Source organism: Hemibagrus wyckioides, linkage group LG23, assembly GCF_019097595.1.
Source record: "Hemibagrus wyckioides isolate EC202008001 linkage group LG23, SWU_Hwy_1.0, whole genome shotgun sequence".
Classification (NCBI taxonomy): Eukaryota; Metazoa; Chordata; class Actinopteri; order Siluriformes; family Bagridae; genus Hemibagrus; species Hemibagrus wyckioides.
In genome coordinates, this window is record NC_080732.1 from 67,501 (window position 1) to 132,500 (window position 65,000).

Consider the following 65,000-nt stretch of genomic DNA (forward strand, 5'->3'; position numbering starts at 1 on the left):
AGGGAACGCCGAGGGAACACAGAGGGAACGCCAAGTGAACGCAGAGGGAACGCAGAGGGAACGCAGAGGGAACGCAGAGAGAACGCAGAGGGAACGCCAAGTGAACGCAGAGGGAACGCAGAGAGAACACCGAGCGAACGCAGAGGGAACGCCGAGGGAACGCCGAGGGAACGCAGAGGGAACGCAGAGGGAACGCAGAGGGAACACCGAGCAAACGCAGAGGGAACGCCGAGGGAACGCCGAGCAAACGCCGAGGGAACGCCGAGGGAACGCCGAGGGAACGCCGAGGGAACGCAGAGGGAACGCAGAGGGAACGCAGAGGGAACACCGAGCAAACGCCGAGGGAACGCCGAGGGAACGCAGAGGGAACGCAGAGGGAACACCGAGCAAACGCAGAGGGAACGCCGAGGGAACGCTGAGGGAACGCAACCGGGGCACAGAATCACAACATTTCAAAACTCACTGCTGAAAATCCAAGAGATGAATCCCACTAAATTACAGCCTTTAAAAATAACTCAGAAAAGGGAAAGTACTGTTATATCCACGATCACAAGATAAAAAACACAAGATTAGTAACTCAGCTACTGCTTTTAATACTGAACTGTGTGTGTGTGTGTGTGTGTGTGTGTGTGTGTGTGTGTGTGTAGATTTTAAAGTCTAATGAAAAATGTGCAGCTTCACGTCTTCACACTCAGGCTCATGCAAATCAACGACAGGTGAAATCATGTACTGCATTTAATAATAATAATAATAATAATAATAATAATAACACTTTCAGCTGTAATGGGAATAAATTCTCATCTTTTATTGACATTTTTAATGGGATATTTAGCTCCATTTTTCTGGTCTGTGATTTAATGAACCAAAGCTCTGACATTTCTGCTATAAAGAAGCTTTTAGAAATAAAAAACACAAAAACTGCAAAACAAATAAATCTTTTCTCATTGTTTCAAGAGGTTTATAAAGCGGTTTCCTTTTGAGTTAACCTTTTACATTAGAGTAGAACACAGTGGGTCTGATCGAAGACGGGTCGGTCACCCTGGCTTTATATTTCTGCATGTCTGAGCTGGTGAATCTGACCAAACTGACCAGTGGAGACGTGAAGGCCACAGTCACATGTGTGAGTTTTATGGCAAAGAGGATTGATATAAAGGGAGAATAAAATAAGGCCTAAAGCAGAGGCCTGGGGAATTTCTAGGCTTCTTATCTAATTAACAACAGATTTTTAATATCAGATTTACTTTATAATAAAAAAAAAACATGATGTTATGATGATAGTATAATAAAATCAAAAATCTGACCTAAAATGTTTTAAATCACAGTCCACTCCCACACAGAGCGCTAACACAAGCTGACAGTGTGACCCCTGTGACCCCGAGGTAATGAACAACTTTTACCCAGTGCTGTGATTTCATCGTCACTGAAACATGGAGGTGAGAAACAGTAATGAGACACTGTGAGACACGGTGAGACAGAGTGACACACAGCAAGACACAGTGAGACACGGTGAGACACAGTGAGACACTGCAAGACACAGTGAGACACGGTGAGACACTGCAAGACACAGTGAGACACGGTGAGACACAGTGAGACACGGTGAGACACAGTGAGACACTGCAAGACAAAGTGAGACACGGTGACACACTGCAAGACAAAGTGAGACACAGTGAGACACTGCAAGACAAAGTGAGACACGGTGACACACTGCAAGACAAAGTGAGACACGGTGAGACACAGTGAGACACTGCAAGACAAAGTGAGACACGGTGACACTCAGAGAGACACAGCAAGACACAGTGAGATATGGTGAGACACTGAGACATGGTGAGACACAATGAGACAAGGTAAGAAATGGCGAGACAAAGTGATACAAGGTGAGACACGTCGAGACACTGCAAGACAGTGAGACACTGAGAGACACAGTGAGATGCAGTGAGACACGGTTCAACATCCACACTTTAATCAGCACAATGTTCTGATCACAGAGAGAAAGAGAGAGAGAGAGAGAGAGAGAGAGAGAGAGAAAGACTCTACAATCTCTCTCCAGGTGTTTGCACTAAATGCAAATAGGGCCTAATAAACACTAGGAATAAACACCACTGGTTTAATATTATTGCTTCTGATCAGCAGCACAGCGTGACTCCATCAGACTCGTCCAGAAATAAACCTCAGACTGAATTAATGAGTCACAAACATGATGAAAGCAGCACTGTGTCCTCTTAACGAGCTTTTATCTTCATTAAAGAATAACGATTCACAACAATGCAACAATCCACCAACACACCACAATAATCCCGAGAATAAGAATTATAACCTCATCAAAATAAAAATACATTCCAGTTCTGGACACACACACACACACACACATACACACACACACAACAACAACAACAACAACACAAATATCCATGATTCATAACAGGTTCTCTCATGGGTTCCACAGAGAACAGGACCTACAGAATTTGATAATATTTGATTAGAAATTAGAAACTGTCATTTTCTGTTCTATTTTAAAGAGCAGTGCAGTGAAGTGTGAAGTGTGAGATCCTCACTCCTCCGTTTCACTTTTATAAACACACACAGGATCTGCTCCTCACTCAGGTGAGAGGAGAAAGTCGATCAACACCTCAAAGTCAGGAGCTGATTAATCCTAATACAGGCTGAAGGGCAGAAACTTCATGACGTGTGTGTGTGTGTGTGTGTGTGTGTGTGTGTGTGAGTGTTTACTGTAACAGCTGAGCTGTTGTCAGTGTGATGAAGTGTGTGGTGTGTAAAACAGAGAGGAAGGGGTTAACGCCGCTGTGTGTTGAGGCTCCACATGCCTGAAGACTGCAGGATGGAAAATGAAGCCAGATGTGGCTGTGTTCAGAGAAACAAATAAAAAAAACCTTCAGGAATTTCAATGCAACGATCCTCAGCCCTTTATAGAGGCCTCAACACACACACACACACACACACACCACCTCCACCTACTGTAACACACACACACACACATTAACACTAACTCAACACACACACACACACACATTAACACTAACTCAACACACACACACACACACACCACCTCCACCTACTGTAACACACACACACACACATTAACACTAACTCAACACACACACACACACACATTAACACTAACTCAACACACACACACACACACACCACCTCCACCTACTGTAACACACACACACCACCTCCACCTACTGTAACACACACACACACACACACACACCACCTCCACCTACTGTAACACACACACACACACACACACACACACACCACCTCCACCTACTGTAACACACACACACCACCTCCACCTACTATAACACACACACACCACCTCCACCTACTGTAACACACACACACACACACCACCTCCACCTACTGTAACACACACACACCACCTCCACCTACTGTAACACACACACACCACCTCCACCTACTGTAACACACACACACACACCACCTCCACCTACTGTAACACACACACACCACCTCCACCTACTGTAACACACACACACACACCACCTCCACCTACTGTAACACACACACACACACACACCACCTCCACCTACTGTAACACACACACACACACACACCACCTCCACCTACTGTAACACACACACACACACACCACCTCCACCTACTGTAACACACACACACACACCACCTCCACCTACTGTAACACACACACACACACCACCTCCACCTACTGTAACACACACACACACCACCTCCACCTACTGTAACACACACACACACCACCTCCACCTACTGTAACACACACACACACACACCACCTCCACCTACTGTAACACACACACACACACACACCACCTCCACCTACTGTAACACACACACACACCACCTCCACCTACTGTAACACACACACACCACCTCCACCTACTGTAACACACACACACCACCTCCACCTACTGTAACACACACACACACACACACACACCACCTCCACCTACTGTAACACACACACACACCACCTCCACCTACTGTAACACACACACACACACCACCTCCACCTACTGTAACACACACACACACACACCACCTCCACCTACTGTAACACACACACACACCACCTCCACCTACTGTAACACACACACACACCACCTCCACCTACTGTAACACACACACACACACCACCTCCACCTACTGTAACACACACACACACACACCACCTCCACCTACTGTAACACACACACACACACACCACCTCCACCTACTGTAACACACACACACACACACACCACCTCCACCTACTGTAACACACACACACACCACCTCCACCTACTGTAACACACACACACACCACCTCCACCTACTGTAACACACACACACACACCACCTCCACCTACTGTAACACACACACACACACACACCACCTCCACCTACTGTAACACACACACACACCACCTCCACCTACTGTAACACACACACACACACACCACCTCCACCTACTGTAACACACACACACACACCACCTCCACCTACTGTAACACACACACACACACCACCTCCACCTACTGTAACACACACACACACCACCTCCACCTACTGTAACACACACACACCACCTCCACCTACTGTAACACACACACCACCTCCACCTACTGTAACACACACACACCACCTCCACCTACTGTAACACACACACACACCACCTCCACCTACTGTAATACACACACACACCACCTCCACCTACTGTAACACACACACACACACCACCTCCACCTACTGTAACACACACACACCACCTCCACCTACTGTAACACACACACACACACACACACACACCACCTCCACCTACTGTAACACACACACACACCACCTCCACCTACTGTAACACACACACACCACCTCCACCTACTGTAACACACACACACACCACCTCCACCTACTGTAACACACACACACACACCACCTCCACCTACTGTAACACACACACACACACACACCACCTCCACCTACTGTAACACACACACACACACCACCTCCACCTACTGTAACACACACCACCTCCACCTACTGTAACACACACACACACACACACCACCTCCACCTACTGTAACACACACACACACACACACCACCTCCACCTACTGTAACACACACACAAGTCTCCTAACTGAGCCATATGATTCAAAATCTAAATACTGTGTCATTATACACACTGAAGTGGAAAACTGGACATTGCTCTGTTGTGATAATCAGGAAGTACAGGAAGTGATGTCAGAAATCTCATGGTGCGGCATCCACCAGAAGAAAGTATTTTATATTCTGCTGATAAAAAACTGAAACTGGTTTAAAACGAAGCTTCTTCAATCTTTCTCTGTATTTAAAAAGAATATCCTGATCAGAGACACAGGACCCAAATGATTCATTTCTCATAATATAAATATGTGTTCTATTTTATTCTCTTTCTCTCTTCAGCTATAAACACTCATCCCCTCAGCAGTCTCTCTTTATTCTCTCTCTCTCTCTTCAGCTATAAACACTCATCCCCTCAGCAGTCTCTCTTTATTCTCTCTCTTCAAGTTAATAAGAGAATAATCTCAGCTGCTCATGTTACTGAGAAACACACAGAAGTGTAAACTCCTCTGTCCTGAAGATGTGGAGAACTTCAAGCTCCAGCTTCACCTCTGACTGATACACAGCACTGACACTGGAGACTCCTTACACACACACACACACACACAGAGATACACACACACACACACACGTTTCCTCACAAAGACAAAAATTGTGTGTTTATTAAAATCAGTGTATTATCAGTGGAGTGTGTGCTGTACACGTCCCCTGTTAGTGATCTGTTGCTATGGAAACGATAAGGTATCAGAGTGAGTGCATTAATATAAAGCTGCGCTCCAGTCAGAGCTGCTGTTAGAGAGAATTAATCACCACCTGATCCACCAATCAGAATTAATCACCACCTGATCCACCAATCAGAATTAATCACCACCTGATCCACCAATCAGAATTAATCACCACCTGATCCACCAATCAGAATTAATCACCACCTGATCCACCAATCAGAATTAATCACCACCTGATCCACCAATCAGAATTAATCACCACCTGACCCACCAATCAGAGTCCAGAACTCAGCAGCAGCTATTATGAGTAAAACCAAAATTTTTCAACCTTCTACAAAAAAAGGCAAAATCTCCAATTGGAAAATTCTGGAAAATTCCTCAACCCTGAGTTCAGCAAATGACATCAAATCAGCACAGCGGCTCGCCATGAGTCTTATCTTTACACGACTGTATACACACACATTATCTTTAGATCATTCAGCAAGTGGAGACATTACTGATAAATCTATAAGACTTCAATGTCTGAGGAAAATATCCATCCCGCAGCACAGCTGAGGTCTGCGCACTGACAACTAACCATCAGGTGTCCAGATTTTGCCCACTTTTAGCTCAGACACTTCCAAAATGATGTCATTTTAGACCTTCACTTTGTTCTGAGTTCATCTGAATTCAGCATCAGTGAGCTGTGAAGTTTCATCAGTGGACTGAAAGAGTTTTTAGATATTTATTCTCTAAACTGCAAACCAAACTAAAATCTGCTATTAAGGATGGAGTGATCGTTCAGATTTGTTGGACTTGCGGGTGTGTAAACGGTGTAAACACAGAGTGACGAGCCGCACCTTAATAAACTGGCCGTGGATAAGAGACACCAGGCCCATGTTTACACTCCACACCGACGCTCACTATAAAGAGCTCATTAGTGTGTAGAGCGCTGTGGCGGAGCGGAATAAAGTCAGATGAATTATTCATTATCATGTTGAAGTGTGAGGAATCTGTAGCAGTGTTCAGGACTGAATCACACACCACACTGACCATCAGGACAAAACCACTTCAGTCCACAAACACCACACACTCCTTCACCACTACTGAGAAATCTATCTGTAAGAGCACTAAAGCTTCACAAACACACACATTGTGAATCTGCTGGATACTATATATGAAAAATATGACCTGCAAGTAAACTGATGACCAAACATTAATACAAATGAATTAACAGAGAAATAATGAGAAGTGAGTAGAACATCAGCAGCTCGGACACACAACAGCTCTGAAAATCACCTTAAATGGCTGGGAAACATCTCACTGTAGGCCTGAGCATGAACACACACACACAGAAGGCTTTTAGAGCAGGGTGAAGCAGTTTATTTGGAGAAATTGATGCGAGGAAACTCTCAGACTCATCAGTCTCTCAGCCGCTGCATCTGACTGTAAGTGTAGAGATGATTAATGTTGATAAACTCGAAGGAATTTGATCATCTGTGTGTGTGTGTGTGTGTGTGTGTGTTGAGAATAAAAGCCAGTGCGTGGATTTCTAACTGGAGCTCACAGTGAAGCAGTGCGGAGAAAAGAAACAAAGAAATGCAGGAGGGTGGAAACGGAAAATAAAACCGTGAGGCTGCTCTTTCTCCCGAAACGCACCGCGACGTGACGGAGTGATGCAGCAGCGCAAAGACGCGCAATCACTGCGTAAATACAGCGCAGACCACATCTGGACGCTATGAACACTGTGTGTGTTGGGGGGTACCGGTTTTTTTTGTGTGTTTTTTTTGGGGGGGGGGTAGTCTCTCCGCCCTCTCACACCACCTTCATAATAATAATAATAATAATAATAATAATGATAATGATAGCAGGATCATAGTGAGAGACTTACCTTCCGACAGCTCCAGCTCCAGCTCCGCTAATCTCGCCCTCACCTCCAGAGGAAGCGGCAGAGCATCACGGTCCGCCATTGTCCGTGTGTTTTATCTCAATAACAGTCTCTCTCTCTCTCTCTCTCTCTCTCTCTCTCCTCTCAGGCCAGTGTCTCGCGCTCCCCGCCGCAGCGGCGCATAAAGGCTCCAGTGGAAGGAATAAATCTCGGTTTCCGGTGTAAACCAGAGCTCGGAGTGGCGCTGAAGGACGGCGCAGTGTCTCTATGTGTTTTTAATGAGACGCCGCCATACCGGAGCGCGTGACTCGGGGCTGTAACGGCTCGAGCTGCGGTGTGGGCTGTCAGCGGCGCTCGCGACTCCCTGCCTCTTCAACCGTCACCTTCGTGCGTGACGCAAAGCCTCGAGCCGATTATTTCACCAGTAACAACGAGGGGGCGACAGAGAGAGAGAGAGAGAGAGAGAGAGAGAGAGAGAGAGATAGATAGATAGATAGAGAGATGAACACACAAGACAGTGGTGTTAAAGATCATCTTTATGATATTTACATCTAGATACTTTAAACAAATTACACACCTTTTGTACCTTTTGTCTGAACCAACTCATATTTCTAGTGATGATAATAGTGTATCATGTGACTGACCATGTGACTGACCAGTGTTTCAGGTTGCTCAGGTGTTTCAGGTAAAAAGCTGTGAAGATGCAGCTTGTTGGTAAAATTGTCATGAAGACCAGAGAGCTGACTATGGGAGAAAAATGAAAGATTCTGAAGCTGAGAAAAGAGGAAAAAACCATCAAAGGCACGAGCACTGAACAGACAGTACAACAATCTGTAATGTCCAGAAACAGAAAGAAACCTCTGGTGTACTGACCACCAGACATCAAACAGCAACAGAACAAATTCATAAGTCTAGAGAAACAGTGTCTCAGTCTCTCACAGAGAAAGAAACCCACTCTAATCAGGAGGAACTTCATCATGTAAGAGAAGCTGGACACAGGACTTCATCATGACAGATCTGAAGTCTATGGGTCAGTGAGAGATCTGAAGTCTATGGGTCGGTGTGATGTTAATAAAGAAATCCAGCATCATCACTGAAGATCCTGAGAGTTGACCTTTACCTGATCATATGCAGAGATGTGGCGCGGTCAGTCTTGCGGTCAGATTTAGAGCTGTGAGATTTGCATCTCCAGTAAAAATAAATAAATAAATCATAAAATCATAAAAAAAAACCTTTCATTCATGAACAGATTATTAAACCATGACGAGTTTAAAGACTGTAGAGTTACTAAAAAAACATTCTGTTGGAAGTAAAGATAAATTTATTATAAATTTTTGACACAATTCAAATTTCTTACAAAAAAATCAAAAATCAAAATCTCTAGAAACAGAAATGTTTGTTTTGTTCTGATGTTCCTGCTGTGTGGGTGTGTACCTCAACACGCTGCATATTCATGAGGGCCAGTTGATTGACCGCTCAATAACACAGTGCAGTAACACTGGGGGTGTGTGTTTGTGCTGCAGGTGAATTTCCTGTTGAAGGACAGCACTGAAGTTTTGGGACACCCCTCCAAATTAAGTGCAGGTGTTGTTTTCAGGGGTTGGGCTCGGCCCCTTAGTTCTCAGAGTCCTGACCTCAACCCCAGAGAACACCTTTGGGATGAATTAGAGCAGAGACTGTGATCCAGACCTTCTCGCCCAACATCATTGCCTGACCTCACAAATGTGCTTCTAGAGGAACGGTCAAAAATTCCCATAAACACACTCCTAAACCTTGTGGAAAAACAACTCCATATTATATTCAGGTGCATGTAAAGGTCCCAGTTTTGGTCTGGCTCACAGTCTCCACTCTAATTCATCCCAAAGGTGTTCTATGGGGTTGAGGTCAGGACTCTGTGCAGGTCAGTCAAGTTCCTCCACACCAAACTCACTCATCCATGTCTTTATGGACCTTGCTTTGGTCACTGGTGTGCAGTCATGTTGGAACAGGAAGGGGTCATCCCCAAACTGTTCCCACAAAGAGCATGAAATTGTCCAAAATGTCTTGGTATGAAGCTGAAGCATTAAGAGTTCCTTTCACTGGAACTAAGGGGCCGAGCCCAGCCCCTGAAAAACAACACCTGAACTCAGTGATCTGGAGGGGTGTCCCAATACTTTTGGCAATATAGTGTATCTGTACACACATTTGTTCCTTTATTTCTTTTGTATAATTACTCACACCTTTTCAGTCTGTACTTGGTATTGTGTTTCATATTTGTGTTGTGTTTGTTCTGCTGTAAAAAAAATGTTAATGAAATGTCTAAAATAAAGTTAGTTGTTGTTACTCTCTGCACTTCCTGCTCTCATTTAAACATCACCAGTTTTGAGTTTTTATTGCATTTTCATGGAAAGGTCAGTATTTATAGCTGCTTCGTTTAAAATAAATCCAAGTGTCTAGAACTGATTGTGATGATATGTACACAGAGTCATTTTAAGGACATAAAACAGATGATTAGTATAAAATTAATCAACAGTGCGAGAGTATGCGTGCCGCAGTGCTGAATATCCACTGACCGCTGCAGGTCACCACAGGTGAGGAGAGTCGTGATGATGGTCAGTACAGCAGAGCGAGTGTGATGAAAGTGATGCAGTTGTTATACAACAGCTTTTTAACAAGAACTGGACGGAGTATCTGACATTTCAGATGCAAAATGGCCAAATATTTTTAGTTTTGTTCAGACAATGGAAGTCTTCCCAAAGAAACTAATGCTGGATAATGTTGCAGACTGACCGATAGCCAGCAGCTGCAGCCAGCTAGAACATCATCTTTAAACTGAGAAGATTAGAGAGGACTTTGGAATAAAGGTCTAAAACCTGTACATCTGAGATACACTACTCACAAATAGTTAAGGATATTGGGCTTTCGGGTGAAATTTCAGGATGCACCTAAAATGCACTATAACCTTTCCAGGTGAACTTAATTTGACCTTCTCTACACTTCTGAATGCACATGTCCAACTGTTCAGTGTTTCAGTACTTTCTGCAGAACTTGCTGTTCTCTAACAAGGTGCTTAACGGCAAAATTCACAACTGGTGTTTGATCCATGAATCCACCAATAAATTTTCTGGTTCCATTAGAATTGGTATTTAAACAGTCCTCTTCATCATGCTGTTCACATTTTGACATCATGAGACCAAGACCACACCTAACAACTGATCAACAGAACCTCACCATTGTGAGGCTTCAAACAGGATGTTCTCAGAGGGAAGTGGCCACTGAGCTTAGAGTGTCACAGAGTGTCATCAGCAGGTTGGGACAGAGATACAGAGAGACTGGAAGAGTCACAGAAAGGCATAGAAGTGGACGTCCTTTGGTCACATCCCACGTTGATGAGCGCTTCATTGTGAACAGTGCCCTGTGGAACCGGATGATGAATGCCACTCAACTCCAGGCACATTTAAGGGAGGTGAGAGGAACCCAAGTGTCACGTCAGACCATTCGAAACCGTTTACATCAGCGTGGTCTGCGTGCTAGACGACCTGCAAGGGTACCTGACCACACCCCCAGGCACAGGCGTCGGGCCAGGGAGCATTTACACTGGACAAGGGACCCGTGGGCCTCAGTGCTGTTCTCTGATGAAAGTCGATTCACGTTGAGCAGAAATGATGGACCCAACGATGTTGGAGACGTCAAGGAGAGCGCTATGCATCAGCCACTGTTGTGGTGGTGTTACAGTCTGGACAGGTGTGTCCACTCAATACAGAACTGACCTACATCTTGTGAATGGTACAGTGACAAGACAATACTACCTGAATAACATCATTAATCCAGTCATTGTGCCCCTGCATGAACAACACAGGCCTAATTTGTTTCAATAAATTGTTTGAGATGAGGAAATCACCATTGCAGCTTCTACTTAAATGCCCTACTTTCATGATATAATATCACTGTAGTGTGAACTTTTTACATTTTCCATAAATTTCACCCAAAAGCCAAATATCCTTAACTTTTTGTGAGTAGTGTATTAGAAGATGAATGTTAACTAAATGTAGTGTAGAAGCTCCAACTGCGCCACCTTATGGTGTAAATGTAAATATGTGCACTAGAGAAAATGCAGGCAGGAATCAACTCATCAGGTGTCCAGTTTCTCATCCACATTTATTTTAATACATCTTGCTCTTAACCAATTTATGGTACCATTTTTAACTTTTTCCCCAATTATTTACATCTGTACAGTGAACGCACACATTACAGTTCTGACCAGAAGCATTGTACACAAAAACAAAAGAAAAGAAACAGCAAAAAAACAGAACTGACCCCAATTTAACCCGAGGAGTATTGTGCTACAGAAATGCAGAAACTCAGGCTGAGAACTTTCCCTAAACCACTTCAGCCTTTTCTGTCTGAAATCAACTGCAAACAGGCTTCTAAAAAAAGTTAAGGCAGAGACATTCTTCAAGTTTAAAATAAAATTCAAGTGGAGCAATGTTAAATTATAATGGTGTTTTTCTGACCACATTAAAGTTTTTAATCAGAACTTTATCTGTTTGTGATGATGATGATGAGGAGGAGGACTGGATTAAAGACTGGACATTAGATATGAAATGGTTCCAGTTCAGCAGAATAACAGAAGGTCAGAGCAGTGTGAGGAACTCCACACAGCAGGAAGACAAAACACAGGATCGGGTTCTCTGCCAAAAACAAACGAAATATCTGTAAGGATCCGAGAACAAACTAAAGACATGAGCGATTAAAGGAGAAGTTTCAGTAAGAGACGTGACGATATGTGATACACGGTGCATGACTAGCAGGCTGAGCGTGTAAATAACACACACACACGCGTCTGAGAACATGACGACACACATTATTCTCCGTAATGGTTCCTCTTACTGAGATAAAGAACAGAACATGATGAGATGGAGCACCTCACCCGCACAACACACAACACACCCGCGACACACAACACACCCACACAAAACGTCCGCACAACACGCCCGCACAGCCGCACAACACGCCCGCACAACCGCACAACACACCCACACAAAACGTCCGCACAACACGCCCGCACAGCCGCACAACACGCCCGCACAACCGCACAACACGCCCGCACAACCGCACAACACGCCCGCACAACACGCCCGCACAACACGCCCGCACAACACACAACACGCCCGCACCTCTACTGTAATAGACAAAACAAGGAGAGGTGCATCACCACAAATCACACACAGAAAAGTGATCAGGAGAGATGTGTAGTGTCAGTCATCACATCCAGACACGCATGTTTCCCCTGTGATGTTTTCAGGTGTGCCGAATCGTCAGTATGATGAGTGTCTCTTACACACAGCCTCAGAAACTTCTACAGCGATATGGGAACAGGAGAAACTATTAAAAGTGTTTAAAAAAAAAGAGAGAAGACAGCATGCACACAGGACAAGGTAACAGTTATGCCAGCTACTTTACCACATCAGTACGAATGATTAAAAAACAGGGAAAGGGTCATGTTTATGCCGGTTTAAAAAAAAAAAAAAAAAAAAAAAAAAAACCTAATGAGAGCTCAGAACTCTACTCCAGTGGTAACTCATGGAATAAAAACTAAACACAAATCAGACTGAATCACGCCGGCATCACAGCTACGAACGTTTAGCCCGGTGTAGAAAAGAGGAACAGAATCAGACCAGTGTGTTAGTGCCAGTACACTGGGGGTACAAAATTATATACATTCTGATTAAAAAAACAACAACAAACAAACAAACAAAAAAAAAAACAAGAAAAGTCTGAAAATTCAGATCAGTACTACTCTCAGTCTGTTCACCACCAGCACTACTTTAGTCTTTAACAACCAAAATCCTTAAACTCCAAATAAAAAAACAAAACAAAACAAAACCAAGCTTCATCTCTGTAGGCTGATGTATCCCACTGTCCTCCAACAACAATCCCACTGTCCAGCAACAACAATGCCACAACCCTCACATCTCATAACTCAAACTTAAACATGTGGTAAATGAACACAGGGTAAAAGTAGAGAGAACCGAAAACCCTCATGCACCCGGGAGTGCCGTCATGTGCAGGCCCTGATTTCGGCATCAGTGTTTGTCGTGTGCGCGTGCGGCCGGGCCAAGGGACGGTACCGAGCGCTCGACCCGTCTCCGTCCCTCCTCTGCTTCCGCTCGGCTCTCAGGACTGAGGCGCTACGTCTCCGACGCCCGGGTGACACTTCCAGGCCTCTCGGGCTCGGTGAGGTGCGGGTTTGGCAGAGACGGGCCGGGTTTCTTTGCATTTGGGTTCTGCAGAGTCGAGTGAGGCGGGGTCTTCTGTGGAAGGAGGCGAAGCGGCAGTGGGTTTGGACTCAGCTAGTGGCTGCTGGGTCGGTGCATCCCGTATCCTCTGACAGATCTCGGCGTAACTCGGCTTCCGGGGCTCCTGAGCGATTACATGTGCGTTACATCACAAGGAACTTCATGCCACAAATTAATACAGGGTTATTATTTATATTTAGAATTAACTAGTTAATTAGTTTATTACTGTAAAAAAAATTACTTGGAATTAAAGCTGCACATTATGGACCAAAATAACGAAACAAAAGGCTGTGTTTATTCACCAGAGAGATCTGATGAGTTTTAGCAGAATTATGGTAAGGAGGTCACACTTACTGTAGTTGGAGTATTCTGGACTTGAGTTAGACTTTTAGGATCAGATACTGTAGACCTCTCCACAGGTGAGGTCATTTCCTTCAGCTTTCCTTCCGGTGACTTCAATGAGCTAAAAGTCATCACATGTTGAGTACAAAAAAAAAATCAGTATTAAATACATTTTGTGATAAAACTTTGAACATTGCTTTTAGGATTTAATTAATATTATAACTAAAGCTTTAATAACAAGAACAGACTGATGCAAAAATAACTAAACTCCACTCTGTAAAAAAAAAAGTGCTATACGAATAAAATGCACAATATAACACCACGTTGTCATAACCGGTTTATAATTCAAAGTTGATTTAACACGTACTGAACACGTATGAAATGAAGTCTTATGATTGTGGAACAGTTCATTAACTGGTAATTATTTCATTACTATCAGACATGATTACAAACTAAACTAACTGGCCTCATGCTGTACCTCAGTTTGTAGCTGGGAGACACTGGGTTCTGCTGTTCCACTGCAGGCTGAGGAACAGGACTGTGAACAGTCTGTGTTGGTTCTCTATGGGTTCCTGAAGTCACACTGCTGCTCGCTGCTTCCTTATTTACAGGCTGAGACAGAAGAAGCTCTGTGAAATGACTTTAGCACTGACAGCAGTAACTAGTTTGTATCTGCCGGTAGTGTATCGTCCAGTATAGTCTTTGTCTTGCACTTGCAAGTGGCTAGGACAACTTCACTCTTTAGTCTGTAGCTCTGTGGTGTTTTATGTAGTACCAGGCTCCTGGAGGGACGCAGTTTCATTTCACTGTATACTTCATCAGCTATATATGGTTGAATGACAATGAGAGCTTCTTGACTTGGAAAAAACACAACATCTGGACAGCTACACTGAGCTCGGTCATGTATGTCTGATATCAGATGCACGGACAGGTGACTACACCCACAGAACTGTCATTCACTCACGGAAGAACACACCTTTCTGCACAAAGCGCACCACTATAAACCCCACTCAACACCCTACCTGTCTGTCTGTCTGTGTGTCCCACACCATCCTCTCCCTGTCATATGGTTTTTCAAAGAAAACAGAGCAGCTGGTTCAATCAGCCCTCAAGTCCAGCCCGAAAACCAGAGAGCCATCTTTCTCCCTTCCTCACTCAGACTGATCTCTTTAACCTCTGAAACACCTCTGCACCTCAAAATAAAGGCCACATGGCACTGGACGCCATGACAACCCTATGACCACTGAAGCACTGTAGAAGATAATACACACACACCTACAGTATTGAGATGAGTCAGGTCCAGGTCACTGCAGGAGATGGTACTCAAGGCTGAAGACAAGCTGAGACTTAGCGAGCCAGTAATTTCCCTCTGTTCCAGTTTTCATTAATAATAGACGGAATAGGATTCATTCAATCTGCATGATGAAGCAGTCTAATCTCTAAAATACTCCACGTTAATCTTGGACTGCCACAGGGGTTTCCAGTTCAACTATAAAAATGACTCTTCCTACTGCCATGTTTCTTTCCAACACATCATCTTTATTTAATGATTTATGTACACAAGCTTGATTTGATGTTTTTATCCGAAACCTGATTAAATGAAGGTAAGTGCACCTATTGTGACTTTTTTGCATTCCACTGCAAGCAGGTTTCTTTCTTTTAAATCCCTCTGTACTCTCTTGTTCCTGGTGCATTACTGATAAAATAACTTATATCAGGACATGCTGGTGTATCCTGGAAAGCTGACTTGCCCACTAGTGACCTCTAAATTCCTTTCAACAGAAAAATGTAATGAATGTTTCTTCAGTAATAATGTCAAAAACAACATTGGAATGAGCATCAGTACCTCCCGGACTTTTCCGATTTAGGCCGCTTAAAAAAACTTTGTCACTATGTCACAATTACACACAATTCACCACAAAATTCTTAGTGGTCCAAAACACTCCAGTCTGGACTGTGTAGACTTTTAGGAACAGCCCTGAAACAGTTCAGACTGTATATGAAGAAGGTTGAGATTGTTTTGTTACTGTTAGGAGTTACAGAGCCGATTCCATCACAACGGCATGTGAAATCCCGCCGGGATCAACTCCTGACCCATACTCGAGCTCAAAATCATGATAAATATACAAATGATATTCTCCAAAATCAGAGAGAACTGCATGTCTGTGTAAAAGAATTATTCAGCTGATACGCAAAATACACAGAGCTCTTTCACCAAACCATCACACTCCAATAGACTCAAGGGTGTGAGGGTACGGAAGAGATGAACTGTTGGATGAGTCAAATTACGTTATTCCTTCGGTTAAATAAAGACAAAACAGCGGTTACTGTAAAGAGAGATGACCAAATGAAAATCCATCTAAAATCAGTCTTCTAAGTGACTCAGATCTGATCTTTATCTGATTAACATTTTATCATCTTAAAAACTGAATTAAAGACTCTTTGCTTTTCTGCTATCAAGAGGTTCAACTTCTAACTGGAATTCCTAAAAATTCCTAAGTGCATTGAAAATGCTGCTGGAAGACTTCTAACCAGGTCCAGGAGAACCGAGCTCTTTCCTGATTCTACATAGTGATCTACTGCTGTGTTTATTAATGTCCGAATAATTTACAGAGAAAATCAGCCAACAAGCCGAAATATCAGCAAAGCTCAACAATCATAAAAGTGATGAGCAGGACATTAAAGAGGGTTGTATATTTTCCAGATGTTAGCTTTTCATTGTGAAGGTTTCTGCTCTGAAACATTATCATGAACCTACTCTTACCATGACCCTCTCCTCCTACACACCTGGTTTATATAAAGCACACTGAGCAAATTATACGTCTGAACACTTGTCCTTAATCCTGTGTGCCGTTAGCCTGGTTTTACATCCGTAAATCCTGCAACACTGGCTTCATTCAAGCTTTTCTTTCTTACTGCACTTTAGACTTAAATGCATGGACAGTTGATCTGACCCAAATTTCACCTCTGTGTCAATGTGAGGAGAGAAGAGAAAGAAGAAACTGCACCTTGTCTTTGGCCACTCCGGTGACTATGTCAGACAGTCGGCTCTCCAGGCTGTTCTCAGGCTTCACTTCAGGTTTGAGATTTCCAGCAGCTCCAGGCAGGGGAGGGAAACTCGACAGTCCCAGCTCAAAACTCGGAGAAGGAGCACGTTCCTGGGATGGAGGGGGCGACTGTGTGGGTGCTTTCTGTAAAAACAATATAATAATTCTATACAGCTGTACTGACAGCTACACAACAGGTAAGACTGTTATCCACTAAATAACTTACTGAAAATTTATCATCCCTTCTTTTCTTGTAGCCATAGCCATTTCTCCTACAAAACAAAAATCAGACTGCAGTCTGAAATGCACACAGACTAGACATTCATAAACTATAGTGATAATTTGTAAGTGTTTCTCACACACAAGAAATGATCACACCACAGACTGAAGAGCAACAAGTCTGATGCATTACCTTCCTCTCCCCATAACAGGCGAGTAATCTGCTCCATTCATCTCCATGCGTCCACTCCCGACCTGCTCCCTGCGAGGGTAACTCGGAGCGCTGGATAATCTCGGCCGGCTGCCCAGCTGATGTGTGTGGGGTGTACGGGTCCCATTGGGAATGCGCTCGGTGGAGTTGGTAAAGGAACTGGGGTTCTCCAACAAAGCAGTTCCTCGTTCTGCAGCTGGTGCAGAGGGTCGTGTGTGGCTTTTATTCTGGTTCCTACAAGAGTTCAAACACACACACACAATGCCAGTGAGAGGGAGGAGGAAGAGCGACACACACTCTTTAATTCTAAAAGAACAGCATGTTACCGGTTCCTGGGTTGGTACGCTCTGGCAGTTAAAGGTGCAGTGGCTGATTTGAAAGTGGGAGATCCAGCAAAGCCGTTGATGAATCCAGGATTAGTGAATGGACTGACCTAAAGGACAGTAAACAGGATTACAGCACTAAGTAACTGTGTCATTAATGAGCACCTACACTTCTCATCTGGGATAAATGAAGTGCTACAGCAGCAAAACAATAGTACAACACTGGTGTATAACGAAAGAATAACACTCTTGGGGGTGTGCAGTTACAGGAAAATCAACATTGGGATGTTGAATATGATGAGTTACACTTACCACAAGGCAACTTATCAGATTTTATTGACATTTCCTCAAGTGTCTTTTCCTCTTATACCACAGCAAATTCAAAATAATCTAGTTTTATCCATTTATAGTTACATTTAAAGTGATGTAATATCTGTAGAATTAAAGTTATTGAAGATCAGTGTACATGTTTGACGTGTGCCATTCAACCAACAACCTAGTGTGCATAAACAGAGAAACACCTGCGCGTGTACGTTATACACCTGACTTGTACTGACCAAACTGGGTTCCAAGTAGCCCTGTGTAGTGGACCAGCCCTGGTGAGTGACCAGTCTATAGAAAGGGGGGAACTGCTGCTGCGCCCCAAATGCAGGCGGGATGTAGTACGAGGTATAGCGCTGCTGCATGTTTGAGGACATATCCACTGGCCTGTATCCATTCTTTGGCACAAAAGTGTTGACCGCGATGGCCTTGGCCTTGATCCTCGCCTAGAATCAAGTTAAAGTGATAAGACGGTCAGCTCATTTTTAAAGGAAATAAAATGATTAATAATGAAACATAGGCATGCTCTGAGAAGTTTACTTTTATAGGCTTTCCTTGAAAAGTCTTCACTTCCTCTCGAAGATACTGATATGCCTGAACAGATAACAAAGCAAAGATAATTATACAATCACATGGGAGTAAAGCTAAATAAGTTAAATAAATAAATAAATAAACAAACAAACAAACAAACAAACTCGTGCAGGTTTACCAGCTGTGCATCAGCTTCTGACTCAAATGTGATGAACCAGTTATCATTATAGGCGAACTCACAATGGACAAATCTGGGCAATTTGTCACTCTTAAAGAGCGACTCCACTTCCTTAAAAAAGCAAAATAATCATTATACAACAGGGGACACACACAGCATTGATTATTTCCCACATGAAGGTTATCAGATTATAATGTTTACCTCAATAGGAGTGGCTTCAGGCACCTCTCTGAGGATAACAATGCAGCGATTCTGATTTGGTCGCACTTTCTCACCACATTTATCCACTTGCACAAGAGGAAGCGCTGCAAAATATTAAGAAAATATTAATCCCAAGTCAAATGTCAAAAAGATGAATCATAATCATTGGCAGATGATGACTTACTCTTTAAAATATCAGCAATAAGATCGATATCCGTGCTGAGCTTCTTGATCTGATCGAGATTAGCTACAGTCACAATGGGCACGTACTGATCGCTGTCCATCTGAGAGATGAGGTACATGTCGTTGGCAAGATTCTCCCTACGAGGTCGGAAAAAAGAACCATGATCAGATACTGCAACTGAGAGAGAACCGAGCTGCAACTCCGGTGTCCTTGAATAAACTCCATTTTACAAAGCCTCACATTGTGTACGAGCCTCCTACACAGTCAGAAATCTACACCCATGTCCACAGCAGTTTCTTATAATTCTATTATAAACAAGCTCAATACTGTGATATAATAAGTACTCAAATCACTCGGTCCAGTTCAAATCTTTACAAAGTACACCTTAGAGACATAGGCACAATAATCTCATTTAGTCTATTCATTAAAGCTCCCGACATATTGACACCCTTGGTCGAGAGAACATAAGAGAAGCTATGAAAGTGTTAAATTAGCTTAATGTCACACTGAAAATATGAGCTAAATCCAACCTTTGTCCCTAAACTTTAGTAATTACATTTCTACCCTCTAACACCCCACCCCCCAGCTGTCAGCAATTTAACAGTACTTACCTAGAGAGACAAAACTCCAGGGTAGCCTTCAGCTGCTCTCTGAGGTCTTCTAGCTGCCTGGAGGAATCTGAGCCATCACTTCCTACTCAAACAAAAAAATTCTAGTCACATAAATGCCATGTACACAGTGCCATTGAAAATGCGAGTTTAACGCTAGCGTTTAACGACTGTACCCTTTATGTTGGTGTCTTGCTGTGGGCCAGAGGGTAACTGATTGTCTGCTGTTTCCATGTCCACAGGTTCTGGTGGTTCTGCTGACTGCAGTCCTACTGACACAGGTACTTGTGGTACTTCATTCCATTTCTCACAGTCATCACTAGGCACAAAACCTGAAACAGAAGGAAAAAAACAAACATTTTCATCATCAGATAAATGGATCCTGAACAGATATAATATAGAAACAGATTTGTATAGGATTTCATTAGATAATATCTTATTTTCAGGCAACCGTGTCAAGAGAGAGCAGTTAAACACTACAGTGTGTAGAAGACCATGGTAATAATGCAAATAGCTTGGATAAAGAGGGGTTGTGATTTCCACTACAACTACAAGAAACAGAATTCAGAATGAGTGGATGGGCAGTGCTTCAGCAAGTCCAGGGTTCCTCATACACTGTATTCTGAGCCACTGGCTATAGTAATGTTATAATAGTAAAACACTGAGGTCAACATAAACCAATCAATTATTGTATATATTTTTAAATGTATGACATGCAATCCCTCGATAAACCCACTGAGCTAGGAGAAAATAATATTCATTTTTATGTCACATCACTTTAAGAGATTTCTCTGAATTTTTATGGTGGAAAATGACACCTAATGCTGTTCTTCCTCCAGCTAATTATTATCAACCACTAGGACGTTAATGAGGCTGAAATCCAGGTTTGCGTAATTAAAAAAAATTTGAATAAAGATTTCAATCTAATTTTGAATGTTTTAGCATAGTCATAAGCAAACTTTGAGAACTAATCATATTATTAAAATAGGCACAGAAGAAACTTTATGATCCAGAGATAGATCAGGTCTAAAAAATTCTGATTAAATGAAGCTAGGAATACTTGGAAGGTGTACCTTGTTGGCCAGTGTTTCCTGCATCACTGGAGTTGACCCATGGCTGGAGACAGTGTGTGTAGGCTGGTCCACACGCTTCCTGGTTAGGAATATAACTGGCCCATGCTTTTGCATTAGGGTTCAGATCAGAGACCTTGTTGGATTCCTGAGAAATAAAGACTTGCATCAGCCAGCTAAATTTCACACAACGAGTTGGTCATTAAACCACATAGAATTGACACAGACTTACAAGATGCCCATAAGCTTTTTGCCAGTCCCACACACATGCCGCATCAGAAACTAACAGGCTGTACGGGTACGATGCCATAAATGCCTGGACACGCTCAGACTCCAGAGCTGAATCGGCTTTACCCTCCTCCTGTCCGTCTCGTCCCATCGGCTCTTCCTCAGAGAGCCGATACCGCCATGCTGACTCTATCTCAGGCTCTCCCGCCCACACAGACAGAAAGTGACCACAGTCTCCATCCACCTCGGATTTACCAAGAAGGTCAGAAACCATGTTTAGTACACCTCGTTCTCTTTCGGACTCATTTGTGGAGGTCAGACTTTGTGGATTTTCGACCTGCACTGGGACCGTGACCGTGTTTGGGCCGAGAAAGTGAATCTCATATGAGGGCATGCTGGCGTAAAGGTCCACCTGGTCGGGTTCTATAGGAAGAGGAATAGCTTTGTTTTCAGAACTAAAATCGGGAACAGGGCACGTTCCATCAGTTCCGAGAACGCGATTAGTATCCGAAACGAGCCGATATCCCTGAAGTCTGCTCATCACAAAGCCCCCCACACCTTCATCAGAGCTGTCAGGTCCTTCTAAGGCATGTGCTGGTTCTCCAATTTCAAACATCGGCCTTATGGTTCTCTGAAATTTGCAGTCGATTCCCACCTGCTGCACTGCAGTGCTGATCATGCGCAAGTCCTGCACATCGCCTTGCGTCAGGTCCGGCTTCTGATTGGACGGTTCGGAGGATCTCGGCATGCCAGTCTTCCCCAAGAGAGTGTGCGTGGGAATGTGCACATTCTCACACTGTAAACTGTTTTTGGACATTGTGAGGCTCTGGAAGGTGTCAGGCAGCTTAGCGCAACAGGACGAGTGGACAGACAAGGCTGTATTTTCACTGCTGCCTTCAAATACACGCATTACTTGCTCCTCATTATTCCTGCCAGGAGTAAGGTTAAAATCCGCTGACTTGGAATTCCGCAATTCCATTTCAGGAGTTTTAACAGGAACGATACTGAATGAAATCTGATTCTGTCCTTCCAGTGTCTGTTCATTAAAGGGTTCAACTTGAATCAGGGTCTCATTCTGGCTCAGATCTTCTAGATTTGTGTGTAAAGAGTAGTTAACATCAGATGAACCAACAAGGGGCAATGGTGAGAATTCCTGCTCTGTCGGGTTCTCACAGAAATCCTTCACTAAACTCTGAGTAGCTGCAGGAAGATAGTCATAATCAGTCATGGAGTTTATATGCACAGAGCTCTTGCTCGTCTCTACATGCTCGACTGCAGTCTCAGATTCGGGTGCTACGTCCGACAGCTCTGTGGATGAAATGTGACAGGTGACGTCCTCCATGCCAAAGTTAATTTCCCTCTTTTCTGCATCATGGTGAGTCAGCAGAGGACAGGAATCAAACCCAGGGTAATCAACGAACCCTGTCCGAAACACCTTTGGCTGGTGCACATCACCATTTCCTCCTGAGATATCTGATGTGAAAGAGTCTAAGTACTGAAGTGAGTTAAACTTGGATCCTTGAACTGGCTCTGTGGCTGCGTTTTCACTTTCAGTGTAAGAACACATGGACTCGTCCGGTCCTGTCCTGTCCTGAACAGGAGGTGCAGAAGATTTAGAATACAGATTTAATGCACCAGTGTCTTGGAAGCTGCTTTCTGTGCTAAAACCTCGACTCTTCTGATCACCTTCTAATGAAAAAGGAACAAAAGAAGAAGGTTCATCCTTAACAATCTGAGACATAGTGGAGATTTCAAAGCTTAAAAGGTCCTGCTCCGAGTCGTTATGAGGGTTCATATAACGTGGGACGAGTTCGTGCAATGTTCCGTTCATCACATTCACCTGTGCATTGGGTTCACTACAGTCCACGTAGCTACTTAAATGATCCTCATTATCATCATCCAAGTTTGTTGACTCTGAGGAGACTCTTTTGGGTTCTTGCTCTGGTGTTTCTGAGCACTGACTTTCACAACCCAATTCTGTTATGTTAATGAATTCCGTATCAGTGTTAACACATGTCTCGCAAAAACAGTCCACGTTTTTACGATCCACCATGGACTCAATAAGCTGGTCAGTTCTTTCTAATAGATCAGAAATGGTTTCATGAACAGTCTCCTCCAAACCTGTGACATGCGAATCGGGTCTATCCATTTTACTTTTCTCAATCATTCTGTTTTCAGAAGGTACAGAAACACATTTTTCTGACGCAGCATTTTCATCTAAGCCCACATCACAAAACATCCCAATGGCAACAGGGAGCACCTTAGCCTTGAGTAAAGGCTGCATTTCTGCCGGGAGATCTTCAGACACCTTCTCCTCAACTTCCTGTGTTTCTCTAGACCCATCTGAAGTTTCTAAAGCAGCATTACTCAGTGAGGTGCTGATAAAGACCTTCATTTCACTGTTAGTGCCATCGAATGCTGCAGGATCTGTCATGTCTGCTGGTTCCTGCTCGACCCCGAGATCATCTGCATCAATTGAACAAATGCTGTAGAAGCTTTGAGTTCTCCTTTTCATGCTGCCCTCTGATGTAAAAAAATTTGATCTTTTCCCATCTGAATCAAGGAGATCATCATACAGATGTTTGGCTGTGAAGGGGTTGGTAGTGAGGTCATTAGTCAGACCGATGCTGCTGATTGTTTGCCCGTGCTCCTGTGTCTGAGTAGTCTGGACCCCCATACTGACATTGTGTGAAGTACACGTGGCTCTGATGTGTGTGTCTGAAGCAAGATTCTCACATCGGGGTTTAAAGCTTGTTGAATTCGGAGGCAAATCGACTTCACAGAACCAGTTGGCCCGTTTTACTGCATTTTCAGCTATTCTCCGTTTGACAGAGTTCAATATCGCCGTCTCAGTCAGGGCCCGACTGTCTGAATCTTTTGAAATGTTCCCCAGAGATTTATTGCAGGAGTCGTCCTTCAACTCGTCCCACACCACCGCGCCATCCTGAACGCTGCTGCTTCTCTTATCTATAGAACCGAGACTGGCCGAGACCTCAGGGGAGACGGGATTACTCTTAATATCCACGGCTCTGTTCGTCTGGCCGTACTCGGCACACCTCTCTTCAGCCGGCTCGGTCACCGTCGAGTACTGTTTAACGTCCTGAACGGAGCAGCTTTCGGTAACGCCCGACCGAAGGAGACTCGTTCTTTCGCCGACCAGATTAGGGTTTAGCTCTTTACTAAAACAACACCCCATATTTAACTTTAAAACAAAAATCGTTCCAGCAGACAAACCTCAAGCAGCTGCTCTCAACGTGGCTGACCAAGAGAGAGGGAGAGAGTAAGAACGCGAGGTACAACATGGTGCTTCAGCCCCCTCCCCACGCTCAAAATAGCACATTTAAATTTGTACATGGTTCTCACATGGAGCCGTCACTCAAACACTCCTAATCCCGAGAGCGAGCGTCAGAGGAGATGAATAGGCTCAGTTCTGACCGAGCCTTGGCTCTTAAACTCAGTTTTACATGCAGGCTGAAATCTTTGCCAAAATATTCTTCGAGACGTTTTACAAGACGGAAGAAAAACAGACCAGTTTAAAAAACAGAAGATAAATATTTTACCAAAAGAGGAATCTCTTTCTTCTCCACTTCCTGTCCCTGCTGCTCCTCTGGCTCAGCTAGATCTTTCCCTTCCTGGTCTGAAGTCATGAGCCGTCCAGCGTTTGGCTCTTCACGCAGAGCTCTCAACTTCACCACAGAGGCTGTGAGAGAGACATGAAATATACAACCTGTTAAAAACTAACCTCAGTGCTGCTGGACAGTAATTGGTCAGAAGGTGTTGATGAATTCTCTGTAACAGCAGCAGATGACAGTAGTGCAGGTATATATTAATGCTCATTGTAATAGTTTATTGTTTCTATAGCAACAACTTATTTACAAACAGATTTTCTGTAAGTGTTAAAACAGTCAGAAGTAAAGCTGTAACCATGTTCTCTCACATAAAAGGACAGAAAAGTTTACACTTATTGGGGTTTATCAGTGATATGACAAACTGATTTCTTTTGGTCTTATCATCATCAAGAGAGAGAATAAAGAGAGACTGCTGAGGGAACAGCTGTGTATAGCAGAACAGCTGTATGTTGCTGAGATGTCTGGAGATAGGAAATTTAAAAAAAATGACAAGATTAAAAAGGGAAATAAATCATGGTTCTCGGACTGCTGTACAGAAATCTAAAGTGCTTATGCACAGCGTCTGTGTATGTACACAGGTTACAGTGAAAATACATGCTTCACCTAAAACAGAAGATCAGTGTTTCTCCCAGATAATCACAATCCAGAGAGATAAGTGATGATTAGTGACAGATTTCATTCATCTTGCAGTGTCACATCACAGAAATCATCATAAATAACTGTGATTGAAAAATAAACAAATAAATAATAAATAAGTCAGATCACAGCACAGGTTTCTGCCTCTGGATTTGTGAGATAGGACAGAGCTGACCAGTCAGTGGGAAAGACAACATTAGAAAAAAAACAAATAAACAAAAAAAAAAGCCAATGTGCTAATAACCATAGCTGAAAATAAACAATGTTTTATAATGTAATGAAACATCTGTGTGAGCTGTACACACTACACTGTGTGTGTGTTAGGTGTGTGGACTTTAATGGACAGCTCTGACATTTTAAAATAGATTTTTTGGTCTCATCTGTTTACATGTACATCAGACCTGACTCATGAATGACTCCTGTGTCTAATTAATTCCCCTGGTCAATGTGTTCAGCAGAAAACTGCAGCTCTTTTTCAATTCCCTCAGCATGTCCAGTCATAAGGCCTTTTATCTCACACTGACCCTCGACATCACAGGGATCTGTAGAGATCCGCACTGCTGGACTAGACAACTCATTTCATCTGGACTCCACTGATTACTCTTCAGGATTCACACAACATTTAACTGATAAACAACAAATATGGACAAATTTACTACTGTATAACAACAATAACACCACCACACGTTTTTAGATCAGAGAGGTGTTTTAGTCCTGAGAAATCATCTGAACTCATACAGGACATGAAAGGGGTGAAGGTCAGAGTGATGTGAGCTCTACACAACACAACTCTACACATCTCTCCACTGTACTACTCTACACATCTCTACTCTACACAATACTATCCGATTATCACTAAAATTATCTGTTTAAGCAAACAGAAGACTACAGACATTTATTAAGGACTAAGATTTTTCTGAAGATTAGCCAAAAGATTGAGATCCATATAAAAATAAACAAACTCTGGGTGATCATGATTAATATCACAGAACAAAATAAACAAAAACAAAAAGGAGCCCAGCTATTAGCTAACAGGAAGCTAGCTTCAGGATTAGCATTCTCTAGTGATTTCTCAGTGATCCGAGACTAGAGAAAATCCCTGAATATTGTGATTAAACTTAGTCAGTAGAACATCAGCAGTTATTTGACTTTATAATGAAAAAATGTTTGAAACGTTCACACCAAACTAACAGCTGGCAGCATCGGCTAATTAGCATACTGGCTAGCCATCGTCCTGACTCGCTAGCTAATTTAGTGTTAGCAAACTAACTAGTCCCTGACTAAATTAACTAGGTTAACAGACTGCTGGGCTATGCAGCACCGTGTGAGGGTCAGATTAAAGTGCGGGTTATCAGCAGATCTGAAGGTAGTGAGATGTTTCCACAGCGCAGCTACATGATGTCGGTGTGTGAGTGATGGGAGAGACGCACCTGTGTGTTAGCGCCGGAGTTTAATCCGCACACCGAGCTGGAGTGTTCAGGGCCGGGGCTCCTCCTGCACTCTCACCGCCGCGGGAGATTTCTCCTCAACTCTGAATTATACTCGCATGAACAGTTCACCTTCTGAGTCGACTCTCTGATTGACTCGTGTGTCGATACCTAGCTAACTTTAGATTGTAAAACCCGGACCTAACACACAGCTAGCTCGCTAACTAGCTTAGCATCATTACAGCGCTGGTATTCTTCGAATCGGCGGTGACACAAACTCCGCCTCGCGCGCTGCTTACTCTACAGCACGACAAACACAAGCACGAGCGCAATGTCCTTCACTCTCCCGGTTTTCCGCACGCGGCGTGTGTCCGTCTGCTCTGGATCTTATCCCGAGTCTCAGCGCGCTCACTTCCCTCCGCCTCCCACTCTGTGTTTTCACTTTAGCTTTAGCTTCGTCCCTCAATGAAATCCCGCCTCAGTGCCGCGCGAGACTCTAGCGGTTGGACAGCCGGCTGTACGGATCGCAGCAGAGATCAAAAAGTACAAAACGCTACAAGAGTAACAACATGGAGGACTGACCTGAGGTCCAGCAGCAGCATGGCCCAGAGCTGTTTCTGTTTATGATACATCTCTCTGTCTTTATCTTCGTGTAAAAGACGAAAACGATAAGGGGTTTAAAACATAAACACAATAACGATTAAAAAAAAATAAATAAAAATGATTATACTTAAAAGAATGTGCATTGCAATTGAATGACATTTCTTGCTCTTTATGATAAATATATTGTTATAAAAATATAATTTTAATACTTACTTTATGTTAAATCAATATTAATTTATGAGTTTTTAAACACATTATTCTGCAATTGTTTTTACTGTTTACTTTATTTTTATTGAAACAACTGTTCGTGATTTGTTATTAATGCTTTATTCAAATTCTTCTGAAATAAAAGCAATAGAAAGCAGAATTAATGTTTAATGCTTCAGTGTTAGAGTACGTATTAAACGTGATTAACTTAATGAGAGTTTTATTCTGCTCTTTTTTTGCCAGTAATATGATATATTTATTTAAATGAAAGCATTGTCTGGAGTTTATTTAAAAGTTTTATCTGTATGATTTAGCAGTGCGCGCGCCCGCACTGTCCGCGGAGAGGAGCTGCATTTCGCGGTTTGTCCACCAGGAGGCGCGCTGAGATCAGAGTGAGCTCGCGCCATTTCGCGGCTCTGAGTGCCACCAGATGGCAGTTTAGGATTGCTTCTCTGGCGAAAGGCGCGGTTCCGCTTGAGGTCTAAATTAGTATATAAAACATAAAGTATTCTTTCTTTATATTGACCCAATTATCGCAAGGGCGCGTTACGAAGAATTCTTTTGTGGCGGACAGGAGGTAAGTTTGCGCGAGTTTTGAACCTTTGCCGAGATCTTTGTGAGGTGAGGGCGCGTTAGCTGAAGCTAAGCAGCTTGTATCAAAGATGGAGGACGCGCAGAGAGACTGAGAGACTGGGAGTGGGGGAGGGGAGCGCGCGCCTCTCTATGGCCACCACAGACCATCATCATCCTGTATCTGTGTGTTAGTGTTAGTAATAAACACACACATCAGTTAGCTTGTGCTTAAAACACTGAGAGAAAGCCCTGGCTTGATCGCAGGTCTCCCCTGTCTTTGCATACGCGCGTGTCTGTGTGTTTGTGTGTGTTTGCATTTTTATTGTAAGGTATACTGTGCCGTGAGCCGCGCTGCTAAAACCGCTTCCGTCACTTCACTATTGTGATTGAGACTATGACTATGCTAAGCTAACTGGAGTCCCGCGCTAGCGCTGCGTATCGATTGGCTTTTTTCTCCAGTGCCGAACATCTTCCCTCTGTAACGCTAATGTAAAGTATTCTAGCGGGGACACAGCGACAGAGCCTCCTCACGGCTTCACTTCGGCCATTTATTAGAGTTTAGGATTCATTTCAGAAACGCTGCGAATTCACAAGAGTTACTTATCTTGTCGTTAGCTGGATTTCAGGAGTTTGGTCCTGACTAGCTCGTCGGCTAACTAATGTGTCGTCTCGCGCACATAAACATACATTTGGGCGCCAACTTTAGAAGCGGATCAGCGGCTTATAACGCGGACAGAATGAATAAACGGACTGGGAAAAAACCAGTCAGCGGGTTGTTTAGGGTGTTTTTGGTCATGATAAGGTCGTCCAGATTGAACTGGATTTATTTGCCTCGGTGTTTTTCCTCTGTAGGGATTAAACTTGAATCTGAATGTTCTGCAGATTTCTTCACTCAGAGAGAGAGAGTTTCAGTTCCTCTTACAGCTGTGTGAGAGATGTGTTCCTCTCAGTCACCTGGACATTACACTGGACATTACACTGGACATTACACTGGACTAAAATCAGTTTTTCTCTTTACAAGCAAATGAAATGGCCACAGAATTAACACCAAGTGTTTGAGTGTGAAGTGGAGCATTAACTTCTGATATAATTTTTTTTTTAAAAACTTTTTGTTCAGTTTATAAAGAGGACATGATGTCCAACTCTAATACACTCCTTTAATATTGTTGAATAATCATGTCAGAGGTAAAGAAGTCTTTATTCTTTTAGTTTATTCAGTTTATTATAATCTCGTGTCACTTTTCTATTCACTTCCTAATCCAGAAATTCTCACAATGAATAGAGTTTAGACCCTTACTGTATTTTTAGTGCTGTGAGTACACAGATATTTAATATAAAATATATTTATAGTGAAATTCAGACCTAGTAATGAAATATTTTATTACTCACTCACAGGAATAAAATAAAATATGTAATGTTTCACTGAGCTTTCTTTAAGTTCTTTCAAATTTAAAACAAAGAAACGTAGTTAATGAGACTGTTTAAAGCTCCTAACACACACACACACACACACACACACACACACACACACACACAGAGTTTACATTCAGCAAGAAAAGAGTAACCGGTAAACCTGAGTCCACTTTGTTTTTATCACTAGTGTTTTAATGTTAAAGCACGGTCTCTGACTTGTGAAGTCTTTACACTTGTGTGTAGTGTTATCTGTTGTGTATTAAGTTGTGTTTTCAGATTTGAGGAGTGTGTAAGTGTCAGTGTGGAATAAGATCAGACAGACTGATTGACTGAAGGACAAATCCATTAAGAGGAAAATAATAGTGTTTGGTGATGAACTCTCTCCTGTAGGAAGCTGGGATAGATTTTAGTGTGTTGGTATTGAAGGTTTTATAAAGCAGGATTTATTCATCTGGCTAAATAAATCTATTACTAAATTGGTTATAGGATTGTATTTGATTTTATTCTCCAACAGATATCCTGACCACAGCCACTTTAAAGATAGAGTTAAAAAACAGATATGCGTAATCTACAGAAGTTCACAGAAAACCAGCAGTTTTTACAGATGTTCTTAGCAGAGGTCATTTTGATGTTTAAAACTGGTCATGTTGAGTTAGTGTGTGATTCTTCAAGTGGAAAAGGTGCATTGTACCTGTAGACAGGTCTAATCTGTGGTGGTTCAGTAAGTCTGATGAAACACTGTTCACTCTAGGTAATGAACTGTAGCCTTGCAAGTTAACTCTGTCTTAATGTCCGTTGTATCAAAACTTCAACTTTGTTTGTTTGTTTTTGTCTCTCATTGTGGTGAGTTTTTGTCTTCAGTGTTCAGTCACTGTGTTTGTCTGTGCTGTATCACAGTCTATACAGTAAGTCATTGTTGTCACAGTGCAGGATGTTCTTTAGAGTTTAACCTGTAAAAATGACGTCTAAATAATAAATAATACGTCTCTGTCTAATAGTGCTTAAACTACATGTATGCAGATGATTAGTTTTGCTCTATTTCATCAGCAGACAGAGGCATGTGGCATTTGAGCAGGTTAGCATCCTGTTTTATGGTTTCTTCAGAGTGGCTCTCGCATCCTGGAGGCTGAAATCCAATTTCATATGCAGCTGCATCTCTGTCCTTGGCTCTGTCCCTCTGGGAGAACCCACTAGAGTAAATACCTTAATTAGAGCACAATGTGGCCACAAAAATCTCTCTCTCTCTCTCTCACTCACACACACACACACACACACACACACACACACCTAGTAATGTCACTCATCCTAGGTGTATTCATGCTTGCTTGCCTTTAGCAGGTTCTGTGGGAAAATACCTCATTTTTTTTTTATTTTCAGTATCTGTTGAGACCTAAAGCAGTGATTTAATAATGTGCAGGTTCAGCAGGATGCAGGGTTACTGCAGTTTCACAGTCTTTCATTTAAATTCAGACTGAAAACATTTTGCAGTGTAACACATTTATTATCATAGAGTTTAATTATTCTTTATTCTCCCTTCATTCTACCAGGAACAATTGCACCGTTTGTTCACATGCGTAGTCATTTTTCTTTCATTTATTCCAATGCATGACCTGCAATTCCACCAGGCCAGTGTTACCATGGCAACAGCTCCCCTGTAGGTCACGTGATCAGCGTCCTTATTTTCATTGGCCGTGACACGAGGATCGATGAACGTGGCTCGACGAGCTCATAAAAAGGCGAGGAGTGAGCGGCCCCGCCTTTGTGCTGACTGAATATTTTGAATTAAAGATGTTGCAGCGTGGAGGATTTTTCCCATTTGTTTCATAATCGTGATAATGTGCAGGACAATTAAAACTCTGAGACCTGGACAGTTAAGAGAGCCTTCAGTAACGTCTACATTACACCTTTTAGCAGCTTTACTGTATGCCATGTAGTGTCTTTTATCATGTCATATTACAGTCTAGAGTTCTGATCGAGGAATTATAATCACACATTAAATTCAGCCAAACATTAAATTCAGCCCCTTGTCAGCAAACATTTAGTTTAATTTAATTCTGATTTATAGATAATTCTGTCTTTCCTGTCTTTGTCTTTCCAGTTATCATGTACACCTTCATCAACTCATGTTGAGCAAATTTCAAAACCTCTACACCTCAACAAATTAGATTTGATGATTTTGTACAAATTTACACAATTCTACACCTATACTAATATCTACAGTTCTGCACTTCTTTTTTGTGAGATGGCATGTTTATGATTTAAAACCAGGTTTGCTTCAACCATGACCATTGATTTTCGGTCACTTTATAGAAAAGGTGAAAAATAAAGTTCAAAAATACAGTATGTATGTGTGTGTGTGTGTATATCTATCTATATATATATATATATATATATATAGAGAGAGAGAGAGAGAGAGAGAGAGAGATAGATAGATAGATATATATAGAGATAGATATATAGAGAGAGATAGATAGATCTATCTATCTCTATATATCTATCTGTGTGTGTGTATATCATATATACAGTATATAATATTTATATATATGTTGTGTGTGTGTATAACAGATTATTTGGCTCAATATTGTGACTACAGTTATTCAGTAGATGTTGGAACAATATAATTTCCTTACATCCTTACAAGATTTGGGATTTTAGAAAGCTGTTCAGCATGGCCTGTTTACATTCCCTGTTGAAAGTATTATTTCTTAGGGTGTATTATTTTATATATATGAAAGAGAGAGATGTATTATAGATTAGTAACAGTGATTGTGTTAACACTAAAGGTGTAATCAAACCTACCCACAAGGACTTTATTATTGGACCATTAATTTATTATTAACGCCAAACTAGTGTACAGTACTGCACTGTGTCCTTCTCTAGCTAGCAGTTTCTCAAGGAACAGTAATGTAAATATGTGGTGATTACCTTTTCTCAGCTTGACCTCAGACTGAGTCTTCTTTCAAATCATTAATTTTCAGCAGAACATGATTTCTGTTTTCATGTGAAATCCATGTGTTTGGAAATCTTGTAAATCAATTCAATATCAAGCTTTTTCCGTGAGGGATTGTTGTGTTTTTTAGGTCTTATGTTCGGTCATTTAGATCTAAAATAAAAGGTGGAGCTTCAGAATGCCGTAAACGTATTATTATAACAGAATTGTGTGTGTGTGTGTGTGTGTGTGTGTGTGCGCGCAGAGAGATGTGGGAGAGAGATGTAGTATGGAAAGGACGTAACATTTCCCAGCTCATTAAATAGACTTGTATGAATGGTCCATTTCTTACATGCTTTTTAATCCCAGTCTTTCTAAGCTCTTCTGTGATGATGAGACTAATCCTAATCATCATCTGTAATTAATCCAGTAATCAGGATTTTATCTGATTATATTAAAGTTAACATTTGTAACCTGGTTTATTTATGAAAGAAGATCTTTATTCTCTTTTATTTAATATCAGAGTTTTGGGTTAAAGTGAATAGGTTTAAGTGCTGATATCCTTAGAAACATTCAGGAAGAGTGTGTGTGAGAGAGAGAGAGCTGTTTTCCCTGATTTCCCTGATACTGAGGCTGATTTTGATCTATGATGCATTGCTCTTGCCAGTACAGCAGGATTTTAGCCTGACCCCAGACATTTCTCAGTGTGTAACATGGATCATTAAAAAGGATTAAGAATGTATGATCAGAGACAATGTGGATGAAGATGCGGGTGTGTGTGTGTTTGATAACTAGGAGTTTAAGTGGTGAACGGATCTCATTTTCCTTAACCTGTACATCTTTATCTTTATTTAGAAGACACACAATAGCTGGAAGAAATAAAGAAAATAAGCTTAAAACCTATGATTGAAGTCCTAGTAATATTGTGTGTGTGTGTGTTCATGTTCTAAGTGTGATCATGATCATGGCTGTATGCTCTGTGGTGTATTTGGCTGTTCAGACAATCTTATGCTGTAATTTATCTCTCAGGGAAAATCACAGCCCTCATTCCATCCATCATGAGCTGCTCAGGGATGCTGAGGTTCAGTGTTTTACTGAGGAAGAAGAAGAGGAAGAAATGTCTGTATGCTCACTGTGAGCTTGAGTGACCCCCTTGTCTGTAGCTTTATGACAGATGTGTGTCTACAGAGTGGACCTGAATCTAGATGTAGGTTAGGATTGTGGTGTAATATGGAGAGAGGTCTATTACAGACAATCATGACCAGTGTTCAGGTCAACACAGAGCTCTACTGTAAGAAACACAAGAAGTGTCTGAAAATGTTGAAATGGTAATATTTTTTTATTTTTGATACCCTTTTTTTTTAATCTTTTATGTGTGCTGAGGTTTGTTTATTTCACTCCTGACCTTGCTGTCTGAGTAGAGCAGTAATGCTTAATTAAACTGAGCTTCAAAAGCCATGTTTTCATTTTTAAAAAAGGGAAATGTCAGGCATCATAATTGCACTGACAAACACAACCATGTGAACAGCCCAGGGCTTAAAGACATGCTCTGAAATATTTGCATTTAAATTTATTTTTAGACTTACGTAGTCATACGCCATGCCTGAGTTCTTAGAAGAGTAGAGATGGAGAGAGAGAGACATGCTTCACACCTCAGACGCCATGTCGTGACAAGTGGAGTCAGATCAGCCTTGTGTTGTGGTGTGTTTTTATTTTGTAGTGGCTGTATTTCCATGATCATATGGATTAATTACTATCTTATTGGTGTTTATTAATTCCAATCCAGATAGATTCACCCACATTTTTCTTGTTTGTTATATAGTACTTTGTAATAGAGCATTATAGATTGTCACAGAATATGTAAATGTAACATGAACATTCAATAATGCACCATGTTTATTTTCTCTTGGGTCCACAGACTTAACCACAGACATTAAAGGGCTCGTTTAAAGGAGATGTTTTTTTCTAATCCTGGGTTTAAGATGATTCCTCATGACACAGTACGAGATCCTGATAAACTCTGTACTTAATTCTGTAGCAGACTGTGTGATGGTGTGTTCTCCATATCACATTATACCATGACGATCATTACCATAACGATAGACCTGCAGTTAATTACAGAACATTACAACGTCCTCAATCAGAGTGATCCTGAAATCAGTGTGCTGGAGGTAATAATGTTTTCTTGCGTTAGCATGTTTGTTTTACGTTTCTCTGTCACTACCGGATCTGTATCGGTACCAGATCTATAGCTGTGCTGTGAGTTTACCCTAGTCCTATTGGTTGATTATAGGATAACTCTTTATCATCCTTCACACGGAGACTTTAATCACAGATTCCTTCTATATACTCGGACTGCCACTGGCCTCCAGTGAAGGTTTAGCCTGTAAAAGTATTGTAACTTGGCTTCATCCTAGTACTGATGTATAGGTTGATCAGAGGTTACTGTCTGAACAGCACTGTATAAATATGTAAATGAAGTGCTTTCTGTTGCATAATGAGTGTATAGTTCTTCATTTCCTGTGTAGTGTTTGTGATGAACTGATTCAGGATCAGGTATCAGTCAGCTGTGCATACAGGAGCCCAGACTGCCTCAGCCATAATATTACACCGATGGGGGAGGGGAATGAACACACACACACACACACACACACACTCGCACAGAGGTTTTATTTTTTCCAATTATTCTCCACCTGATTCTGCAGTTTTCGTGCAAATGCGTATGTTTATGGCTCGGCCTGCAGTAACCTGCTGTGGTGACTCAGACACATACATTTATTTCACACACGCAGTATTAACCAGATGGGAAAGAGGGGTAGGGGTGTGTGTGTGTGTGTCTGTGTGTTGGCGCTCGCAAGTTTGTGTTCAGGGAATGGCTGGTCTCCTTCTCCTGTTCCACTGGAGGTGGAGAGCCATCTAGTGTCAGTTCCACACTGACCTCATGCTGAGCGACGGCTGTCTGAACGTCTAAGCTCGCCTGTCAGTTGAACCTTCTCTTCCTGTACCTCTCACGCTCTACTAAAATGATCTGTTCTCATTTTACATTGAACAAGCTCTCAGTTAAAAAGCAGACCAAACCTTAATGGAAGCTGTGGGTACATGTGTCTCACAGCAACAGTGAAACTCCATGCTTGGTCTGCCTCCTACTGTTCACCTATGGTATTACACACACAACATGCTGTCAGTGCGGCAGGAGGTGAAAAATTGTTAATTAATATTCTCCAAAAATTCTCAGCAAATATAATTTACTCAGTTTAATCATATAAAGGTGTTATCCTTTCTCATCTCATGTGAGTCTTTTCTTTTTCGTAAATTGTAATTTGTACTGCCCCTAGTGGCTAATACAATTTTCAGAATTTATTTATTTATTTGTTTGCTTGTTTACTTACTGATGGCATTGCTCTTTCAAGTCAGTTTTTGAGAAAATAATTGTGACGCTTGAATGAGTTAATGTAGTTAGGGTAGTTCACATGCTTTATTTCACTTTATATAGTCTGTATTACTGAGAGGGCAATATTTGTTTTTGTTTCTGTGTAATTTGTTTTCTATTTTTGAACAATTAAATGGCTTACAGGACAACGTATAAAATTTAAGTTACCCAAAATAGACATCAGCATTGTCACTTTAACTAAGATTGTTGTAGTGAAGTTGTAGTAAAAACCAATTCACTGTTCAAACCATTAGATGATCTGTGTTTGTTTATATTTACATTGATTCCTGAGATAAGAATATATGTTCAGCTAACATAATAATAATAATAATAATAATAATAATAATCTCTTTCATGTCACATTCTTGTTGCAGTTCATGAAATGTCCAGATGGTGTTCCTAAAGTGTTCATTGCTCACCTTGTTTGGTATATAGGTTTAAAATACTGTATCATTTTTATCCTGTGTTTTGTGTGTGCAGGTTGATGTGGTGTGAGTGGATGGAGGTCTTCACTCACTCTTCTGCCTGATTTATTTTACTGAAGCTCAGCTGAAGAAGCAGGATCCTGCTCTGGATCAAGTGTCTACAATAAGCCTGTTTTACTCACAACAGAGGCACAATGATTAATTCAGAGTTCCCTGTTTTACAGTAAGTAAAACTTAACAGTAATATGTGAAAGTGTCATATGTACAGAAGTAGCCTACAGGACATGTGTTCTCGGTGTTGTATGTAGAATTTTGTGTTATTTTGTGCAGGGATTCTTCTAATGAGTCTGGACAGGGAGACACAGTGAGTCTGAGTCTGAGTGTCAGTGAACTAGAAGACACTGGAGAAGGAAAAATGAAGAAGAAGAGGGGACGGCCAGGAAGACCCCCGGTATGATAACTCCAATGGGGAAATGTCATGGAAATTGCATAAAAAACATAGCTGATGCTTTCTAAAAAATAATAATAATATAAGTGAATATTCCATGATCAGTACTTTATTCTCTTCTGTCATGCCCTAGGATTAAATTCAGATATGTGTGAAGTACTGTAGTGGAGAACACTGTTATTTGTGTTCATTCAGCAGGCAGCCAGTAAGAAAGCTCGTAAGTCTCCAGTAGACAAGGGGGGCAGGAGACCAAATGGCATGGCACAGCAGAATGGAGACGGAGGAGACCCTACTACACTGTTTGAGGTGGTCAAACTGGGCAAGAGCGCCATGCAGGTAAAACCTGCACAAATCTGTTCCCTATGTAAAGCAGTCTTTATAAACTTTACTGAACTCATTGATTTGCCTTGACTTGATGCTAAACTCACTCACTCACTCATTTATTTATTTCCTACTAACTGGCTTGAAAAGGTGTGTGTGTCGGTAACACTGCTGTGTCTGTTACTTTAATGAATATTTCCATTTCATTTGGTGATTTCAGTCTGTTGTTGATGACTGGATCGAGTCTTACAAACAGGACCGAGATATGGCTCTTCTGGATCTTATCAACTTTTTCATACAGTGCTCTGGGTGTAAAGGTAAAAAAAGATGTTCACATCCAGTTGGTGTGTTTAAAATTCTGCCATCAGGAGAGTGGAATATTAATGTAGTCAGTGCTCTAAGTGTTTATGCTTCAGGTTTTTTAATAGACTCTGAAACCTTGTTAGTGTCCTCCATGTGTCTGCTGCACTGATGTAGTATTTCCTAACTGGTTTAGCCATGTTTCATAAGTGTTGTGCTGCCCGGTGTTCTGCTGTGTACAGTAGACTGTGATCCACACCCATGTATTTATTTTTTAATTAATTTATTTATTTTTATATATTTATTCATTTATTTATTGTGGTTTAAATCTTTAGATTATTGTTTATTTCATTTCAGGTACTGTAAGAATTGAGATGTTTAGAAATATGCAAAATGCAGAGATTATCAGGAAGATGACGGAGGAGTTTGATGAGGTAAATTTTCCACAAGCATTTTCCAGGGCTATGCACTGCAGAGAAAAATCCTTTCCCTCCCTGTTTTCCCCTGCATGATTCATATTCCTTAAAAGCACTGAACTGACGAGCATTTGTGTTTCAGGATAGCGGTGATTACCCTCTGACCATCGCTGGGCCTCAATGGAAGAAGTTCCGCTATAACTTCTGTGAGTTTATCGGTGTTCTGATCCGGCAGTGCCAGTACAGTATCATCTATGATGAGTACATGATGGACACAGTCATATCGCTCCTCACTGGCCTGTCCGACTCACAAGTCCGAGCTTTCAGACACACCTCCACCCTCGCAGGTCAGTCATCTTTAAACTCTGACCTTTGATTTTCAACTCAATACACATTTAATTATTTTATTAGGATTTAAAGAAAAAGTAATGCATTGAGATACAAACATTTAGTTTGCAGCAATAGAAATGTGTAAGGTATAAACATGTGGTGCAGGGAGGGTCTCACATACACACCTCCACTCTCACAGGCCTGTCATCTAATATGAAAAGTCTATTTTTCGTGGTGTGTGTACATGAGAAAAGCAATAAATTAAATTTATGATGAATTTGTACAATGCTACACTCAACTCAAAGGTGGCATAAAAATGTTGAATATGAACAATGCAGCATCACAAAAATAAATATAAAACCTGTAACTAGATAAAGGAGCAGTAAATGATCCAGAAGTTCAACTCTCGAAAAAAGGAAATTAAATTGAAAGTCAAACCAATACTGTTGTCATTTTGTCCTAAACACTGTGTTACTCTGATATTCTTTCCTTCACAGCAATGAAGCTAATGACGGCGCTGGTGAATGTGGCTCTGAACCTCAGCATCAACCAGGATAACACACAGAGACAGTACGAGGCAGAGCGTAACAAGGTTGCTGGGAAAAGAGCCACAGACAAGCTAGAGCTCCTCCTGGAGAAGAGGAAGGAGGTATTATCATCTTCCACCTCATCATTTTCACCTTTATAAACCTGTATTTTATCACAAAGTGTGTTTAACTCTTTTAAAACATTTTCCAGCTGCAAGAAAACCAAGATGAGATTGAGAACATGATGAACTCCATCTTCAAAGGAATTTTTGTTCATCGTTACAGGTGTGTGTCTGATTCAGAGATATTAATTAACCATTATTCTCTTCTAAATTTTAAATTACATTTGAAGGGTTTATATCACTTTTTAGAGATGCAATTGCTGAGATCAGAGCTATCTGCATTGAGGAGATTGGTGTGTGGATGAAGCTATACAGTGATGCCTTTCTTAATGACAGCTATCTTAAATACGTGGGCTGGACATTACACGACCGGGTGAGTGAACATAAAAGCCTGTCATATTTACTGTGAGATAATATGTAAGATAAACGTGACAGTAATGGTAAGCCCTGAGAGAGGGTTGTGTGTAAAACTTTGTGTGTGCCTTTATAGCAAGGAGAAGTCAGACTCAAGTGCCTCAAAGCACTACAGACGCTCTACACAAACCGAGGCCTTTTCCCCAAACTGGAACTCTTCACTAATCGCTTTAAGGTCAGACACTCATCACATTTACCTACCTACAACCATCATACACAAACTGACCACTCTAAGCATTTACATTTTCTTTTCCCTTCAGGATCGTATTGTGTCCATGACTCTAGATAAAGAATACGATGTAGCAGTGGAGGCCATTCGGCTAGTCACTCTGATCCTACAGTGAGTATGGTTTATCCCTCTTTCTCTCTGGTCATTTTTTTATGAAATAAATGTATTCATTGCTTTTGACTCTACTGTAAATAAAATATTGGTTTACATTCATGTGAAATGTCATTTGTATAGAAAAGAATACACGAAAAAATACATTTCATTTCATTTCTGGCACTTAGCAGACGCCCTTATCCAGAGCAACTTGCGCTTTTATCTCATTTTATACAACTGAGCAATTGAATACTTGCTCTATATCACTATGACTGTTACTGGGAGTATTACATTGCACGTGTTAGCTGTTCCTCATCCCTCACCCTCACAATGACTTACAGTTGTGTTTGATCTGTGCACCGTTTTACTTTTTTTACACTGATTATTTTCCACCTTTCAACCCAACGTGCACCATCAGTTTATTTATTAAATATTAGCCTAGTGTCTCTCTGAGACGTGTTTGTGTGTGTGTGTGTTGCAGTGGCAGTGAGGATGCTCTCTCTAATGAAGACTGTGAGAATGTCTATCACCTGGTCTATTCTGCCCATCGGCCTGTAGCCGTGGCTGCAGGAGAATTCCTCCACAGGAAGTAAGTGCTTTATTTCTATTTTATTTCTAGTTTTCCTTTGTCCATCGATAGTACCACAGAAACCCTGGTAGGTTATGCAGCTGTGCAGTTAGTGATGGACATTGTTGTTTACCTACAGGCTGTTCAGTCGACACGACCCACAGGCGGAGGAGGCTTTGGCTAAACGCCGCGGCAGGAACAGCCCTAATGGTAACCTCATCAGAATGCTGGTGCTGTTCTTCCTCGAGAGTGAGGTGAGAGACATGACCTGTAAACTGCATTACACCTCTGTTTTCAAATTCTACTTTAAGTAAAGTTCTAAATAAAACACATTTACACAACAAATTATTTCCTGCATAGTAATTTAATTGCCACAAGAGACATATATCATATATAGCATATACAGCTCTGGAACAAAATAAGAGACCACTGCCCAATCTCCAGATTTGAACCATATGTCATCAAGAGAAAGATGGATGATCACAAACCATCAAGTAAAGCTGAGCTGTTTGCTTTTTTTTTTCCCAAAAAGAGTGGTATAAAGTTCCCCAATAGCAATGTGAAAAACTGGTGGAGATCATGGAGCCAAAACACATGCAGATTGGGGTTATTCCACCAAACACTGATTTCTTAATGTTATTTAGCCAAAGCATTAACACAATTTATACAAGTTATATAAAATATAAACACTTGGAAATATTAGATTAGTAAAGCGGAACTAACTGAAAGTTAGAAAGTTTTTAAAGTAGAATAATATAAATCAATTATACTATATTAAATCTAAATGGGATCATTTTTTTTGTAAAACTCTTAAAAATAATATTTGGATGGTCTTTATTTTGCATTCTGAATTTAAAAAAAAATTGCATATGCATAGTAAACATTATGAAATATAGGGTAACGGTATGGCATTTAATCAGTTGTGTGTGTGTGTGTTCAGCTTCATGAGCACGCTGCATATCTTGTGGACAGTTTGTGGGACAGCTCTCAGGAGCTGCTGAAGGACTGGGATTGTATGATTGAGCTGCTTTTGGAGGAACCTGTACAAGGAGAGGAAGGTAACAGCACTAACTACACGTACACAAGGTCACTCACTCTGCTTTATTAGCTTGTATGTTGCTGTGTGTATGATCATGTTGTGTGGTTTCAGTGCTTGGAGACAGACATGAGAGCGCTCTAATTGAGTTAATGGTGTGCACCATCAGACAGGCAGCCGAGGCTCATCCCCCTGTGGGCCGGGGAACAGGGAAGAGGGTACACACTCCTGCAGTGATCTTCTAATGTGTTAAATTTGAATTGAATGGATATTCCTGTGACGCTAATATGATGAATCCTGCTGTGACTCCTCAGGTTCTCACTGCTAAAGAAAAGAAAACTCAGATTGATGATAAGAACAAACTGACTGAACACTTTATCATTGCACTGCCCATGCTCCTGTCAAAGGTGTGTTTCCTCATACTTCTTAAAAAAAAAAAAAAAAAAAGACAATTACAATTAGTGATTAGTGTGGTGATCAGGGTGCACATACTTTTTAGTTGTATAGAGTATGTAGTTTGTCCATGTGTTTTACTGCATATGTGTTACAGCAGATTTATTTAACTGAATAAAAAATAGAATCTTAAAATCACATCTGTACAGTAACGTCTTGGATATAGACACACATCTGTTCACAGACATGAACCAACCTTTTGGTGTTTGGTTGTCTGTGTACATACTGTATATTAATTACACACACACACCAAATCTCCTCATGTGTTTTATTACATTCAAATCTATCTGTCTCTCTATCTATTTATTTATTTTGTATATAGATTTATTTCTTGTGTATGCTGTTTGTATGTAATTGTCATAATTAATTTAACCGTTATGTTTGAATGTCATGTCTTACTTTACGTTGAATGTCCTGCATATCCAGGATGTTTCAACTTGTTCATTATTGGTTTCTTGTCTCTGGCTCCATGCAGTATCAGGCAGATGCTGAGAAAGTGGCGAACCTCCTGCAAATCCCTCAGTATTTTGAACTGGAGGTGTACAGTTCCGGCCGAATGGAAAAGGTTTGTATGTGGTTTCATTTGCAGTGTCTATGCTGCATGGAGCAGAGGATTCACTGCATGCTTTAAACTACACACCGTTCACTGTACAGCATGTTGTTATTTTTACTCTTCAGAGTTTTATAGACTCAAAAGCGTAGAGATTCTCCAAAGAACATCCAGTACACAGATGAGGTTTTGCTGCATACTCATCACTGCATATGGCTAAGTAAACAGATAGCTCATTTATTTGCTAGCCCATAGAGAAAGTGAACGTTTCATGGAACCTGGACACCTAACTGGCAGGAGTGGTAGTTAATAAAATGAGAACATTTTTGAGCTAGTTACTGTAAGTGCATTAATACAAACTAAGGGAAATTTATTTTTTAACAGTGTGTTATGTTGCACCTTATATTCCTTACATGTTTCTCATGGTTCTCTGTCCTTAGACCACCAGTGTCTAACATTCTCATTTAAATTTACTGCAGCATTTAAATAAGTGCTAATCTTTGATTGCATGCTAATTAATTGACTAAGTGAAACTATTACCAGATTCAGACCCAGCTGATGTGTGTAGTGCAGCATGTGGTCGAATTTGAGATGACAAGCTTGTGATGCAGTACAGTATCAAGGTGCATTACAGTGATGTGATGTGTGTTAGTTTTAAACATCACTACATACCAGAAGTAAACTATACAGAAAATATCCAGCACACAATGCACTCCCACAATTCCACACTAAACCCAACAACGCACTGGAATAAGTGTTGGGTCAGTTCAGGATATACTAACCAGGTACGCAACAATTTTAATGCCTATTGCTGTTTGAAGGGAACATGCGACTTAGATAAGCACATGTGGACTGAAGGTCATCTGACTTTGCGTTTATTATTTAGTAAATCTTTCTGTAACACACAGCCGTCAGATTTGGGAAACGGTGAATGCAGAGGGATTTCAAACACATTGTGCTACACTGAACTTTGTGTGTATCTGCGCATATGTTATTTAGCATCTAGATGCCCTGCTGAAGCAGATCAAATTGGTGGTGGAGAAGCACACAGAGACTGAGGTCTTGGAGGCATGCAGTAAGACGTACAGCATCCTGTGCAGTGAGGAGTACACCATCATGAACCGCGTGGATATCGCCCGCAGCCAGCTCATAGATGAGCTCTCTGACCGCTTTAACCACTCTGTGGAGGACCTGCTGCAGGAGGTAAGCTCATAAACACATGGAAATAAAGCACTATGCTAAAAATACTGTAATTGGAGTTAAATTAGTAAATCAAATTATCTTTTTTTTAATTGTCATTATTTTGAAGAGAAAATTGTGCAAGATTTGAGGAAATGGTGAGTATATTGATCATTGTACTTTTGAGTTAATCTTTTACATTGTTTTCTCAGGGGGATGAAGCTGATGATGATGACATCTATAGTGTTCTCTCATCCCTGAAGAAACTCACTGCTTTCCATAAGTAAGATGTGTTCCTTGTTATGGACAACTGTTTTTGTCAGTTTATTTCTGTTTCATCTGTAAAACCAGTTCATCATGCACTAATGCTCCTTTCATTACATCCTGCTCAGTGCTCATGACCTAACAAAATGGGACTTGTTTAAAAACTGCTATCGGTTGCTGAAGATGGGGATAGAGCAGGGCTCAATGCCAGAGCAGGTACAAGAGTGTGTGAGTGATTAGTTCTCTGGTACACGTGATGACGTGTCAGTGAAGTGATGTAGGTACTCTGTGTTCAGATTGCAGTGCAGGCTCTTCAATGTTCTCATTACTCCATCCTGTGGCAGCTGGTGCGCATCACTGAAGGTTCTCCATCCAAGGTACTCTGCACTGATCACATCGAGTAACTTGTTTATAATTGATGCGTTTATGAAGGGTACAATACTCAACGCTGTGTGTTCTCTTTCCCAGGATGACCTTCTCGCTCTGAGAAGAGTGGTGAAGTCCTTCTTGGCCGTTTGTCAGCAGTGTCTGTCGAATGTGAACACTCCTGTTAAAGAACAGGTGAGCGAGACTCCGGAAGATTTAACACTTCATCCCACCAATCTGGGTTGTGATAAGTACCAAGATGTTGATTAAGTTTCTAGAACAGTTCTGACACTGCAATGGCAAATCACAGGTTTATATTAATGCTCTCATTCTAACTGTGTGGCCTCTGAGCAAGGCCCTTAACCCTCCCTGCTCCGGGGGCTGCGTTCTGACCCCACCCTCCAAAGTTGGGATATGTGAAGAAAGAATTTCACTGTGCGGCAATGCATATGTGACAAAGAAAGAATTCTATTATCCATTCTATTCTAATCTAATATGTAGTTATTTCTAGAGTAACGGCTTATTCACTAGGACTTGTGTTTTCACAGGCGTTCATGCTGCTTTGTGACCTGCTGATGATCTTCAGTCACCAGCTGACCACAGGGAGCAGAGAGGCCCTGCAGCCACTGGTGTTTAATCCGGACAACACGCTGCAGAGTGAGCTGCTCAGCTTCGTCCTCGATCATGTCTTTATCGACCAGGACGATGAGAACCAGAGCATGGGTGTGTGTCCTGTCTTCTTTCCCCTGACCTTCTCAATCCTGCTAACCCACACACTACAACTACTGCTACTAGACACCAGTATACATTAGGTTGTAAGAGGAATAAAACCCTTAAGGGCAATTAGAAAATTCATCAACTTAACAGTAACTCTGCTTTATCACACCCCACTATCACTCAGCATATTAAACACAGTATTGGCTACTTGTTTATCCCAACCTTTAATTTCATGTGTGTATTTGTGTGTGTGTGTGTGTTAGAGGGTGATGAGGAAGATGAAGCAAATAAAATTGAGGCTTTGCATAAGCGGAGAAATCTGCTTGCTGCTTTCAGTAAGCTCATCATTTACGACATTGTGGACATGCCTGCAGCAGCGGACATTTTTAAACACTATATGAAGGTACAGTAACTTGACTCACAGTATTTAAGATGCATGGTGGGAGCTGAGTTTATTTATGAATCTTGATTTTTTTCTTCTTCAGTACTATAATGATTATGGTGACATCATCAAGGAGACTCTGAGTAAGACCAGACAGACAGATAAGATCCAATGTGCCAAAACTCTCATACTCAGTTTGCAGCAGGTAACTTATTAAAGTTTACGTTTTTCTTTGTCTTAACAGCTTCTTTTCGGAAATGAGCTTTCTGCTTGCACAGAATTAAATGTGCAGTGTTTTATACATTTTTTTATTACTAAATCTCAGTAAGATTACATGTCATGGTGGTGTATGGTGAAAGTACCACAGTCTTTTTGCCCCATATCCGTAAGGTAATGCACTAATGAGCCCATGGCAGTGTACATGTGCCTGTTTGTCTCTTTTGTCCTAATTACAGTTTTATGTTCTGTTCTTTGCCTTTTTCACGTCTGCTCTCAGCTCTTTAATGAGCTTGTGCAGGATCAGGGGCCAAATTTGGACCGAACCTCTTCCCATGTGAGTGGCATTAAAGAGCTGGCTCGCCGCTTCGCTCTGACGTTTGGACTCGACCAAATCAAAACCAGAGAGGCTGTAGCAACTTTGCACAAGTGAGCTCTTCATCATCAAAACACATTTATTTTTAATTATTCCTGTAAAAAAAAAAAATCAACTTTTTTTGTAAGCTTTGTGTGATGATATTGTGTTTGTGTTTTCAGGGACGGTATCGATTTTGCGTTCAAGTTTCCTAACCCTAAAGGAGCAGAGTATCCTCCACCCAACTTGGCTTTCCTGGAGGTTTTGTGTGAATTCTCCTCTAAACTCCTCCGCCAGGACAAAAAGACTGTGTAAGTCTAAACGGCAGTAATCATGGTGTGTGTCGGTCTGGGTGTGTGTGTACATACGTTTATGTATTGTTTTTGTTCTCTCACAATCCTCTCGTCTGTCACAGCCACTCGTACCTGGAGAAGTTCATGACTGAGTACATGATGGAGCGGAGGGAGGACGTGTGGTTGCCGCTGATCGCCTACAGGAACTCTCTGCTAACGGGAGGTGATGAGGACCGCATGTCTGTGACAACAGGCAGCACGACAAGCCGAGCCAGCACCGTACGCAGCAAGAGGGGCCGACCGCCGCTACATAAGAAACGCACTGACGGTGGGATGTTACTGTTTATAAGGGCTGTCCTATTTTTTTATAAAATGTATTATAAACTTTATGAGAAGGTTTATGTATTAAATATTTATTTTGTAATGAACATTATATCTCAAACATTTAAGTAGGTGCAGTTAAATAAGATTTGAGCTCGCCTCCACTCCTGTCAATGAACAAAAAGCCTCCACCCCTAGAACCTACACTTCATTTAGCTTGCTAACTAGCATTAGCATTAGAAAGGACTGCCACGATCATGTTCAGCTGGTTAAACATCATTACACTATAAATATGCAAAATTTGACAGATAGTTATTCAAGAAAATGTAGTAAATTAGCATTTTATACTTTATACAGAGCTGTTTATGAACACAAATACAAAATCTGCATCCAACTTCATCACCTTCACCAGTAATAAACTACTCCTTAGAAAAATGCTGCTAAATTCTGTTCAAAAAAATTCTGTTTATTAGATATAGTGTGCCGTATTTATTAGTGGTTGTGTGTGTGTGTGTATGTGTGTGTAGCAGCAGACGAGAGCGTGGACAGCTCATGGGTGATGCGTAACGACACTATTCAGACCCCTGGAGGTCTGCAGACGCCGCAGCTCACCTCCACAGTGTTGAGGGAGAACCCACGCCAAGCAGCAGAACACGTCCCGGACCAGGACTCATCTGAGCCTGGCTCTGAACCCGACTACATTCACAAGTACACATGCTTTAAAAACACACACACACATGGGTAATTAGTTAGTAAAGAATTAGGTTTCATGTGTGTGTGCACGCGTGTGTCAGTCCACAGATGCAGATGTCATGGCTGGACCAGCAGAAGATGGAGGAAGTGAACAGGAAAGAAAGAGGAGGAATGAATTACATGAAGGCACGGAGTGGAGGTGTACGGCAACAAGTGTGAGTGCTGTTAGATTTTCACTTCGGTGTGCAGGACGTTAGTTAATAATGAGTGTGTTCCACACCACAATCCAAACTCCTGCAGGTTTGGTTCAAACACACTCTCCTGAAGTGGGATTAGGCCCAGGATGTTCTCACAGGCCGAGCTTTAAACTGTCGGCTCGCTGCATGCTTCGTTTCAGGCGGGGTTTAATGGAAGACGATGCAGAGCCCATCTTCGAGGATGTGATGATGTCATCGCGTGGACAGTTGGAGGACATGAATGAGGAGTTTGAGGACACCATGGTGATAGATCTGGTGAGACATTAACCAAGTGGCTCTTTGGTTATGAGCAAATTTGGAAATCAGTTTTTTTAAATTTTCATTAATATCCCCATTCATCCTAGCCGCCATCAAGAAACAGACGCGAAAGAGCCGAACTAAGACCAGACTTTTTTGACTCTACAGCAATTATAGAAGATGATTCGGTGAGTAACATTTATAATGCATATAACACATTTATAATAAATTAGATCATTAGTACCAGGAAAATACGCAGCTTGAATATAAAGGACTGAATAGCAAAACATAGATTTATTGACATAAGGAGATGATGTTTTTTGCCTCAGTATTGCAGTTAAGCTGTGATATCTGGTATTGTGTTTAGTAAGAATGTGATATTAAATGTGTTTACAGGGATTTGGTATGCAGATGTTTTGAAGCAGATGTGTAAATTTGGTGGAGTCACAACCAGCGACGCTGTTCTTCAGTCAAGCGAAGCCATCATGTTTTAAAAACCACAAGTTCAACAATATTTTCAAGCGAAAAAGACTGACCTGCTTTTCTCTGACCCACTCACAGGTTTTCTCACACAGATTATCGTACTGAGTGTTAGTGAAAAGCGCCGTGTCAGTGTCCATCTACTCTGTTTTTGATATACGTACATTTTTTTTTTTTTGTCCCCGTATTTTTCTTTTCGTTTGTTTTTAAATCAAACCCATTGTGTACTTTAACACAGTTTAGATAAGGCTGTGTGAACCAGTCGTGTACATACTGTATGTTTTGTGTATGATCAGTGTTCTCATGTGGAGCTCCACACACACCTTGTGCACAGAGGAGGTATGTGGAATGTTCCAGATCCAGACTGCAGTGTTTACACTCTAACTGCTCCGGTTTTTCCTTCATGCGGGACGTAAGCGACTCGCCAATTTACTACAATTCATTTGGATTTTCTGTCCCTGGTGAAGGATACAGAATTAATGAGAGACTTTCTACAACTCCTGTCCCTGCTGTAGCACATTTACACGGTCCTGTGTGTCTTCATTGTGGAGTGGGACACGAGGTCTCGGGGCTGAAACATCACGCTTCATCTGAACTCGCGTCACTGCAGAATCGGACGCATTGTTAGGACGGTGCCTCTAGATCACACTACTGTTTCACACGTCTCTCGTTCACACGCTTGCGAGCGTCACGTTCATTCCAGGTTTTTATCTTTAAATAAAGGTAATAAAGGTATTTAAAAAGTATTTTCATTTCGGTAAATTTGCCACAAAATGTAAACATTTGTTTTTTGCCTCCATATTTTGCTGTTTGTCCTCAGACTTTTAAGCATAAATCATTCACGTCCAGATGAAGATCTAATGTATGCTGTTTTTAATTTAGTTCCAAACTGAGTTCATGTTCGGTGAAATGTAGAAACTGTGCATTTAAATTAAAATTCAGTCGGTTTTTACTTGTTCAGGGATCGAATCCTGGTTCATATTTTCAGGATGTTGTTCTCCTGGACATCCTGCTTGGAGTATTGGTCAAATAGATTTTATGTAGAAAACTACATTTTGTTTCTGTGTTGTTCAGTACAAACAAAATACATTTTAATAAAATGGATTATTCATAAACACTCTGCTCCTCTGTGACTTTCTATCAGATTAGAGGAACTAAAGAGATCGTATTTTATTTTATTTATTTATTTTTTTTTAATGCATCTCAGGTATACAGTGCAAGAATCTGTACTCTCCCTGTTAAATGAACCAGAAATTTGAAAGTCTGTATCCAGAGAATGACTCTGGACATTAGGGATGCCACAATACTCAATATAATATTGAAGCGTTCGGTACGATCTCCATGGTTCAGTACGCATGTGTGAGCCGCGGTTTTTTCTTTAAAACAATAATAACCATGCGTGTGTGTGTTTATTACTCTCTGTACCTCCTGTGTGTTTATTACTCTCTGTACCTCCTGTGTGTTTATTACTCTCTGTACCTCCTGTGTGTTTATTACTCTCTGAACCTCCTGTGTGTTTATTACTCTCTGAACCTCCTGTGTGTGTTTGCCTGTACTGTATGTCTACGTGCTGAGACAGACACGCCTCCCCGCAAGTAAATATCCAGTCAGTGAGCGCTAAAGTTAGGGGCGGTGACCATGCTTGTGATGCTGGTGTCAGATTTCACTCTAACCCTGGAGAGAGGTGAAGTGAGACAGGAACACGAGGAAGCAGCTCTGGGATTCAGATCTGTGGTGTGGGGACATTTGTTGTTGACCATGATGCTGATGAAACAAAAACGCTAAACAAAACATGACTGTGTTTAAGCAGTGTTCCACACGAGTTAGATACGGACATGGAAATACTTCAACATGACCACACATCTACAGCTCCATCACCCAGAGATATCACTGTGTGGAAGCGGGAGCCTTTTTTCCCGACCTCTACGAAAAAAACACGCAAAAAAATTGAAAACGCTTTGGATAAAGCACAAAGTCTTGCTCTAATAACAGATAGCTGGACCTCGGGGGTAACAGAGTTATCTCACCGTGACTGGTCATTACAGAGAGTTATCTCACCGTGACTGGTCATTACAGAGAGTTATCTCACCGTGACTGGTCATTACAGAGAGTTATCTCACAGTGACTGGTCATTACAGAGAGTTCTCTCACAGTGACTGGTCATTACAGAGAGTTATCTCACAGTGACTGGTCATTACAGAGAGTTCTCTCATCGTGACTGGTCATTACAGAGAGTTCTCTCACCGTGACTGGTCATTACAGAGAGTTCTCTCACCGTGACTGGTCATTACAGAGAGTTATCTCAGTGACTGGTCATTACAGAGAGTTATCTCATAGTGACTGGTCATTACAGAGTTATCTCATAGTGACTGGTCATTACAGAGAGTTATCTCATAGTGACTGGTCATTACAGAGAGTTATCTCACCGTGACTGGTCATTACAGAGAGTTATCTCACCGTGACTGGTCATTACAGAGAGTTATCTCACAGTGACTGGTCATTACAGAGAGTTATCTCACCGTGACTGGTCATTACAGAGAGTTATCTCAGTGACTGGTCATTACAGAGAGTTATCTCATAGTGACTGGTCATTACAGAGAGTTATCTCATAGTGACTGGTCATTACAGAGTTATCTCATAGTGACTGGTCATTACAGAGAGTTATCTCACCGTGACTGGTCATTACAGAGAGTTATCTCACAGTGACTGGTCATTACAGAGAGTTATCTCATAGTGACTGGTCATTACAGAGAGTTATCTCACCGTGACTGGTCATTACAGAGAGTTATCTCACAGTGACTGGTCATTACAGAGAGTTATCTCACAGTGACTGGTCATTACAGAGAGTTATCTCATAGTGACTGGTCATTACAGAGCGGATTGGGAATAAAGTGCACCGTCCAAACCCGTCTCCTGTAATAAAGTCATACAAGCATTAATTTTTATATCTCACTATTTTCAGTACACTTTCATTTTGTTAGTTCATTTTTCCATTTAAGTAAAATAAAGAGAACTGCAATTAAAACCAGTTTTTTTCTTCTTAACATCTTACTGTTCCTGTCACCTAAACAAAGGATAATGGAAAAGAACCTTTAATTTGCCAAGCCATCAGAACCGAAAACCGTGGGTAAAAACCGCGGTACGTATTGAACTGTGGGTTAACTGTATTGTTGCATCCCTACTACACACACACACACACACACACACACACCTAAAGCTGTGTATTGAAACATGAATAGAGACTACTGAAGTGTGGCAGCTGTAATTCCATCACTAAAACCGTGAATTAATACACATTTGTGGTTTGTTCCCTGCTTATCTGTAAAGTGCAAATAACTTAAACTACACAAGAAATCATATTTGATCTGTGATCATGTGTGTGAAGAACAAACAGCTTTCATTTCAATTCAATTCAGTTTTATTTGCATATTGCTTTTAACAGTGGATAATATAAGAACAATTTAAAGAATACATATATTTGTATATGTATATCCGATACACAATCGGCTTTACATAACTATTGGTGTTTTTCATAATTTATCATGTCTTTAATTTCTACTAAGAGAGTTTTTATTCTTCCTATTTTTTCATTTATATTTTTATTACCTATATCCCTATACTTTTCTTGTCCACACACTTTACTTTATACTCTTCTTATAAGTAGGACAGTCGTAATAAGCATCTCACTACATGTACTGTGTATGATTTTTGTATGTGACAAATAAAATTTGAATTTGAACATACAATAAAACAACGTGTACCGAACATATATCAGTGTTTATAACTGTAATTGTGTAAATGTTTGTTTATAACCGGGGTTTATACAGAATCCGTTCATAACGGCTGTGTGTGTGTGTGTGTGATGCTGACTGACCAAAAACTCAATCTGACCAAGTCGCCTACTCCCGTGAAATATTCGCCATGCTAAATATCTGGACCTGTTGGCGACTCAAAGTCCTGCAGAAAGGGTCCGCTTTCTCATTGGCTGTAGGTCATCGCCGAGGTATGTTCTGACTGAAACATACCTCGGCGATGACCTACAGCCAATGAGAAAGCGAGATACAGGGCAGCGGTCAGTTCGGGGAGGAGTTATGGACCACAATATGGCTTTAGGTAAGGCACAATATTATAGTTTAATAGAGTTTATAGGTTTTTATCAGAAAAGAAAATGTCTTAAATATAGTTTTATCAGAATAAATAAGCTTTACGGTTACATCAGAAACATTTGCTTGACCAGCCGCATCAGCAGCAGGACACTGCAAAATTATTCATTTGTTCAATTCTGCAGGACCCACAATCTTTGTTCCCCACGCTGAACTTTTTGCGGGATTCCATTTCCAGTCTCGTGTGATCTTGTTATTTCCTTATTATTTCTGGCATACATTCGGTTGTGAAAGTTGTTGGAGATTCTTCCATGCAGTGTGAAAACTCCTGTCTCCAATCCATGGTGTGAACACAGAGACTGAATGCTAACACAGATAGCGGTGCGGTGTGAACACAACCGTGATCTGAACTCTGAAAATCGTGCAGCGTGAACTTGGCACGGGGGGGTGGGGGGTGTGGGGGGGGGGCACCGAACAGAGGCACCGCCCACTCTTGCTCTCACGCCCCGCCTGAACCGCGTTCATGTTACCAGGGAAACCGGTTTATCACGAACGTTGTCTTTGAGCTCGCGAGACATCCCGAATGTGACCGTGTTCCCGCGAGAGTTACGGAGGTTGGTGTGTTCTCGCGAGACTCGGCCACAGCGCCCCCTCCGTGTGTTAATACAGAGAGAAGGGAGGAGAAGCGTTAGCGCTAGCAGCTTTTTCAAACACAAACATATTTCAATATCGCGCTCTGAACCTCTTTTTCCTCCTGAGAACCTGGACCGCAGTACCTGGACATTATTTACGTTTCCTTTCACCTGGATTTTGTCGGTGAAGGCGGCTGGAAGCAGCAGAAGCCGCGGGAGTGAGACTGAGGGAAGAAAAGCGGCCTGTTTTGTTCCTGATCTCAGGAGCCGCAGCTCGCGCGCCCGGTCCAACACATCTCACCGTTTTTCTGTTTTTCCTCTCTTTATCTGGTGTTTTTTTTGCTGTTTTGGGGATTTAATGGCATGCATTTTGTGCCCGTGTGTTCTGTGAGCGAGTCGGCGGTGCTGCTGGTTAACGAGCGGAACCGATTTTCGGCGCTTTTGGAGAACTTGTAGAAAAAGCGGCCTGTTTTGTTTTGCAGAGCCGCGGCGCCATGAACAATAACACACACCGAGCTTAACGAGCTTCATCTGCTTCCGCTCTCCGGTGTGTACGAGAAACCTCGGCTGGAGTGTGGGAAATAATCCGAAGCTGTGTGTGTGTGTGAAGCAGAGTACAGGATCCGGAGATCCTGGCGGTTTGAATTCGGCAGCTCTGGTTCTGCTGCACGCGCTGCTGCCGTGACTTCCTGCGCTCCAAAAATCTCATGGCAGTATAAACAAGCTGTCTTTTTTTCTGCACCACAAATCGGATGTATTTGGGACGCAACCGGAGCGCGTGCACTGCATTTCTCCGGTGATGATGATTATTTTTGCGTATTTCCTGCCATGGAAGCGAGAGAGCGCGTGCACGGCGTAGCGTCTGTAACGGCGGACGTGCTATGTGTGGAGGAGAGACGTTTCTGCGCCATCCCGCCGCACGTGTGAAGATTTTAATATCGAACTGACCGTGCAGACGTTGTGCATTAATTACGCGCCCGAGCACACTTTCTGAGCTCCTCATCATTATATCAGAGATTTTGTGTGTGTGTGTGCGCGCGCGCGCGCGTTTCCCCGATCCTGAACCCCCCTCCCTCCCCCCTGTGCGGACATGAACCCAGTAAACGCGACGGCTCTGTACGTGTCCGCGTGCCGCTCGGTGCTGCGCTGCGACCCCCGGGACCCGCAGGCTTTATCCGAGCTCTACAAGCTGCTGCCGTTCTTCAGACAGTCCCTGTCCTGCCTGGTGTGCGGTACGTTTCACATCCGGTCTGAGCTCTGATTTTATTGTAGCACGATTTATTTCACGCTGCTCCTCGTCCACGACACGCCCCCGATCATCCCACTGCACGCGCACTGCCTACACATCACTGCACACCTGTCTATACAACTGTCTCTCTCTCTCCTTTCAGCTCAACACCACACTTAAGATATTTTATCGTTTCTCATTTGCTTTTATTGTGATTTTTATTTTTTATCATTTCGCACGTGCCCATGCCTTTTTTTTCTAAATGCGTTTGTGATTATTACAGTGATGCTTTCATTCCTCAGAAATCTCCCCAGGAGCGTCCAGACAGTTAGCTGTGATATTTATGACCTGTTGTGTTCTGTATGTGTTAATCAGACCTGAGTGTAAATTAAGTATGTTGTGCTGCAGGTTGTGTGTGTGTGTGTGTGTGTGTGTGTTGTTGTGAAGGACTTGTTACCCGACAGCGCCATCTATCTGCATATCTGCAGTCAGTGCATGTTGTTATAAAGAGATTAAGCTTCACTGTGTCATTTACCTCGTGTGTGTTTCTCCTGCAGGGAATTTGCTCCAGGATCCAATCGCTCCCACCAACTCCTCGTGCCAGCATTACGTCTGCAAGACATGTAAAGGGAAGAAGATGATGATGAAGCCATCGTGCAGCTGGTGTAAAGACTACGAGCAGTTCGAGGAGAACAAGCAGCTGTGCATTCTGGTGGACTGTTACAGGAAGTTGTGCGAGTACATCATGGGTTCTCCTCTTGCTCGGCACATTTCTAGCGAAGTGGACGGAGCCCCGGACATCGTGGCTCTGCTGAACGAGGGTCTCTCGTCGGACAAGACGGGAGACGAGGGTTTCTCACCAAACCTGGCACAGCACTCGCCTGCTCCCTCGAGCTTGGACACGCCTCCCGATGAACTCCAGTTCCCATGCTCTTCAGAGATCAAGCAGCAGCCGCCGAGCCCACTGGGATTGAACGGCCTTCAGGACTGTAACGGCTTGAGTGGCATGGACGAGCTGACGGCCGGCATGCCCTCGCCTCACGCCAGCGTGACGGTGGAGATGGGCAGTGAGGCTGTGAAGCAGGAGAACTTCAGCAGTGAGATTCCGGTGTGCGAGGCCGGAGAGGAGCTTTGTGCCCCCGGTATGGATATGTGTGAATTTGGAGAGGATATAAAACATGCAGGCGGGACTCTCTTACTGAGCGTGGAGGAGGTGCTTAGGACTCTGGAACCTGATCCTGTTCCTCAGGTGGAGAGTTCTGCTATTCTCCAGCCGAGCCTCGGGGCTTCGGGGAATATGAATGGACCCTTCGGATGTTCTGCCGCCTCAGCCGATGCTTCTCGACCACTTCCCTCGCTTCCCCTGGACTCCGCCGGGGTGTCTGCTCCACAGCATCCTCATCACAACCCGCAGCCATCCTCCGGAATTTCCTGTTCCGCCATAACTCCCAGAGTTCCACGATCGAACCGCAAACGCTCGCGTTCTGAAAGCGACAGCGAGAAGATCCAGCCCCTGCCTATCTCCACCATCATCAGAGGGCCAGCTCTTGGTGCCTCGGTGCCCGTTTCTATAAAGTGCGAACCTAAAACTTTGACGCTTGCCCCGCCCAACGTGGCCGTTCCAAACGGCGGAGGACTTCCCAAAGTGGGCAAAGCTCTGATAGTGCCCAATAAACCCGTCAAAAAGAGTATCGAGCAACACGGACCTAAAAAGGCGTACGCAAAGTCCAAACAGAGTGCCCCAAAAACGAAAGACAAGGCGAAAGAGCGACTGGTGAATAATCCTCTCGTGCCGGGGAGTCCCACCAAGGTAGTGTACAAGAAACCACAGGAGAAGAAGGGCTGTAAATGTGGCAGGGCCACTCAAAACCCAAGTGTTCTTACGTGTCGGGGTCAGCGCTGCCCCTGCTACTCCAACCGCAAGGCCTGTCTGGACTGCATATGCCGCGGCTGCCAGAACTCCTACATGGCCAACGGCGAGAAGAAACTGGAAGCGTTCGCGGTGCCGGAGAAAGCCCTGGAGCAGACGAGGCTCACGCTGGGCATCAATCTCACCAGCATCGCCATGAAGAACGCTGGCGGCAGCGGGACCCCCGGCACGCTGAACATCCCCTCGGCGGCGGGTTCGCCAATGGCGTCGTTCCTGGCGGCCGGGCCTCACGAGGACGAGGCGTTGGACATGAGGTTTGACTGTTGAGCCGCGCACGATGCTCTGGCGGTCACGTGAACCCAAATTCCAGCCCGGCTCGCTCGCGTCCCGGGGACGAGCCGGCGGAGTCGTCAATAAGGCAGCTACTGTGATTCTTTTCCAGTTCATGTTGTTGAATTAGTCGTTGCTGAAGCCTGTGCCTATAAATCACTTGTAACATTTTTCTTTTTTATTATTTTATTTGTCTTACACACTATTGTGACTTGAGAGTCATGTTACTGTAAGTTGATGGAATTCTGTTGTTTTTTTTTTGTTCCATTTCGGTACAAGTGATCTATACGGCATGAACTTTAGCAAAGAGATGCCTGACCTCGTTGTTGAGGGTCATGTTATGTGGACTTGTGGATGATTTTCAGTTTGTAGGCTAGATGACCAGACCTGTTGGATGAAATGGTACCTGCTACGTCAGTAGAGACTGGTTGTATTTATAAGCTTTTTTGTACATCGACTTATGAACCCCAATTTAAAGTACATTTTATGATATTTTTTAAGTTACATTAACAACATTTGCAGTATTTATTGGGCATCACTTAACATAGATTACAGGCCATCTAGGGCTTCATCAGGATTTCTACAGATGCAATTCACTGAGATGCAGTATGTTCGGTTTCTGTCTAAATTATGTTGCGGTCCTGTTTGTGCTAGTTTATGCTGTCTAAAACTGTTTTTTTTCCTTTGGGCATTTAAAATACCTGTAATATAAATGTAACATATTTCCACAAAAAAATCAGAACCTGGCTCTTGTCTTTTTTCCTCCTTTAACCCAAAATCTTGAACCGGAGCTGTTTGTTTACTGATGGTTTGATGCAGTTCATTTTTCACACCACTAGTGGGCAGTAGAGGGACAGCAGAGAGGTCATTCTGGCTTTCAGTATTGAGGTGAGATGAAACAGTCTTATTTTATCCAGGTGAAGAATTCTGCCCAGCTTTTCAATCCAACTGAAAAATTTATTCAGCTTTAATTTTCACATGAATCATTTTTATATTTTATGTAAAATTTTATTCCTGTACAAACATTACAAACGAGTGAGCCTGTGTGTGTGTGTGTGTAGATTTCAGAACGATCCTCTTGAACACACCTCCTGCAGCTTTAGTCCTTTATTATAAATCAGACATTACACACATGTGGAACATCTGCTTTTGTGGCTGTAGGCACCACAGGACCCTGATCCTTACCTCGTGACCTCGGTTCCTTTTTTCCCCGTGGTTCTGTCTCTCCTGGCGGTGTGTACAAGCGGCGTGAGCGACTGAGCATGCTCCGCTCTCAGATAAACATGGCCCTGAAGGCACATGACTCACAGGGAAAAGTCCCTTTATGAGAAGAGCATGCAGCTTTTATCTGATATTTTAAAATGAAGGCTTAGTGACTGGAAAGATTTCCTTCTTACACAATAAAATGTTAAATGTGACTGAAATTGTGCAACTCCAACATTAAAAAAAACATTTAGAATTGTTCAACAGAAAACTTCATAAACTCCAGAGTTCACACCAGACTTTATTCAGTATAAAGTTTTAAAATCTGCATTCACGTAGTAAAAATTATGAATAAATGTACACAGCTGATTTCTCAGGTTAAACTTTGACAGTTTTGGAGAAAATCACTCAGCTCTCACGCTAACGCTCACCTTCATCGCTGTTTGGATTCATCCATAAATACACAAACAAACATGGAAGCAGTGATGATGCTGAAAGTTCATAAGGAAGTCGTGTTTATAAAAAATAAACGAATGTAAAGAAGAAATCTGAGCCGTTTTTTTATCCAGAAGATTCTTCACAGATTCAGTTTTACAGACAGGAAATAAGGTTATACATCTCTGATACGCCGCGACGCGTCACTGTCCGATGACGTCGGAGCAGAACCGGAGCAGTTGGTTTCTCGGTCATTTCTCCATGTAATTTAAAAACGGTCTGGTTCTTTAACATTATGATGACATGCAGACATTCAGAGTGCAGGAACGTCACTCTGTCCATCTGCAGGAGAGAAAACATGGTTTTTCACTGCGGCCTGTCGTTTTTATCCCCGACCACCTGCTGAGTGTTTGTTCAGTTCTCGAGCTTCATCTCAGACTCTTGATGGTTTCTGACTCTTGCGTGATGTTTTTTTTGGCTGCAAATCGATCAAGTCAAGTTTCCCCACGTCAGAGACGTCCTCAGTGCGAGTAAGGTGAACTCGCTCGGCACACATATACAGACGGTTTGATCTCGGGCAGCGTTCCAAAGAGAGAGCTCAGTTATAAACAAGCCGAGTCCTGTCGCTCGCCCGACTCACGGGAACCACTGAGCAGTAAAAAAAAAAACTCCTGCTCCTGCGGTGCATTGGACCTAGCTGACCAAGAAAGCGCCAAAAAAGCTCGACTTCTCGTCCATTTCGATGGTGCTCACGTTACTGACGGTTACAAACAGCCTGTCTCCGCCGCCGAGCTGGAAAAGCCCGGCCTGGTAGATGGAGTACAGGCCGAACTCGGCGTCCCGGGACCAGCAAGTCGTCCTTGCGTTCTTCATCAGGAGGATGGGCACCGGATAAGATCCCACTTTTTTATACACATACTGCAGCATGGGCTTTCCCCTGGCCGCACCCTCATCTTCCTCCCGTTCCTCTTCTTCATCCTCTTCCTCTATGAGCGTGTGCTTGAAATACGTCTGAGAATAAACGTAGTAGAGTCCAGCCTGCGGCACCACCAGCTCTCCGTCGCTCAGTTCCACGTTCTGGAGGAAGGCCAGGCCTTTCTCGGATTCCCACGACTGGATTTTTTGGCCGTACACCTTCCTGTTGGAGGCACCTACAGCGGCAGGGCCAGAGAGAGGGATTATGGGGTTGGCTTGGCTAGAAAAGCACCATTGTTTCAAAGTTTGGCAGCAGAGACGAAAGAGATGCACATTTCAAAAACTGCTCTCGAGTTTCACACCAGGCTTTTTTCATTTTAGTCACAATCTACAGCAAGAAAATTCAAGCTGCGTGTCTTTCTGAGAGTTTATAGATCTGTCAATTCAACAAAAAAGAAATATTTTAACTATCTGCACAGAAATGATTTACAGACACACAAGCGAGCACTGTTTACAAAATTCTGCGCTGATGGTGTGCAATAAAAGTCTGTGTTTGTGTGGACTTCGCTTCCAGTCAGTAAAACAGTCTACAAAACAGTTCACGAGCTAAAAGTGCTGCTCGGATGACGATCTCATGATGGAACCCTGAATCATGTCATTTGGTTTTAATTGTGTCCGAGAAGTCACAATCATTATATTAGCAAAATTTCAAAATCTGACTTTCATAAACATCAGTCTGATGTCTGTGTCAGAGCTGCAGAAGAGGTTTGTTTAAAGCATACCTCCGACATCCTTGTCCGAGTCTGGCGTGTAACTGCCCGTGACGTGAGCGGCTATCCTGGGCCGTGAGACAGCGTCCTGGTCCTGCACCACCAGCGAGGGCAGAACTCGGGTCACTTCATCTGGAAAAGTGCGACAGCTTCAGGACACTAGACTGAACTCTGACCACACTACGGTCTGTCACAGCGTTATCACACAAACATGAGAGAGGAATGCTTTATCTCCTACCTTTAACTGCTGAGGAGATTTCTTCCTGGTAGCGATTAGACATGGACTGTGAAGACACGACACATTTAACACTGCATTCATTCAAACATCGTCTGAGTTTAAACTTCCACTGAATTCTGACTCACGTGGTGTTAATTCCTCTGGTCATTAAATAATGAAACATTATATTAGCTGTAAATGAGCTCATTGTTGTTTCTGCCCTGATGGAGGTGGAGGTTTTTACCTTCTCGATGAGGAAGTGGAGCTGTTGTGTGACCTGCCAGCAGGGATCGTCCTTTCCCTCCGAGCTGCTCGGATCAGAACCTTTCAGTGTGCGCAGGTTCGAGCGCATCAGACACGACACACTGCTTTTGGAAAAAGTCTCCTTCATCTGTTAATAAATAAAGTTTTATTTCAGCATCATGCTGTGTGGTGTGTAGGTCAGAGACAGATGTTCTGTGTGTGTGTGTGTGTGTGTGTGTCCTACAGACACTTCGGCTCCACTGTGCCAGGACCAGGGCACAGAGTGAAAAAGTTCCAGGACACACCACGGACCTGAGCATGGTGTTATCTTTGTGTGTGTGTGTGTGTGTGAGTGTGTGTGAGTGTGTGTGTGTGTGTGTGAGTGTGTGTGAGTGTGTGTGTGTGTGTGTGAGTGTGTGTGTGTGTGTGAGCACTCAGAGTGATCAGTGTTCAGATTAAACACAATCCTATTTTTAATTAAGACATTTCTATGCAATTTCCTCAGATCAGGAAAACACTGGACTCTGCACTATTCACTGACCACACTCATGTCCACTCTCCACACTTCACATGTTAACTCATTCTTCAGCTTTTATAAATAAAGTTAGATAAATCTGACTAACGTTAATCCCATTTTTCACACTCAGACTCCTGCAAGATTTAGAGCAACAATTTTAACGCAAATTTATAAATAAAAAAAACCCCGTTAGTATTTTTCCACACACACGCCTGAAGGTTTGTTTGTTTGTTTGTTTGTTTGTTCTACAGAAAGCCGCTGTAACGAGTCCAGAACACACCAGAACCGAGATTTGTGTTTGTATTTTCACATTCAGATTCAGAATTTCAAACTGCGCCAATGTTTCCGTCGCGCGCGCAGGAACGCGTTTAACTCTCAGTCTCTGGTCCGAACCCGGCGGTGTGCAGGTCGAACCGCGGCTCTTACCGTGCTCAGGACATTGCTGAAGTAGATGAAAGTGACGGCCACAGCGATGGTCTGCAGCAGGATGGCGGCGAGCAGCAGGAGGCCGATATACTGCATTGTGCGCGAGCTCGACATGATGACCAACAGCGCGAGACAAAAGCTCCAGCTCCGGTTCCTGTTCTGTACATATGAAGAGAAAAAAACACCACAGCGAGGAGGAGGAGCAGGAACACACACACACACACACACACACACACACACACGGGCTCTTTCGGTTTCTATGTTTGTTAAACGGGTTCCGAGTTTTTTGTTGTTGTTTTTTCGCAAAAGCGAAATTTAAAGCTCTTCAGCCTCAGGATCATCTCACACCGAAACCAAAACCTCAAAGCATTGTGTTTTATTCAGATTTATTACTTCACTTCTCTCTCAGGAACAACAGTTCATAGTTTTAGCTTTAAAGAAAATGAGAAAGAACCTTTAGAACCTTATGGGACTCTTCAACAATCAGCTCTTTAAGCTTCTTTATAAGTTCTGATTTTTCAAAAGGCTTTTGTTTAGAATTTTTTTTATATTAACTCTCTCTGTTCCACCCTGAACTGTTTACGAGTTCTCACAGAGCCACAGCTGAGGAACCAGTAAGGGTTCTAGACTGTTGTAATAGTTTAGGAACTCTCCCTGGAGTTCTGTGTAGAACCTTTCAGAAGATGTGCAGCAGTAACGTAAATGTATTTTGTAATAATTCCATACGATGTTCCGAGTTTCTGTGTGAGGTTCTTCCTCATTCTCAGTATTCCCGGGATCGACTCCCAATCTCTCTCCTGTACTAGAGTCTTAAGGAATAAAAAGGTTCCTCATGGGTTCTTTGGACAGTGGACTTAAAGTGATGTACGGTTCAGATCACCACAGTTCACTGAAACGTGAATGAAACTAAACAGGAAACAGAGTTAGAAAAATGAGGAATAAGAATCTAGTACATTTACATTTCTAGTATTTGGCCCTTATCCAGAGTGAGTATCTGAGTTTAAAAGAGTTCTAAGTGGAACACTCTTCAGTGAGGAACACACCGTACGGGAGTTCTACTAGTCGGAGAACCTGCCTGTATGTGTATGGATTTACGAAGCTTTCAGCAGGTCCAGTTCTCACGAGGACTAAATGACTTCATGTTCAAACGGCAGCTCGGTGTTTAGACGTTCAGAACCGGTTCTAGAACATTCACAATGCTGCACTATTCCAGTTGAAGAGTTTGTGAACAGTGTTGTTTTTAAAAAAAAAAAAAAAAGTTGTGTGTTTTCAATCACTGAATCTGAAAATATGTTTTAAATGAAAACAACAGATTTCCCCCAGAGTTTATCAACATGGTTTGTGTTTTCTGTGAGCGGAACCGTCAGGATGAATTTATACAGACTCTGTGTAGAACTCAATCCTCACATGTGTTGGTGATTTTTTCAGCCTTTTGGGGAGGTGTGTGTGTGTGTGTGTGTATGGTTCCTCACTGGGGCGTCTGCAGTGACATGGAGCACTTAGTAGTGATTCATTGAGCAATGTGGTTCTTCAGTCTCAGGTTCTACTGAAAACCCTTAAAGAGGGACACTGGACGTTCCTCACCTGATCACACACATGTCCATGCAGAGTTTATATAAAGTTTATTAGAATCATTAACAAGCGCCATGACCCTCAGAACCTCTCCTCCCTCTGTGTGATATATATTTAAACCACATGCTCCTGAAGTGTAGAACTGCAGTTTCACAGAATCCAAATCGATCAGATATGATGCGTCTCTGTGGATGTTTTCATTCGTATTGTGGAGTTTGTTCCAGTGTATTTTTTATTTTACTGAGTGAATCTCACTTCTCTGCTTGTGTTTTATGTTCCGCTTCTGAGGGACGTCACTGTCTCTAATCTCTCCATAATAAACTCTTCATGTTCTTGTTGCTAGGATCTGTTTTCCTCGCTTAGACTCTTAACCGACACTGGATACTCCTTCCATAAATTTAGATTAAATGTATCCTTACAGAAAACTGACCCAAATCAATGATGTCATGTTTATTAAAATCAGTGTATTATCAGTGGAGTGTGTGCTGTACACGTCCCCTGTTAGTGATCTGTTGCTATGGAAACAATAAGGTATCAGAGTGAGTACATTAATATAAAGCTGCGCTCCAGTCAGAGCTGCTGTTAGAGAGAATTAATCACCACCTGATCCACCAATCAGAATTAATCACCACCTGATCCACCAATCAGAGTCCAGTGACTCCGTACAGTGAACTTACACTGATCTTTAATAATATTAATAATAATAATAACAAACTAACCACAGGTCAGTAAACAATCTGTACTTCATGTAGAAACAAAGAGCTTGAAGGCAGAACAATGGAGGAAAAATCTCTCGCCTGCACTTTTTCATACTTCCTTTTTCATGTGCACTTCTTCTCTTTGTCTTTCTTCCCTCCCTCCGTTCTCTCTCCCTTCCTTCTTATGCTCTATCGCACTCGGCCAGCTGTGTGTAGCTGCTCTCTCTCTCCCTCTCTCTCTCTCTCTCTCTTTCTTTCTTTCTTTCTTTCTCTCTCTCTCTCTCTCTCTCTCTCTCTGCAGCCTGCATGGTCATTGACACGACCTCAAGCTGAAAAGCAGGCAACTTAAACAATGCTGCAAACACGCCAGCTAATATCTGGCACCCAGACGCTGTGATGGAGGAGGAAAAATACAAAGGGAAAAAAAAGAAAGAGAAAAGAAAAACAAGCGAGTGACCAATGAGTGATCTGGAAACTCTGGATTTTCCAGAAGTGAGGAGCGGCACAGAGCTCGAAGTTTGGCTTAGTGCAGTTTCACTGACTCCAGGAAAAGAACTCCGAACTCAGTGTGTGTGTGTGTGTGTGTGTGTGTGTGTGTGTGTGTGTGTGCGCATTTGTGTGTGAGGGGGGAGTTTTTTTAAACCCAGGAGACAGTTTGAGCCAAGCACAGAGAAGACTTGCTTTAGATAAAATCCTCCCCTTTATTTCCTTTTGCATCCTTCAGCAACTTTAGCATGATGTACATCTGATGAGAACATGGTGATGGTGACTCAAAATCTGCTCCACATTGTGTGTGTGTGTGTGTGAGGAGCTGCTTTGGGAATTGAAATTTGTGCTCAGAAACACATGTCCTGGCGAAGTGTAGAGCAGTGTGAGGTTTAAGAAGACGTCTCTCCGGTCACTTGATATAATGACCAGCCCTAAAGCACGTGAATTTAACTTCATTAATAATTCATTAATAAGAATATGGTATGATGTGGAGGAGACAGAACCTGCAGTGCATGGTGAGGTTTGGAGGTTTGACGCAATGCCTCATTGCACATGGGGAATCAAGAATTTGGCTGCAGAAGGAGGCCTCCAGTCTGAGAGGCCCTGCTTTATTACAAAAGAAGAAGGAAATAAGTCGATTGGAATCAAATGTCAGAGAGAGAGAGAGAGAGAGAGAGAGGAACACAGGGCAAGATAAAGAAAGGAAGATCTTCAGTGATTTGATGAACCCACCATGAGAGAAAGCAGGTGTGTGTAGTGTATGATGTGACGGAGATTCCCAACGCTCATTCCAGACTAAAGCAAGCTCGGCTCTGCACGTGGGCGTTTTCCCCTCAGGGACACTGAAGAGGTAACTCCATTAAAAAAAAAGAAGGCATTGCTGAGCTGACAGATCGTTCTGATGAGTCTGAGCGTGAAATAAAAGGCTGTTGTGAGGATCAGATCTCCAGAAGAGCTGGTGGTGAACTGTGAAGGAGGAGAAAAATCCCCTCCTTCTCGCTGATGTGTGCAGATAAAAATGTGCAGCAGATAGAGGGCTTGTTTTTTTAGGCCTGACTCTCCTTCCCTATTTGG

General features: G+C 42.3%; 5 protein-coding genes across 10 annotated transcripts in view; 2 read left to right on the forward strand and 3 right to left on the reverse strand.

Annotated features, from left to right (window-relative positions):
- The window catches only part of LOC131344193 (disco-interacting protein 2 homolog C-like), a 75,328-nt gene extending 67,186 nt beyond the window's left edge, over positions 1–8,142 (reverse strand). Inside the window, exon 1 of one of the 3 annotated variants that reach the window (XM_058376281.1) lies at positions 7,702–8,142. Coding sequence is in view for 2 of the 3 variants with exons in the window: in XM_058376279.1 (XP_058232262.1) it covers positions 7,702–7,780 (79 nt within the window). In the remaining variant the exon portion in view is untranslated. The remainder of the gene's footprint in view (positions 1–7,701) is intronic. The other 2 variants (XM_058376279.1, XM_058376280.1) reach the window with 2 other exon arrangements.
- A 3,674-nt stretch (positions 8,143–11,816) lies between these two features.
- On the reverse strand, positions 11,817–27,609 carry larp4b (La ribonucleoprotein 4B). Its single transcript, XM_058376278.1, has 17 exons — positions 27,135–27,609; positions 25,000–25,139; positions 21,215–21,359; positions 20,318–20,473; positions 20,145–20,226; positions 19,534–19,670; positions 19,350–19,453; positions 19,149–19,259; positions 18,980–19,033; positions 18,676–18,885; positions 18,122–18,228; positions 17,778–18,029; positions 17,592–17,637; positions 17,327–17,509; positions 14,797–14,930; positions 14,331–14,439; positions 11,817–14,100 (listed from the first exon to the last, which is right to left on the reverse strand). The coding sequence occupies exons 2-17, from the start codon at positions 25,084–25,086 to the stop codon at positions 13,855–13,857; spliced, it is 2,163 nt and encodes a 720-aa protein (XP_058232261.1). The 5' UTR covers positions 25,087–25,139; positions 27,135–27,609; the 3' UTR covers positions 11,817–13,854.
- A 738-nt stretch (positions 27,610–28,347) lies between these two features.
- stag1b (STAG1 cohesin complex component b) lies at positions 28,348–49,380 on the forward strand. Of its 4 annotated transcripts, none has more exons than XM_058376655.1 (34): positions 28,348–28,518; positions 36,767–36,934; positions 37,042–37,162; positions 37,355–37,495; positions 37,701–37,797; positions 38,138–38,214; positions 38,339–38,543; positions 39,024–39,175; positions 39,265–39,338; positions 39,425–39,548; positions 39,666–39,764; positions 39,850–39,929; positions 40,393–40,500; positions 40,619–40,733; positions 41,420–41,537; positions 41,630–41,733; positions 41,830–41,922; positions 42,444–42,533; positions 43,518–43,721; positions 43,910–43,980; positions 44,090–44,177; positions 44,258–44,338; positions 44,430–44,522; positions 44,876–45,050; positions 45,308–45,447; positions 45,530–45,631; positions 45,923–46,071; positions 46,180–46,308; positions 46,413–46,618; positions 47,142–47,319; positions 47,406–47,519; positions 47,702–47,816; positions 47,906–47,986; positions 48,195–49,380. In XM_058376655.1, the coding sequence occupies exons 2-34, from the start codon at positions 36,906–36,908 to the stop codon at positions 48,216–48,218; spliced, it is 3,777 nt and encodes a 1,258-aa protein (XP_058232638.1). In that variant the 5' UTR covers positions 28,348–28,518; positions 36,767–36,905; the 3' UTR covers positions 48,219–49,380. The 4 variants fall into 4 exon arrangements, with proteins under 4 accessions (XP_058232638.1, XP_058232639.1, XP_058232636.1 ...); XM_058376656.1 differs by having other exon boundaries at positions 37,358–37,495; XM_058376653.1 differs by having other exon boundaries at positions 28,349–28,518; positions 47,139–47,319.
- A 3,649-nt stretch (positions 49,381–53,029) lies between these two features.
- On the forward strand, positions 53,030–57,187 carry msl2b (MSL complex subunit 2b). The gene is made up of 2 exons (XM_058376603.1): positions 53,030–54,245; positions 54,799–57,187. Exons 1-2 carry the CDS (start codon positions 54,104–54,106, stop codon positions 56,436–56,438), a joined length of 1,782 nt encoding a protein of 593 aa, XP_058232586.1. The 5' UTR covers positions 53,030–54,103; the 3' UTR covers positions 56,439–57,187.
- Positions 57,188–57,916: 729 nt separating this feature from the next.
- On the reverse strand, positions 57,917–61,346 carry tnfsf10 (TNF superfamily member 10). The gene is made up of 5 exons (XM_058376605.1): positions 61,168–61,346; positions 60,226–60,372; positions 60,003–60,048; positions 59,777–59,896; positions 57,917–59,230 (listed from the first exon to the last, which is right to left on the reverse strand). The coding sequence occupies exons 1-5, from the start codon at positions 61,279–61,281 to the stop codon at positions 58,773–58,775; spliced, it is 885 nt and encodes a 294-aa protein (XP_058232588.1). The 5' UTR covers positions 61,282–61,346; the 3' UTR covers positions 57,917–58,772.
- Between the last annotated feature and the right edge of the window lie 3,654 nt (positions 61,347–65,000).

Bases quoted from the DNA above. Each gene is read 5' to 3' on its own strand.
- larp4b (XM_058376278.1), bottom strand. From the start codon at position 25,086: ATGACTTCAGACCAGGAAGGGAAAGATCTAGCTGAGCCAGAGGAGCAG. The intron at 18,886-18,979 runs GTAAACTTCTCA...ACTTGATTCTAG, and splicing joins TTCAAGGAAAGCCTATAAAA to GCGAGGATCAAGGCCAAGGC. The intron at 14,440-14,796 runs GTACAGCATGAG...GATGACTTTTAG, and splicing joins TCTCCCAGCTACAAACTGAG to CTCATTGAAGTCACCGGAAG.
- stag1b (XM_058376653.1), top strand. From the start codon at position 36,906: ATGATTAATTCAGAGTTCCCTGTTTTACA. The intron at 39,339-39,424 runs GTGTGTGTCTGA...ATCACTTTTTAG, and splicing joins ATTTTTGTTCATCGTTACAG to AGATGCAATTGCTGAGATCA. The intron at 43,722-43,909 runs GTAAGCTCATAA...TTGTTTTCTCAG, and splicing joins TGGAGGACCTGCTGCAGGAG to GGGGATGAAGCTGATGATGA.
- msl2b (XM_058376603.1), top strand. From the start codon at position 54,104: ATGAACCCAGTAAACGCGACGGCTCTGTACGTGTCCGCGTGCCGCTCG. The intron at 54,246-54,798 runs GTACGTTTCACA...TTTCTCCTGCAG, and splicing joins CCTGTCCTGCCTGGTGTGCG to GGAATTTGCTCCAGGATCCA.
- tnfsf10 (XM_058376605.1), bottom strand. From the start codon at position 61,281: ATGTCGAGCTCGCGCACAATGCAGTATATCGGCCTCCTGCTGCTCGCC. The intron at 60,373-61,167 runs GTAAGAGCCGCG...ATTTATTAACAG, and splicing joins TCAGCAATGTCCTGAGCACG to ATGAAGGAGACTTTTTCCAA. The intron at 59,231-59,776 runs GTATGCTTTAAA...CTGCCGCTGTAG, and splicing joins CTCGGACAAGGATGTCGGAG to GTGCCTCCAACAGGAAGGTG.